The 72,089-nt window shown below is 42.2% G+C and overlaps 1 protein-coding gene and 2 non-coding genes across 3 annotated transcripts; 2 read left to right on the top strand and 1 right to left on the bottom strand.

The window, feature by feature from the left end:
* Positions 1–5,605: 5,605 nt before the first annotated feature.
* Positions 5,606–25,641, bottom strand: LOC115474717 (1-phosphatidylinositol phosphodiesterase-like). Its single transcript, XM_030210342.1, has 3 exons — positions 25,524–25,641; positions 25,345–25,398; positions 5,606–7,084 (listed from the first exon to the last, which is right to left on the bottom strand). The coding sequence occupies exon 3, from the start codon at positions 7,054–7,056 to the stop codon at positions 6,229–6,231; it is 828 nt and encodes a 275-aa protein (XP_030066202.1). The 5' UTR covers positions 7,057–7,084; positions 25,345–25,398; positions 25,524–25,641; the 3' UTR covers positions 5,606–6,228.
* Positions 25,642–52,242: 26,601 nt separating this feature from the next.
* Positions 52,243–52,315, top strand: TRNAT-CGU. The gene has a single exon. It is a non-coding gene; the product is annotated as a tRNA-Thr (tRNA).
* A 1,065-nt stretch (positions 52,316–53,380) lies between these two features.
* On the top strand, positions 53,381–53,453 carry TRNAT-CGU. Its single transcript has one exon. It is a non-coding gene; the product is annotated as a tRNA-Thr (tRNA).
* The last annotated feature ends 18,636 nt before the right edge of the window (positions 53,454–72,089 follow it).

Consider the following 72,089-nt stretch of genomic DNA (forward strand, 5'->3'; position numbering starts at 1 on the left):
ATGTAAAACACACGCCAACACCAGCGCCGGCCACCTTTTGCTGCAGCTTGGTAAAAGGGGACCTCGGTGAATACTCTTAATATTTAGGCAGTATATTGCATTGTTATTGTCTGTCATCAGAAAACAATGCAGGTCATGATCAATTGGACTTTAAACAAGTCAGTCTCTTGGTGCCTGTACTTAATTAAGACCTTATGTTTGAGAAGCAATTCAGTGAACCATCAACATCTTATGTTTGCAAAGAAATTCAGTGAACCATCAACACCCTTTGGAATTATGCATGTTTACATGTTGGGGACGAAGGATGTGTACATGTGAAGATGGTGTCTGTGAGAGGTTTTTATATTCTAGGGTGTTATGTGCATAATAGGTGGTTGTGTTTTGGAGGAATTGTGTGTGCAGATGGGGGAAATCTGTGTGGTGTAGAAATGGCATGCATGGATGAGTACTAAAGACCACATGTAGAGTGTGTGTTTCTTCCTGCTGTTAACCTGTATTTTTATTATTACTACTACTAATTTTTATAGCACCACTAGATGTACACAGCACTGTACACATTATATGCAAGTACTTTCTCTGTCCCTAGAGGGCTCACAATCTAAGTTTTTGCACATAGGGCAATGGAGGGTTAAGTGATTTGCCCAAGGTCACAAGGAGCTGCAGTGGGAACCAAACCCAGGTTGCTAGGATCAAAGCCTGCTGCACTAACCATTAGGCTACTCCTCCACTCCTTCATCTGCATTTGTGCAAACACGTGTATGCAAATTTTATGGCTGTTGAATCTTGTTACTTGTAATGTTTTAAGCAGCATGTTGGTGTTTGGATACATGAAAAATTACACAGATGAATGCCACTTCCAATTGGAATCTGGGTTCATGTTGTTCATTTCTTTCTCTCTTTCTCTGCTCTTCTACTCACACCCATCTTCATTAGTAGAATGCCTTCTTTATCTTTCTGGGCTCAATCATTTTCCTAGGAAACCTCACCAATTTTACTGCTACAGTTGGTGGGTCCTCATCACTCTTTGGCTGGGGTGGTCTGAGGATCCCCAGCACCTCGCTGCTCTGCTTGCTGGACCCTCCACTCTTTCTTCAGCTGGTGGGGTTTAGAGATCCCTCCCAGCCATACCATTCCTTCCACCAGCTCCTCCATCCTTTCTATAGCTGGTGGGGCCTAGGGATCATTACCAACCATGCTACTCTGGTCAATAGTTTCTCTACTCTTTCTTCAGTTGGTGGACCATAGTGGTCCTCACCATCCATGTTGTTCTTGATCCTGCCTCCTAATGCTGTTATCCACCTGTGTTGTAAAACTACAGACCAGCATTCCTGTTACCTGTGGAACTTTCCATTTTGGAGAAGGATACTTGTGTAAACAGCCTGTACATGCGCAGAAGAAAAAGGACACTGACAGACACATCATCAGATATATGAGGCATACTTATACTTCCTATAAAAAATAGTAAAAGGGGCTGTACCAGGAAATGAAGATCAAGGAAAAAGGGACTTGAAACAATCAGCAATGAGAGGGATCAGGAGTTATTTTTCATAAATAAGACAAATGGGGCAAAAAAGTGACCAGTGTTTATTTTATTTTTAGTGTAGTACTGGAATACAATGCAGCAGCAACATTTAAGTTCTCCCTTTTTCCACAGATCAAAAGCAACACAGAAATCCATTCAACATAGGACTTTTAAAAAAGATGATGATAAATTATGCTCTTTTATAGCACTGATTGCATAAAAAGTGGTTTATTTTGTTTTTTATTTTAAGCATTAAGTTTGCACCTTTTTCCAAGGTGAGTTACATTCAAGTATAAGAGGTACTTTCCCTGTCCCTAATGGGCTCACAATTTAAGGGGCCTTTTTACTACAGGCCGTTAAGCGGGCTACCACAAAACGCGTTAAAGAATTTTGTAGTATTTTGCTTGTTATTATGTGCTAAGCATGTTTTAAGTATTCTTAAAACATTTTTTTTAGAGGAAGCGTATCATGGCCAGAGAGTGAGAGTTCCTGTGCTATCTGGCTAGCGTGCACTAACTAGGTAATGCAGAGTTAACAGGGAGCACTTAGCCCAAACCTACAAATATTAAAAAATAAACCCTTAAAAAGTGCTGTGTTAAATCTGGCCTAGAGCGTGGGAAAATCCTGTATTAGAATGCGTTATGTCCAGATTCCAGCGCACTTTAGTAAAAGGGCCCCCAAGTTTGTACCTGATAAAATGGAGAGGTAAGGAGCCCTTTAACTAAACCTTAGCACATGCTTACAGAATTAGCACATTCTAAAGTCTAAGAAGCCCATAGATATATAATAAGCTTCTTAGCACTTCACACACACTAATGTCTGTTAGTGCATGCTAAGCTTTAGTAAAAAGGCTCCTAAGTGACTTGCCCAAGTGAGCTCAAACTCCCCGATATTCAGCTGACATCGGGTTGCGTGGTGACTGCTTGATGCCAGCGGTCAGACCGGATATTCAATGCTGTATCCAGCGACCAGCATTGAATATTCAGTTTAATTTTTGACCGTGACAACTTAACCGGTTAAGCTGATATTTAGCATTAACCAGTTAAGTGCTTAGTGGTTAAAGATAGGCCTGCTATTTATGAACTATTTTAACCGCTAAACATAGCCGGTTAGGTGCTGAATATCCGCACCTATCCAGCTATGTCATGTAATATATCCAGTTAGCGGCTAGCTGCAGATATTTAGCAGGAGATAACCGGTTATCTCCTGCTGAATATTCACAGCTAGGCGTTAAAATGCTATTTAATCATCCAGGAACTGTTCCTGGCTGGTTAAATAGTTTTGAATATTGGCCATTCAGGAAACACTCAGTTTTGCTTTCATGGCTGTCTTATACATTCTTGTCACAGATGTTTTCTTGTTAGTTTTATAGAGTTTGTGATAATCAGTGGTATGCTGGAGCCGGCTCGCAGCAGCTCGCAAGAGACGTTTGTTAGATGTTTAAGAATTTGGGGAGCCGGTTGTTAAAGTAGCTACTTTAACAACTGGCTCCCAAAATTTGGGCTCGGATTGATACCCTCCTGGCGTCAGCATCAGCGTCCTCGTCCCCTGTGTGGCTAAGGCAGGAATCTTCTGTCTCCACTGCCCTCCCCCAAGCAGCTCTGCACTCATTTTTTGTCCTCCCCCACCCCGCACCTTATTTCCTCTTGTTGTTCTGCCAGCCGCATCACGATTTGTTTTAAAGCAGTGCTGGTATACGTCGGCAGGAATAGGCTGCCTCAGCCAATCCCGGGGCCTTCCTTCACCCCTTGGTCTTGGGGACAGGCTGAAGGAAGGCCCCCGGGATTGACTGAAGCAGCCTGTTTCTGCCTAGGTATACCAGCACTGCTTAAAAAAATTGAATCGCACCGCAGGCGGCCGGCAGAACAAAAAGAGGCAAGGAGGTGCTGGTAAGTTGCTCTATTGTAGTACATAGATGTTTTCACCTAATATAGGGCCACCAATATGTTATGAGAATCAGTTTCTTAACATTCAGACCTACTTACTATTTAAAAAAAAATAATAATTAGGTTGAAACCTGACATCTTTTTTCCCTTAACATATTTTTTCCCTGTGCCTACATTGAAAGAAAAAGATGGCATGTGGGAACTTGCTCCTTTTGTTTTGTGAATGCAGTGGTATATTATAAAAATGCACTTGCCTTTTTTTATTGGTACCATTTCACAGAGCGGTATTGAATATTGAGAGAAGGGCTTCTTTCATGCAGAAGTTCTGTACAAAGTCAGTCTAAATGTGCCAACATTGTCCAGTTTAGCACATTATTAAACTGCCAAGTTCATACAAAATTAATTATTTCAATGGAAAAATCTGTTGGCTCAGGCTGCTGGCTATGTGAATATTCTATCACTGTTTCATATTAAGGGCATTTGCTTTAAACTTTTATCCAGTCGTTACATGTACATGGTTTTGCTTTTTTAAACCAAAAGTGAATCCCAAGGATGGTTGAATAATTAGGTATAAACTGTGTTTCTGACATTACTTGGTTTGGACTGCTTTGAGTCCTGCTGATCTGTACATCTGCTGTCTGGAATTTTGGAAGATGGAAATGAGAAAATAATTAAGTTTTGGATGTACTCTGTAGAAGCTGTTGTTTGCTTTTGCAATATATGTATGGATGCCCACAAGAAAAACCTCATTCATTGGCCCTCAATCTCCAGAATAGCGGTGGTAAATTTTCATCTTTGAGATGGGCCACCCTTAGTGTCTATGAACACCTTTACATTTGCTGGCAGGGATATCAAGCCTTGCCAGCCAAATAAATTGAATGCTGCTGCTCCTCACATTTGACTCTGAGCACCATGCCAGGACTTCTCAAGCAAGTATACATGGGAATTCCTGGCATGCTGCTCAGAGCCAAAAACGTGCAGTGGGGAGTGGTGGTAGTCCATTTATTTGGCTGGTGGGGCTAGGCATCCCTACCAGCAAACATATGCCTAGTGTGCCCACATGGGGGGGAGGGAGAAGAGAAAGGAATGTTTTGCCCCCCAGTGTGCCTTGGTACACCCCCAAATTGAAGGTCTGGCTATGCCCGGAGAGAGAGCCTGTTGTTAAAAGTTTTCCAGCACACCACTGGTGATAATGTATGTGTTAATGAATCCACTGCTGTTGTGTGGCAGTTACTAGTGTTCCTGAAGGCTGCTACTGAAGAACAGGTGAAAATTAAATTCAGCTTAATATTTGTTATAGTATTACCCACCTTGGCTGTAATATGTGACTGAGAAAGCCTTTAGTGGAACTGCTGAATCATACCACAATACTATAAATCAGTGTTTCCCAAATCCAGTCCTGGAGTACCCCTTGCCAGTCAGGGTTTCAGGATATCCGCAATGAATATGTATGAAAGAGATTTGCATATAATGGAGGCAGTGTATGCAAATCAAGTTCATGCATATTCACTGTGGATATCCTGAAAACCTGACTAACAAGGAGTACTCCAGGACTGGACTTGGGAAACACTGCTATAAATAGACAGAGTGCAGTACATAGTGGGGCTCATTTTTGAAACAGAAAAATGTCCAAAAAATGGCACAAAGCAGCAGATGGAATTTTTTTCACAAAAATGTCCAAATCTCTATTTTCAAAAATCATTTAAAAGACATTTTTCTATGTAGTTCGTCTAAATCTCAAGGGGGCATGTTGGAGGCCTCTTTTGGACGGGACTAGAGTGGTCTTACATTTGGACGTTTGTCTGCAATAATGGAATATTGTAAAAACATCCAGGGCAAAAACTAGAACATTTGTAGCTAGACCTGTTTTAATAATGACTAAGTGCTAAAAAAGGTGCCCAAACTGACCAGATGACCACTGGAGGGATAAAGGCATGATCCCCCCCTTAATCCCCCAGTGATCACTGGCCCCTCCCACCCCTCCTAAGAGGTAAAAGTGACTGTTATATACCAGGCTGAAACTTGGATTTGGATGTCATGTTGAAAATGCCCGCCATTATCTCAAGCATTGAAGGTGCGTATGTACTTAGATTCTTCAGTATCATTCCATATGGAAGATCAATTAATCGAACTGATGATCCAGTTCTTCCCAATCATGGCATTTGCCATTTTATCCTTTAATCTCTCTCTCTCTCTCTTTTTTTGCTGTATGTCTGCTTCAAGGATTAGGAACTATTTCTTAAGATGAGAATTCTCAAAATGATTTCCATGAGAAAATGAATGTTTACACATGGAAACCCCCTCTCCCTCTTTTAGAATTCCCCTGAGCCCTCTGAGGTCTACAGTAGGCACGTGGCTAATAGCGTGGAAGACTTTTCTCCATGGAGAAAATGGTCTGAGCTATGAGCGGGGCCAGAGTGAACCTGCAGAAGCACATAAAAGGATTTATTTTTGAGATCTGCATACACGCTTCGTCCTGCTTTTCCCTGCATACTGTGTATGTGGATATCTAAGTGTAAGTGGCTTATCTATGAGTGAAGTAGAGGGCATAATTAAACCTTCTATGCTGGCTTCTCCTTTGCCCTCTGAATATCATTATTTTGGACAAACATTTTTTTGTTTGTTTTTCTATTACAAACATCTTTTGAATATTTGCTTTTCTGGCTGTTGCATTGAGTTTAGTATCACTGATGTGCCCTACAGTAAAGGTCAAGGGGCACACAATTAATGCGTTATTTTATAATTTTATGTCTGGTTCTACACTAAAAGTTATTCTACAGCTTTTCATGAAAAGTTACTGCTTTGATTCAATTACTGAACCTAATTGTTGGATATAATTAGATGAACAAGATCAACACCTGGGAAATCCATAGTTATGATTCCAAATCTGCTTTTTTTCTCTCCTTTATTCTCCAGATAACTGAGCAGATCATAGTTCACCTTTTCTGCCACGGACCAGGGCAAGACATCTGTACTGTCACCTGAACAGTAGGTTATATACATTTTATCAGAGTTACCGGTTTCAGCCGCATTTAAACTATCTTCAACAGTGGACCATTTCCAACCTATATCATCTAGGGATGGTACATGTTGCTCATCAACTACAGACAAGCTACTATAGGGGATTCCAGTAACAGGACCATCAAAATCCTGCAGTATGACAATCTTTCCTCTGGCTTGGCCAAGGGTAGGTATAACAGAGGTTATTAAGAACCAAGACTTTTCAACTTTTTCCATATATTTGGAAACAAGGTCAGAGAATGTGCTAGTGTTATTGGAAGCTTCATATTCTTCCTTTACATGCATAAGGATGACTTCCTTTGGATGTTCACGCAAGAAGCTAATGGTGTCATTCAAAACTTGAGTGAAATGACAGTATAGGAATTTCTCCCCATGGTGGATAGCCAGTTTGTCGTAGAAATGCCTACAACGTATATCAACAAATCGTATCCCAGCTTCATATTGAGAGCTGAGGTTCCAGCTCTGGCACCGAAGTGGGTTGCCTCCAAACAAAGACATGGAGCGGTGGGTGCCAGGAATGGAGAGATCAGAGAGGAGCTTGTCATCAGGAAGTAAGGACATCCAGTCTGTGTTTTTATCTGCAGGTGTATCGGTAGAATCAAACTCTCTTCTTTGGATATTCCCCATACTGACCTGATGATATCAGTGCTACTTCCTGTAAAATACATGAAATCACAATTTAATCACAAATTCTCATTTGCTTCTTAGTTCACTGTTGCACCTGTGCTTTTTGCATCACAGTTTCCCACCTCTGGGTTTCACTCACTCTTGCAAATATAATGTAATGGGTTTTGTAATAGAACCTGTGAAGATGGGGAAAGATTGTTGCCAGCTAAATTATCCCCTGATATTGAATATTGGGCCATGTCTGGGCACCGGCACTGAATATGAGGGGATAATTTTGGGTGACCTGGCCACCCAGAGCTTATGTGGGCCCAGCTGAATATTGTTCCCGGCCAATATTGAAGCGGCCCCGCATAAGGCAGTTATGCAGGCCCTGGCTGAATATCAGACTGGGACCTGCATAATTCTTTATTAAAAATTCTCCAGAACCCCCTCCCGCTCCCATGACAATGCCTCCTCCTTCCCCACCCCCTCTCCAAGCCCATATAAGAAAGCCCCCCCCCCCCCCCAAGTTGGAAATAACTAGACATGCTTTCTTTTTTGTTGCTTCTTTTCTGTGGAATTCCTTGCCCCTGTCCATCCGAGCTAAATTACCCTAGAAAATTTTCAAATCAGCACTGAAAACTTGGCTATTCCACCACACCTTTGAATCCACCAAGACTGGTTGCAATTTTCTTATCAAGTTTCAAGTTTATTTCATACTTAATATACTGCTCAAGAGAAAACTATCAGAGTGGTTTACAATTCCATAAACACCAAAAAAGAAAAGAAAAGGAGCTACAATAAAGAAAAAGGAGTGGCCTAGTGGTTAGGGTGGTGGACTTTGGTCCTGAGGAACTGAGTTTGATTCCCACTTCAGACACAGGCAGCTCCTTGTCACTCAGGGCAAGTCACCTAACCCTCCATTGCCCCAGGTACAAATAAGTACCTGTATACAATATGTAAGCCACATTGAGCCTGCCATGAGTGGGAAAGCACAGGGTACAAATGTAACAAAAAAAAAAAAAGGAGATATGAGAGAGAGTCAGAGACCAACACAGCTGCATTGAGTTTTATATGTTTATGAGTTTACTGCTTTCCTCTCTCTTCCCCCACCCCCTTCCCTTGTTCCCTGTCTTGCCTTTGCCATTTTCTTTGTTCGTTGTCATGTTAGAGATGGTCTGTATGGAGTCTGAGTATATAAGTATTCTTTCCTGTCAATTTTTATAGTTTCCTTTCCATTTCTGTTTTTCTGTTTTATTCATTTGAGATGGTAAACTACTTTGACCTTCAAGTTAGCAAAGGTGGTAAAGCAAATGTAAATAAATAATAAAAGAAAATAAACTCCCCAACTCCCCAATGTCCAGGTAGGTCCCCCCAGGGGTACTTGTATTCCCAGTGGTCCAGTGGTGGTTGTTGAGGGCAGCAGTGCAGCCCCCTCGCTCCTGTCCCTTGTGGCAGTGTTCTAAAATGACTGCTGCAACCTCTTGCAGCCCCCTTACTCTTGCCACTAATAACCACTGCTGGACCAGTGGGGGGCCTACCTGGACATTGGGGGGGGGGGCTTTCTTGTATGGGCATGGGGAGGGAAGGAATGGGCATTGTCAGGGGTGGGAGGGAGCTTTTTTTTTTTTTTTTTTTAATAAGATATGCAGGTGCTGGCAATATTTAGTGCCAGCACCCACATAGCTAAGTAGCCTTATTTAGCTGTCCTAACTTAAGCCACTTAAGTCGCATAACCTTGGGGTGGGAAGTAGGAGGAAATGCCTGATGTGAAGGGAGGAAAAAAACAGAATAGAAAAGATGGGCATGGATGATGGAGAGAAGTCAGAGGGGAGATGTTAGATATGGATGGGAGAAGGGAGAAAATGGAGATGCTGGGCAAAGATAGGGAAAGAAGGAAAGGTAGAGATGCTGAACAGGGAGGGGATGAAGCAAAAGAGGTGTAGATTCAGATGGTAAGGAATGTAATAGGAAGAGAGAGAGAGGAGTTGCTGGACATGATGGAAGGAAAGACAGGGGAGATATTGGATATAGATAGGGGAAGGGAAGAGAAAGGGGAGATGCTGGACATGGATGAAGGAAGGGAAAGGAAAGGAAAGGAAGAAAGAGATAAGATGATGGATATGGATGGGGAAGGAAAGGGAAGAGAAGGAGGTGATTCTGGAAATGCATGGGGCAAGGGAAGAGATGAAAGAAGGGTGATGCTAGACATGGATGGGGTAATAGAAAGAAAGACAGAGGATAGATGCTTGACATGGATGGGACTTCTTGGGGTTTCCACTTCAGTTTTTCTCTGCACATTATTACTTCCAATTGTGATCACTTATTTTGTATTTTTGAGGATCTATTCATGTTCTGACTATGTGACTAGGGTGAAGTATTCTGCTGATGTGTAGTTTCTGTGTACAGAATCTTGCTTCTTCTGTTTTCTCAATAAGAGGTGGGTTGGTGTTCTAGATAGTAATGTAATATTTGCAATACTCTGGAGCTGGAGATATGGACAGTCGCCTCGCCCCCTAAAGTTGGCCTTGTATGTGAGTACTGGCATCTTTTTCCTTTTTTTTTTTTTAACTAGAAAAAGCACTATTTAAATGTTTACTATGCAGGAAATGGAGGGAAGGTGCTATTGGTTTATAATACAGAGAGAAATTGCTAACCACTGATCATATGAATGTTTTTGGACTGATCATCTGCTTTTCCCTGAAGATCTGACAGAGGGCAAATTTCCAACTTTCAGCCATTGCTAATGATTCTGCCAATTGCCACTAGGATGTAGGGTTTGGAAAAAGACACTTGCCCAAGTAACATCTATTTAAAGATTTTTGTTTTGATGATGGACTACTTTCTCTGCTATTATTTGGTTCACAAAGATTTATAATATAATGTTAAAAACCTTAAAAAACTAGCTGCTTTAATCACCACCCTCCAAAAATGACCAAATATAACAAAAGTTATCATCATGGTATAAATGCACAGGAGCTGGGCCACTTTTAACTGAAAAGAAATTCTCTGAGGGGGCATAGGATGAAGGTGAAAGGGTACATAGTTGTAATTTAAGGAAATAATGGGGACGGGGGATGGAAATGTTGATTTCTGGTGGAACAGTGTACCCACATCTGAATTGTGATCCTAGCTGACTGAGTTTGTCAGTGACATATCTATAGGTGGGCACAGGCCCACCCATTCTTGCCTCTGTCCCATCCAGTCTAGTAACCCCCAAAACACCCCATTGTGAGAGAGAAAGAGTCAGGATTAAATGAAACAGGAAAGAGTGCAAAAATTAGAGTTTTTCTTCTAAGAAATCTTTCAACAGCAACTGTATCCTTGATAACTTGTTTAATAAACCTTTTGTTTCAATGTGGTCTTTTTCAATCTATGATGGGGCCAATAGTATTGACACCAATTCCTAAATCTAGTGATTCAGATTTATCTCAACCTTCTAATTTTATGCTCAATGCAAGTATACCATTGTTTTCAAAATTAGCAGACTGTAGTAAGTATTAAACTATCTTGTTTTATTGCAGAATTTTCTTGCTTACATGTTTTACAATTTAGCTTTTGAAGTCAACACAGTACAGAAAATCTGCTGCTAATCTTGCTATGTAAAATAAGGGAAGACAAATGGTTCTTTCACAATTTGATATTTCAGGAACATTTGACACTGTTGGTCATTCCTTGTTGTTGGACTGGCTTAGTGAGCTAGGGTCACTGGTCTTGTTTTTCATTGGTTCAGACAATTTGTGACTAATCGTACTTATTGTATGCTAAAAATGGTAGTGGGTCTTCTACCTGGGTACCTCCTTGTGGGGTACCACAGGGTTTACCTCTTTCTCCTTTACTTTTTAACCTGTTTATGAGTAACTTGGGTTCTATTCACTTACCCCTAGGATCTTATTTATTTATTTAGATTTTGCTCACACCTTTTCAGTAGTAGCTCAAGGTGAGTTACATTCAAGCACACTGGGCATTTCCCTGTCCCTGTAGGGCTCATAATCTAAGTTTGTACCTGAGGCAATGGAGGGTTAAGTAACTTGCCCAAGATCACAAGGAGTAGCAGTGGGATTTGAACCAGCCACCAAGACCGGTGCTCTAACCACTAGCCACTCTTCCACTCCACATATGGTGTTGACATCTTTGTTTTGTTGCCAGCATTTAAGGATCCTTTGTTTATGATCTCTGAAATAGGTTGCTGTATCGAGAAAATACATGTCTGGGCACTTAGCCAGTGGCTAAATCTTAATGCTGACAAGACTAAGATATTGTGGTTTAGTAATTCAACATTAAATATTCCACTATCAGTACCACTGCACCATGGAGGTTCTTTATCTATTGTTCAAACCTCCAGGGTTTTAGGGATGATTCTTGATTCAAACCTTTCTTTTGAACCCCAGATTAATAGCTTGATTGAGTATTTTATAAGTTTAAACAGATAAGACTGATTCGTTCCTATTTTTATGAAAAACAATTTGCTTAACTGGTCCAAGCTTTGATCCTCTCTCAACTGGATTACTGTAACTCTGTTTGGTATTGGTATTTCATGTAGATTATAGAGGAGACTTTCCGCCTTGTTTTCGAAAGAGAAAGACGCCCATATTTCGACCCAAATCGGGAGATGGGCGTCTTTCTCATGTGGGCGCCCAAATCGGTATAATTGAAAGCTGATTTTGGGCGTCTTCAACTACAATTTGTCGCGGAAATGGACAAAGTTGATGGGGGCATGTCTGAGGCGTGGTGAAGGCGGGACTGGGGCGTGCTTATCGGCCAAGGAGAGATGGGCATCCTCGGCTGATAATTGAAAAAAGAAAGGCGTTTTTAGCGCGAATTTGGGTAACTTTTTTGGACCCTTTCACGAACAAGTCCCAAAAAAGTGCCCTAAATGACCAGATGACCACCGGAGGGAATCGGGGATGACCACCCCTGACTCCCCCAGTGGGGTCACTAACCCCCTCCCACCCAAAAAAAAAGAACTTTAAAAACTTTTTTTTCCAGCCTGTATGCCAGCCTCAAATGTCATACCCAGCTCTATCACAGCAGTATGCAGGTCCCTGGAGCAGTTGTTAGTGGGTGCAGTGGACTTCAGCCAGGTGGACCCAGGCCCATCCCCCCCTACCTAAATGGGAGCCCTCCAAACCGCCTCCAAAACCCACTGTACCCACATCTAGGTGCCCCCCTTCAGCCCCCCTTCAGCCATAAGTGCTATGGTAATGGTGTAGAGTTGTGGGGAGTGGGTTTTGGGGGGGGGGGTTGGGGGGCTCAGCACCCAAGGGAAGGGAGCTATGGACTTCAGAGGTAGTTAACTTTTTTTTTAATTGTTACAAGTGCCCTCTAGGGTGCCCGGTTGGTGTCCTGGCATGTGAGGGGGACCAGTGCACTACGAATCCTGGCCCCTCCCACGACCCAATGCCTTGGATTTGTTCATTTTTGAGCTGGGTGCCTTCGGTTTCCATTATCGATGAAAAACGATACTGCCCAGCTCAAATCCGCACAAATCCGATGCATTTGGCTGGCTCAAACCGTATTATCGGAAAAAAGATGGACGCCCATTTTTTTCGAAAATACGGTTTGTCCCGCCCCTTCACGTACCCGTTCTCAGAGATAGATGCCCATGGAGATGGGCGTTCGCATTCGATTATGCCCCTCTTTGCCTCCTACAAAATACAGCAGGTAGGATGATTTTTAAACTTGGGAGATATGATAGAGTATCGTTCTGATTAGTTGCTCTTCACCAGTGGCGTAGCTACGTGGGGCATGAGGGGGCCTGGGCCCCCGTAGATTTCCTCCTGGACCCCCCTCCCGACGACCCTCTTGACCCCTCCCGCGAACCCTCCTCCGCCGTCGCCTACCTTCGGTTTTGCTGACGGGGAACCCCAATCCCCGCTAGCCGACGTCCTCATCGTCCTGCAGTCAAAAAAGTATTTGTTCTGTTGCATGCTGACGTCCTGCACATTGTACGTGCAGGACATCAGATTCAGAGAACAGAACGAAGCGCTGGGGGGGGGGGGGGGCTAAAATGTGCCCCCTCACCTCGGGCTCTGGACCCCCCTCCCACCGAAGTCTGGCTACACCCCTGCTCTTCACTGGCTTCCAGTTGAAGCAAGAATTATGTTTAAACTGTCTTATTTTATTCACAAATTTTTATATGATTAAGCACCTGAGCATTTGTGCACCATGTTAATTCACTCGTTTACAACACATTTGATCGACCATGGTCTTTTAGGGTTTCCTATATCTTCCAGGGTAAAATATCAGAAGCAATTGCACTGCTGTTTTCAATATCAGTTTGCTAGTATTTGGAATAATCTTCCTCTTGAAATTAGGAAAGACTCTTTTTATACGGTTTTTAGGAGAAAGTTGAATACTTCCCTGTTTAATACATTTTTATTAGGTGTTTCTTACGACTTTTAATTTTTTGCTTCTTTGTACTGTTTTAATTTTTCATTTGCATTCTTTTATTTTGATAATATATGTTTGCTATGTATTTTGTATGTATACCACTCAGGACCATTTCTGGAATGGGTAGTGTACAAAAACTAGTATTAGATTAGATTATTATTTATTATTATTATTATTATTTGTTACATTTGTATCCCACATTTTCCCACATATTTGCAGGCTCAATGTGGCTTACATAATACCGTGAAGGCATTCGCCAAATCCGGTACAGGATAGGTACAAAATGTTGTATTGGGATAGGGAAGATAAGATTCAATCAAGTTGGGTTGAGGTAAAAGAGTTCATTAATGTCCAATATCATCTTTAATAGTGAGGTGTTGCAGGGTTGAGTCATTTAAGTTGGGTCATTTGGATATGGCCTTCCGAATAGGTGAGTCTTTAAATTGGATTAAATTGGATTTCCACTGCAGCCCTTTGTGACTCTGGGTTGGCATGTGGCAGGAGCTCGGTGGCAGTTCCCACCCCGAGCATGCACCATTTCCAGTGCTATAAAAATATTTCTATTTTTGCAGCACCGGTGGTAATTGGGCAGCTCCGTGCGATGCCTGGTTGCCACCAGGTTAGCACTGGAGCTCTTACTGCCAACTCAATGGGTGGCAGTAAGTGCCCCTCCCCCCGAAATGGCTACATGGCGGTTGGTTCACTTACTGCATGGTCATTTTTTTTCCACCAAAAAAGACAGCCTTTTACCCACTGCGATAAAAAGGGGCCTCAGCGCATGTCAAAACCATGCACTGATGCTAGCGCAGGCCCCCTTTTACCGCAGCTTAAAGGACCCTTAACCCTCCAAAATAAATACCAGTATATCAAATGTAAACTGCTTTGTTTGTAACCACAGAAAGTGGTATATTAAGTAACATCCTCTTTCCCTTTCCCTAGTGTAAATCTGCATTTATGTGCCTAACTTTAGCAGCAAACACCTACGCTAGCTCAGTGGCTGGTATAAATGCTTGCACCTAAATGCAAGCAGTTAGTTACATAAATGCTAGTTTTCTCTAACTTGTATGTGCAATTGCTGGACATGCCCTTCCCAGGTCCAAGTCCCCTGCACAGTTGCACACCATAGATATTACGCGCACAATTTATAGAATACTGACTAGTGGCTGTTACATGTGTAAATGCTAATTAGTGCCAATCAACACCAATTCTAGCCATTAATTGGTTAACACAAATTAACAGCTAATTATACAATTTGTGCACATAACTGATGCTATTCTATAATTTGCATGTGCAACTTTGCGCACTAAGCACAAACTTGGGTGCATAAGTCTATAGAATTAATGGGTAGGTGTCACAGTACACATTAAGCTTTCTGCAGAATCCCAATTTGCAGCACCAATCCCAGGGCAAGACTTTTCCTCCAGGAACTTGTTCAAACCTTTTATAAATCCAAATATGCTAACCGCTGTTACCGCATCCTCCGGCAACAAGTTCCAGAACTTAACTATTCTCTGAGTGAACAATTATTTCCTCCTATTTTTTAAAAGTATTTCCATGTAATTTAATTGAGTGTCCCCTGGTCTTTGTACTTTTTGAAAGAGTGAAAAATTGATTCACTTTTACCTGTTCTACTCTGCTTCGGATTTTGTAGACCTCAGTCATATCCCTCCTCAGCCGTCTCTTTTGAGCTGTCCTAAATTAGGCCACTTAGCTATGTGGATGCAGGCACTGAATATTGTCGGCACCCGCATAATCCTAGGCTCCTCCCCAGTGCCACCCCTGACCTGCCCACTTTTTAGTTGGGCAGTCTGTGTGCCACTGAATATCCCCACTTAGGCGGTGGGAAGTGATTTAAGTGGTCAGGAGAGGCTCCTGCCTGCTTAAATTGCTTTGAAAATTGGGCCCCTAATGTTTATTTTCTTTCCAACATTATATTGGATTGGAAAACATAAAAACTATGGGGGTCAATATTTAGCTGGTGGCAGTCAGCGTTTTCTTGTCTGCTGCCAGCAATATCCCTGGATATTCAATGCCTGGCTATGTCTGGCTACCATAATTGAATATCTGGTTATATATATCTAGATAACACTTATCCGGTTAAGTGCGCTAGCCAGAAAACAAGATAAGTTAATCCAGATAGAGATAGGACTGTTTTATGTGGTTCTATGTATCCAGTTAACTTATCCGGTTAAATGCTGAATATCTGCCCTTAACCAGTAAATTTGTTAGTTAGTTATTGCACTACACTACTATCATGTTTTATCATTATCATGCCAGCCAAGATCCTTATGTAATACTAAATGTATATTTTCTTATATATCTCCACCATCCATGATGTATTGTAAGCCACATTGAGCCTGCAAAGAGGTGGGAAAATGTGGGATACAAATGCAATAAATAAATAAATAAATAAATAAATAAATTCCTCTTCTTCCCAGAAAAGTTGAGCCCAAAGTGGTTTAGAAAATCAAAAACAATTAGGGAAGTAAAAATAATTTCAAGATACAGTCAAACCTTTTGAGAAGTAAAATGTCTTCAAATTTCAGTGAAATGTTTGTTTATTAAAATTTGATGAATCACTTTTTTTAACATATAAGTCAAAGTGATTTACATAAAAAAAATTCAAAAAGCAAAGTAAGATAAAGAATGCCATAAAATTATAGGACAGAGAACAAATACACCGAAGGTCAAACAAGCATCAGGTAATATCATATAAGAATGAGACTGACAAATAGGAACACGAAGAGAGGTTCAGAGCAAAATGACCTGGTAAGAAAAGGATGGCTGACTCTGTCCTCAGACCACCCACAAAATAGCTGGTTTCAGCTTAGGTGCTAACCAGGTTCATTCAGCAGCACTATCTGGTTATGCTGCGGAATATACCAGTTAGCCCTGGGCAAGTGATTTAAACAGCCAGGAGCCTCTGCTGGCTGTTTAAATTGCTTTGAATATTGACCCCTAAATTCAGTGAACTTTTCAGATTTTTGGTTTCAGAGACCTGAGTTGGGCAAAGACAAGGTGTGTCATATGAATGGGCCGCTCTTTATTACTGCAGACCAAAGGCACTATACACAATTTCTCCTGGGTGGGTGCTGGAATTTGGGTGCGGATCTGAGATCCACTTGAAACTTAATCAGGAAACGGGCACCAATTGGTGCTTGATTGACGTTGCGCATGGATCTCTTCTGCATGCTATTCTATAACTTGGTGCCAGACTTTTTCTGCGCAGAACCCAAAAGGGGATGTGGCCATGCGAGGGGCACAGATGGGTCATGGTCATTCCCAAAAGTGAGGCGCCAAGTTATAGAATAGTGTCAATCCATGTCTATCTTTGGGTACCAGACTTAACCTGTTTCTATCAGGCATATCTGGTGCCCAAAATTAGGTGCAACCTGCGTGCTGTGCCAGTTCTCTGTACAGGTTGGGTGCCCTTCGTAGAACTTGGACCAGTGCAGATCTTTTTGCCATAATATATATAATTTCCCCCCTTTGGGCTAGATTCTATATATGGCACCTAGAATCTGGGCGTGTCCGATAGAGACGCCTAGGTGTATTCTATTAGATGTGCCTAAATTCAGGCACGATATATAGAATACACCTTGGGCCAGGTGGACGCACCTAAATTAAGATGTATCCCATTGACGTCAGTGAAAAGCTGATGAAAACGCATATGCCTACATCTACGTGCAGTGGCCCAAATTTTATAATTGCGCGCATAGATGTGATTGATAGGCCCGGGATGCCCACATTTTTCGCATCACTGCATCCCCTTTTTTGGCTGCGCACACGAGAAATTACATGCATTGCTTTGTAGAATATGCCTAGCAAAGTGTGCACGTAAATTCCACCTAAATCCAATTAGTAATGATAATTGGTCGTTATTGGCCACTTATCATGACAAAGTGGCTTGTTAAACAATTGAGGCATGTGCGAAGATTAGGAGCATGCACAAATCTATGTGCATGGCTCAGCTTGTCATATATAGAATCTAGCGGTTTATGTTTATGCTTATTTGAATTTAGTATATGTCCTTTCTTGCAGTACAAAACAATTTCCAGTGACAGTACTAGAAGAACCTATGGTTTTGGAAGCAGGTAGTAACACATATGGTTGATTGACATTTGCAGTTAAAATAAATTCAAGAATGAAAGACATAGATAAATACAAATTGTACCAAAAAGAATTGATAGGTTTCAATGTCAATGATGTCATTGATTTAATATAATATAATACTGTATGTTTAAAGTATTTTTAATATAAAGATGATATTTTCTAGTTAGAATTCTTTCATTAAATAATGTTCTGTTTTCTCAGTTGGATTTGAATAACTGATATTTTTAATGTTAACTGGTGAATTATTAATAGCATACATTTGAAATGGTGATTATATCCCTCCAGGAAAAAGATCACTCTGAAATGTTAGGTGTTTATCTTGCCTGTTTACTTGAATAAATACATACTGTATATTAAGAGTTTTCTTTAAACAAGAATCATGGACTTTATTCTTTAAGCTGTTTGCATTTTTGAAGTCCAGTACCAAGATCTTGTCGTAGGTTTGAGCACAGGCAAGGGTTTTATGATCTTACTGTGTGGAATATGAACATTGGGTGCCTTGTGCCTTCAGTCACCAAAGAAGGACTGAGATCTAACTTGCAACCTACACCTTTTCAATTAAAATGTTTAATCGCGATTAATTGCGTGATTAAACATTTTAATCACACAATTAAAGGTGTGGCATAGCCAGCAGTCCATTAGGAGGGCCATGCATTTCCTCTTCCTCTCCATCCAACTTCATTAGATATCATACCTTTGCTGGTGGGGATACTGAAGCACTGTCAGTCAAAGAAATCCACTGCCAAAGCGGCCCCCTTCCTCCTTGTGCAGCCTTAGGAGCGAGGAAGTCAGAGAGGTGCCTCCAGCTGCCGATGCCACATCCTGAGCATGCTCAGTTCATGCATGAACTGAACATGCTTGGGAAGTACAAGCATTGGTGACTGGAGGCACCACACTGACTTCCTTGCTTCTGAGGCAATACAAGGAGGAAGGGAGTGATTGAGGCAGCGGATTTCTTCGACTGGTGGGACATCAGCTACCTCACCAGCCATTGAACAGGTACTGCAGCTTTGAAGGGGGGCTCAGCACATTCTCTTTCTCATATGTATACCCTGCTGTCACCCATTCTCTCTCTCGTATGTGTCCCCCATTCCTCCACCCATTCTCTCCCTCTTGCTCTCATATGTGTCCCCCATGCCTCCACCCATTCTCTCCCTCTTGCTCTCATATGTGCCCCCATGGCTTCACTCATTCTCTCCTTCTCTCTCATATGTGCCCCATGCGTACACCCATTCTCTCCCTCTCTTTCTCATATGTGCCCCCTGGGCCTTCACCCATTCTCTCCCTCTCTCATATGTACCTCCCCATGCCTTCACCCATTCTCTCCTTCTCTCATATGTATCCCCATGCCTTTACCTATTCTCTCCCTCTCTCATATGTGCCCCCTGAGCCTTTACCCATTTGTTCTGAGTTATTGAATGGAATCCACCTAGCCAGCTGATACAGGTATAGGCAAAGGGGAAGGTGCTGCTGTAGCTGGGAGAAGGAGGGTGCTGATGCAGGGGGTAGGAGGGGATGGAGCTGTTGGTAATGCAGGGGGTTAGGTGAAAGGTGACTATGGTTGATAGAGGAGGCTTGGGGTCTGTTGCTGATGCAGGGATGACTGGGAGTGGGAGGCTGTTGCTGATGGGGGCTGCTACTTATGCAGGGAGCTGGGAGGTGTCGTGATACTGTTGTAGGGGCTTGGAGAAAGGGAGAATGATGCTGTTTCTGGGATTTTGAGAGGGGGAAGCTGAAGCTGTTGGTGGGCTTGGAGAAGGGGGCTGGCACTGGAAAACTGTGCTTTGGGTCATTAAATGTAATCCACCTAAAACCATAAGAACATAAGAGTAGACATTCTGGGTTAGACCAATGGTCCATCTGACCCAGTATCCTGTTTTCCAAACAGTGGCCAAGGCAGGTCACAAGTACCTGGCAGAAACCCAATTAGCAGAAACATTCCATACTACCAATCCCAGGGCAAGCAGTTGCTTCCCCATGTCTGTCTCAATAGCAGACTATGGACTTTTCTTCCAGGAATTTGTCCAAACCTTTTTAAAACCCAGATATGCTAACTGCTGTTACTACAACATCTGGCTAATAGTTCCAGAGCTTGACTATTTGTTGAGTGAAAAAAATATTTTCTCCTATTTGTTTTAAAAGAATTTCCATGTAACTTCCTCAAGTGTCCCCTAAAAAATCGATTTACTTCTACTCATTCTACACCGCTCAGGATTTTGTAGACCTCAATCATATCTCCCCTCATCCATCTCTTTTCCAAGCTGAAGAGCCCTATCCTCTTTAGCTTTTCCTCATACGAGAGGAGTTCCATCCCTTTATAATTTTGGTTACTCTTCTTTGAACCTTTTCTAATTTCGCTATATCTTTTTTAGATATGGCAACCAGAACTGAATACTCAAGGTGCGGTCACACCATGGAGCGATACAAAGGCATTATAGTATTTTCGGTCTTATTCACGATCCCTTTCCTAATAATTCCTAGCATCCTGTTTGCTTTTTTGGCTGCCACCGCACATTGAGCAGAAAATTTCAGTGTATTATCTACAACAAAACCTAGATCTTTTTCTTGAGAGCTGACCCCAAGGTGCACCCTAGCATCAGGTAACTATGATTCAGATTATTCTTTCCAATGTGCATCACCTTGCATTTGTCCACGTTAAATTTCATCTGCCATTTGGATGCCCAATCTTCCAATTTCCTAAGGTCTTCCATGTTTGTCTATGTGTTCTGTAATTTTATTCTTTATAATAGTTTCCACTATTTTGCCCGGCACTTGACATCAGGCTTACTGGTCTGTAATTTCCCGGATCACCCCTGGAACCCTTTTAAAAATCAGTGTCACATTGGCCATCCTCCAATCTTCAGGTACTACGGATGATTTTAATGACATGTTATATATCACTAACAGCAGATCAGCAATTTCATGCTTGAGTTCTTTGAGTACCCTTGGATGTATGCCATCTGGTCCAGGTGATTTACTACTCTTTAATTTGTCAATTTGGCTCAATACATCTTCCAGGTTCATGGATATTTCTTTCAGTTCCTCCCCATCATCACACGCGAAAACCATTTCCGGTACAGGCAGATCTCTTACATCTTCTTCCGTAAAGACAGAAGCAAAGAATTAATTCAGTTTCTCCACTATGACCTTATCCTCCCTGAGTGCCCCTTTTGCTTCTTCATGATCTAATGGTCCCAAGGATTCCTTCGCAGGCTTTCTGCTTCTGATATACCTGAAAAAGTTGTTATTGTGAGTTTTAGCCTCTGCGGCAAGCTTCTCTTCATATTTTTGTTTAGACTTATTTATTAATACTTTGCATCTGACTTGCCAGTGCTTATGTTACTTCTTATTTTCTTAATTTGTATCCTTTTTCTAATCTTTGAAGGACAATCTTTTGGCTGTAATAGCCTCTTTTACTTCACCTTTTAACCATGCTGGCTGTCGTTTTCTCTTCTTTCCACATTTGCAAATACGTGGAATGCATCTGGACTGGGCTTCCAAAATGGTATTTTTGAATAATGTCCATGCCCGATTTAGTGTCCTAACCTTAGCAGCCGATCTTTTTAGTTTCTTTTTAACCATTTTCCTCATTTTATTATAGTCACCCTTTTGAAAATTAAATGCAGCTGCAGTAGATTTCCTTTGCGGGTTCATCCAGGATAGTAGCTAAAAACTTGATCATGTTATGATCACTGTTTCCCAGGGGACCCAACACCTCCACCTCTTGCACTATGCCCTGCACGCCACCAAGGACCAGATCCAAAATGGCTCCCTTTCTTGCCAGTTCCTGGACCAGTTGCTCCAAGAAGCAGTCATTTATTACATATAGAAATTTTATCTCCCTGTCACTGCCTGATGTAACATTTCTCCAGTCAATACTGGGGTAATTAAATTACCCATTATTATAACATTGCCCAATTTCCAGCTTTCCTAATCTCTGTAAACATTTCTTCATCTATCTGTTTGTGCTGTCCCGACGGACGGTGTACAGCCCTACAAGAATACTCTTTCTCTTCACAAATGGAATTTCTATCCATAATGATTCCATGCTGCTGTTTCATGCGGAATGTTTTTTTATTTGACTCAATTCCCTCTTTAACATATAGTGCAACCCCCTCCAATTTGATCCTCTCTATCATTGCGATACAATTTGTACTCTGTTAACACAGTGTCCCATTGATTGTCCTCTTTCCACCAAGTCTCTGAGATGCCTATTATATCTACCTCATCATTTAGTGCTATAACTCTCCCATCTTCTTTTATAGGCATTTAGCGTTTGTATACATGCACTTCAAATTGTGATTTTTCCTTTGATCTACAAGCTGCTTAGAAGTTGAAGGGGATAATGTGTATCCTTTACCCTGCTCTCTCAATAAGCACACCTGGATTAATTTCAGCATTGTTGAAACCTCTCTACTGGGATTCCCTAAATGTCCTGTTTCAATAGTATTCCTCAAGGATACTCCACACCGAACCATGCATTCCTGGGCAACTGTCGGCTTTTCCCCCCATTCTAGTTTAAAAGCTACTCTATCACCTTTTTAAAAGTTAGCACCAGCAGCTTGGTTCCATCCCAGTTAAGGTGGAGCCCATCCTTCCAGAACAGTTTCCCTCTTCCCCAGAATGTAGCCCAATTCCTAACAAATCTAAATCTCTCATCCCTGCACCATCGTCTCAACCACGCATTGAGACTTCGGAGCTCTGCCTGCCTTTTGGGTCCTGCATGTGGAATGGGGAGTATCTCTGAAAATGCTACCCTGGAGGATCTAGACCAGCTTTCTACCCAAAAGCCTCAATTTGGCTTCCAGAACCTCCCTCCCACATTTTCCTGTGTCATTGGTACCCACATGTACCAAGACAGCTGGCTCCTCCCCAGCACTATCTAAGATCCTGTCTAGGTGACACGTGAGGTCAGCCACCTTAGCACCAGGCATGCAAGTGACCAGGCGGTCCTTATGTCCAACAGCCACCCATCTACATGTCTAATGGTCGAATTACCAACTACATCAACTGTCCTAACCCTTCTCGCCTGGGCAGAAGTTCTCAGAGACATATCCTCAGTGTGAGAGGATATTGCATCCCCTGGTGGGCAGGTCCTGGCTACAGGAGTACTTCCTACTTCACCAGGGTGATGCTCTTCTTCTAGGAGACCTCCATCGTCCAAGGAAGCGCAGGGGCTGCCAGGCTGGAGGTGAGACCTCTCTACAACATCCCTGTAGGTCTCATCTATGTACCTCTCTGTCTCCCTCATCTCCTCCAAATCTGCTACTCTAACCTCAAGAGAATGGACCCGTTCTTTGAGAGCTAGGAGCTTTTGCATCGGGCACACGCATATAACCACTCACTAACTGGGAGATAATTATAAATGTGACATTCAATGCAAAAGACTGGATAGCACCCCTCTTACTGCTGGACTGCTGTCTCCATCTTAGTATTTTTGAGTTTTTCAATAATTTAAAACTTGCTAAGGTATTAAGGATATTAGTCTAATATAAAAAAGTATTTTGTTTATATGGTATAATGTGTGATTTATTTAGCGCCTAACCACCTTCCCCATTCATGATACCTACATTGACTACATAGTTTGTAACCTTTAGATTGTAAGCTCTCTTGAGCAGGGACTGTCCTTCCCCATGTTTAAACTTGTACAGCGCTGCGTAACCCTGGCAGCGCTATAGAAATGCTAAGTAGTAGTAGTAGTAGTAGTGTTTCCTTCTTAGAAAGTAATGAAATATAATTAAAACTCTGCAAGAGCACTCTTCCCTTTTTATCCTTATTAGAATAACTGACTACAAATGAAGACTAAACTAGGTCCTGCTGTTCCTGCTAGAGGCTATCAATGCTGTAGTACAAGTTTTAAAACTCGGGGTGAAAAATATGGAGACTGGTTGCTTTTTTATATTTTTATTCTGCCTATCAATAACCTACAAATCCTCCTTTAAACCCCAATCTTTAAGTTCCCAAAGAACAGAGCAAAATAATGTTCACTTACCAAAGAAATGTCCTCTTCTTTCAGAACTTCTCAGAAAGAAAGTTAAGTGGGACCTTTCCTCTTTATATAGTTTTAAATCTAAAGGGACTGCTTCAAACAGACCCTTTCAAGCTAACTCGGTAATCAGATTGCCCTTAATAACCTTTGCTACTTCCTCAAACCTTAATTAACACCTAATTCAGGTTAGTAGCAGTGCTACCTCTCCAGAAGCCAAAAAGAAAAAGAAAATAACTGTCTTTTAGAACAAAATATGAGCCTTGCTACAATCCTTTTTAATGTTTTTTGGCTGTTAATTTCTACCTCTAGAAAAAGTTTCAGTTTAAAACTATGGGAAAAGTGTGTACCTCTAGTGCAAATTTCAGTTTAAAACTATGGGAAAAGGGTTATACACCATGGAAACTAGTTAATAATGCTTGCTTTTTTATCTCTCTCTCTCTTTTTTTCCCTAAGACTAAACTAGGTTCTGCTGTACCTTCTAGAGGCTATCTTTTAATCTTGTTGTACAAACTTCAAGTTTCAAAACTAGTGGGGAGGTGTGGTAGCCGTGTTAGTCCACTTTTAAAGGTAACCAATAGAAATAAAATAAAACATGGAAAAGAAAATAAGATGATACCTTTTTTATTGGACATAACTTAATACATTTCTTGATTCACAAAGGAAAAATATTCAACATTAAGGAATCTTTCACGTGTTCATCTTCCAATGTGGTATATATCATTCAGTGTAAAAAATGCAATGAAGGCTGCTACATTGGTGAAACAAGTCAGATGCTAAAGAAGAGATTTAATTTATATAGACACCATATGAAAAATGCTAGTACCAATAAAGATGTCACACCTCTGGGGCAGCACTTACAAAACCAGAACACTGTACCAGTGATTTCATGGTAAGAATCCTGAAAGGGAACTTTAAAACAATACAGAAACATAAGACCTTTGAAGTCAGAATGATTAAATATTTTGACACCCACCAGACAGGACTTAACAAAGATCTGGGTTTTCTAGCCCATTATAAACCATAAAATGGTACTGCTTTGTCACGCTCCTGTCTCCATGCATATCTCCCTGTCCCTCATCCACCCGACTCTTCCTGTCTCTCACCTATCCACCCCCATCCTGTTAGACTGTCACTGAAATGCTTTGATGTTTCACTTATATATACTGACATCTATCAACATTTGCTTATTTCTGATGAAGAAGGGCAACCTTCGAAAGCTAATCAAGAAATGTATTAATTTATGTCCAGTAAAAAAGGTATCATCTTATTTTCTTTTCCATGTTTTATTTTGTTTTATATCTATTGAAAACTAGTGTGGAAAGAGTATGAAGACTAATTGATAAAGTTTGTTTTTTAAATATTTTATTCTGCCTATCAATAACCTACAATTCCTCCTTTAAACCCCAATCTGTAAGTTCCCAAAGCACAGTGCAAAATAATGTTCACTTACCAGAGAAATGTCCTCTTCCCTCAGAAGTTCTCAGAAAAAGCTACTAAATATTTTTTGTGACATAAATACAATGCTGAATCCCTATTTTTTGACCCTGGAAAAGCACCCAGTTGCCTCAAAAATAAACACTTAAAATCCAAACTATAAACACCTAGAACAGAAGCCCTACTTATAGGTAAAGGTTCTGCCAATTTATCACCCAGTAACTTATGTACTACTGCTGTTTTCTGTTTAATTCCATGGTCTTGCTCTGCAACTTCTTATTTTTTGGGTATATGCACTTTCTGCTTGCAAGACTTTATAAAATTATATATGGCAACAAAGTCATACAAATAGGTAAATACATCTCATATGGTTCTCTTACTGTAACAGCTGTCTTCTCTCCTAGGAACTTTGATTCTCCGATCAGCTCAAATACCTGAGTGTATAAGAAGAAACAAAAGAAAAATTATAGATCATGCCACTCCTGTGATGAGAAAACACAGTGGATGCTGATTCACTATTGTAAACATGTGCTATTTTGTATTTATTTAAGTTCCATACTTGTATCTGAAGAAAGCTGGCAGATATTCCACAGTTACTTTGCTCAAGGGGAAGCAGTAATAAGAATCAGTGCTAAAGAGCCAAGGAAACAAACAGCAACCTGGAGTGGCTGTCCGGAGCCTGTGTGAGTTGTTTTATTTACCAGGAGGGAATCCTGCCTTCTTGATCTAGCTCTCTGATTGGCTTATATTAGAAAAAGGAGGTCTTAAGAGATGAGCTAATTGTACCACTATTTTATTGGTTGGTGAAATCAAGGACTGGCCAAACAGAAATTAATATAAATATTTTAGGGAATAATCAGAAATGTCTTACAGATTTTCTCCTCCTGCTGGACAGAAGTAGGACCAGCAGTTATATTTCTGCAAAATAACCTCTTTTTATTGTACAACTTAAGCATTTTAAACAACTTTAGGCCCAACATTGGTGGGAGGAGTAGCCTAATGGTTAGTGCAGCAGACTGAGATCCTGGGGAACTGGGTTTAATTTCCACTGCAGCTTCTTGTGGCCCTGGGCAAGTCACTTAACCCTCCATTGCCCCAGGATAAAAACTTAGAATGTAAGCCCACTAGGGAAAGAGAAAGTACCTGCATATAGTTTGAGCTGTTGTCAGGAAATACTATTTTGCTTTGCCTGCAGTTGCTGTTTGGTACCCCCTTGAAGATGCTGCCCTACGTTACTGCCCAGTCATGCCTATTGGTTGGACAGTCCTGCCTATATGCCTTTATAAAATAGTCTACCTGAAGGCTTGCACCAAGTTGCACCTGCTCTGAGCAAGTGTGAGCTTGTGCATTCAGGGTATGCATAAATTAACGAGCTCTCCTTGGATAATGTATTATTTTTATTATACTCTATGTATTGCTTTTCAATTCAACACCAAAGATTTTCCAGTGTATTTAATGTTTTATAGAAATAAAGGTCTACAAAGAGGCTACAAATGACACCATTTCCAAACATGCCAAGTCACACGCATTTAGTGTGTGACACATCCATTCAGGCCCCTTCTCCAGCTTATCTGTCCTGATCTCACACATTGGCTCCCTGCTCCCACCGGGGATTTGGTATTTGTCTCTTCAAGTTCCTTTCCCTTAATCCTTGGCCCTGCATATCTCACTTTCTTCTCCTCCTGTCCCCATGGTCCTCTAAATTTGCTTCTGGCTGGTACCACTGTAGAGATGCAGCTTCCAGTCAGTGTGGAGCCTTTTTTCTGCCACATCCCTCCTCTTCTGATGCTACATCTGGTTTCTCATGGAGGGCAAAGCAGAGGAAAGATGCTGAGTCAGCCAGCTACTATACTAAGGAGGGCTTTAAACTAAATTTGCTGGGGATGGGTTAGAAAAGCCCCAAAGTCATTAATAACCCTCAGGAAGGTAAGACACCACATACCCTTATAGAAATGGGGAAAAAAAGGGAGAGCCTTATATACCAATGCCCGTAGTATGGGAAACAAATGTCTAGATCTAGAGGCTGCAATGATAGAAGCCAACATGGATTTAGTGGTGGTTACGAAGACATGGTTCATGGAGAGCCATGACTGGGATATAGTTATATCTGGCTATAATCTACTCAGGAAGGACAGGATAGGAAAAAAGGGTGGAGGAGTGGCATGATATGTTAAGAATAATATTAATGTGACAGAACTGCAGGACATATGGGGTAAGGAAGAAGCGCTGTGGGTTAAACTGGAAAGAGGAAAAGAAAAATATATTTACGCTGGTGTAATATACAGGTCACCTTCACAGTCAGAAGAATTGGATAGAGACTTAATTGAAGACATCCACAAGATAGCTAGGAAAGGGGAAGTACTACTGATAGGTAATTTTAATATGCCGGTCATCGATTGAAATGTCTCTGCTGCGGCATCGTCTAGAAGCAAAGGGATCTTGGATTCTCTACAGGAAGAATTGTTTCAGCAGTGAGTGATGGAACTGATGCAGGATGGAGCTATTCTAGACCTGGTGCTTACAAATGGAGGCAATGTTTCTGATGTTGTGGTGGGAGATCATTTGGCATCTAGTGATCACCGAATGGTGTGGTTCAATATTAAGACAAAGGAGGAGAGGGCTTATTCTAGATTGAAGGTCCTAGATTTCAAAAGAACTAACTTTGCTGAGATGGGGACATTTCTCAAGGAAGAGTTAGTTGGATGGGAACAGCTGAAGGAAGCAGAATAGCAGTGGGTGAAACTGAAAGGAGCCATCTTAAAGGTGACAGACCTTTATGTTAATAAACTACAAAAAACTAAGAGGAAAAGAAGACCGCTCTGGTTCTTCAACATAGCTGAAAAGGTAACGGAAAGACGATTAGCCTTCATACATTAGAAGAGGACTCAGAAAGAGGAAGACAGGCCGAGATACCTGCAAAAGCTAAGAGAAGAAAAGCTGTCAAGAAAGCAAAGAAGCAAATGGAAGAAAAGATAGCTGACATGGTAAAATTGGGGGACAAAACATTTTTCAGATATATAAGTGACAGGAGGAAGTGCCAAAATAACATTGTGAGACTCAAAGCTGGGGGGGGGGGGGGGGGGGGGATATGTAGAAGCTGATAAGGAGAAAGCTGAACTGCTTAACAATTACTTCTGTTCTATGTTCATGGATGAAAGGCCTGAAATGGATCGCAGAAAACAAATGCTAATGTGGATGGATGTATGGTAGACCAGGACCGATTCTCAGAAGACTGTGTTCTTGAGGAGCTAGCTAAACTAAAAGTAGACAAAGCGATGGGGCCTGATGGGATACATCCAAGGGTGTTGAAGGAACTCAGAGATGTTCTGGTGGATCAGCTGTCAGACCTTTTCAATGCTTCCTTTGAATCTGGAGTGATCCCGGATGACTGGAGGGAGAGCATTTGTTGTCCCTCTGCACAAGAGAAGAAGTAAGGAGAATGTTGGGAATTACAGACCTGTCAGTCTGACCTTGGTGATGAGTAAACTAAAGGAAACGCTTCTAAAGTGGAGGATCATGAGGTTTCTCAAATCGAATGGCCTGCAGGACCTGAGGCAGCATGGCTTCACTAGAGGGAGGTTGTGTCAGATGAATCCGATTGGCTTCTTTGACTGGGTGACAAATAATTGGATGTGGGAGGGGCGCTAGATGTGGCATACTTGGATTTTAGCAGAGCCTCTGACATGGTTCCAAACAAGAGACTGATTAATAAACTGCATGACCTCGGTATGGAACCTAAAGTGACTGACTGGGTTAAAAACTGGTTAAATGGGAGGAGACAGAGGGTAGTGGTAAATGGAGCTTGCTCTGTGGAAAGAGATGTTATCAGTGGTGTACCGCAGGGATTGGTCCTAGGGCTGGCTCTTTTTAACATCTTTGTGAGTGATAATGCAGAAGAGCTATCTGGTAAGGTTTGTCTCTTTACGGATGGTACCAAACTCTGTAATAGGGTGAACACCCCAAGGGAGTGGATGGCATGAAGAAGGTTCTAGTGAAGCTTGGCCTGAAAATTGGCAACTAAGATTTAATGCTAAGAAATGCAGGGTCATGCACTTGGGTTACAAGAATCCAAGGGCACAATACAATGTAGGGGATGAAGTGCTCCTGTGTACAAAAGAAGAGCGGAATGAGAGGGCATAGGATGAAGTTAAGAGGAAATAGACTTAGGAAGAATCTAAGAAAATACTCTTTCACGGAAAGGGTGGTGGATGCGTGGAATGGCCTCCCGGTGGAGGTCGTGAAGACAAAGACTGTGTCAGAATTTAAGGAAGTATGGAACAGGCAAGTGGGATCCCTTAGGAAAAGTTAGTGGTTACTATGGAAGGGTAGACTGGATGGGTCCTTATCTGCTATCATGTTTCAGTGTTTCTAAGTGAGAGATCCTGGACCATAGGAGTAGAGAGAGAGAGAGAGAGAGAGTCAAGGGAGGAGAGAGGAAAAATGCTGGGATGGGGGGTGGGAGGAGAGACGGAGATGACGGATGGTGGCAGGGAGGGGGAGAATAAATGCTGAAATGGTGGGGGAGGGGGAGGATAGAGGAGATGTCAGGAATTGCAGGAAAGAAGGAAGAGGGAGAGGTGCTGTATCTGCAAGGTGGAGACAGGAGAAGAACACTTGCTGGACCCCTGGGGAAGAGGGAGGGAAGAAGGGAGAGTTGTTGGCCTGCGGAAGGGGACAGAGGGAGTGATAGGGACATAGAAGAGTTATGTTGGACAGGATAAGAATAAGGTCAGAGAGAGAGAGAGGAGATGCTCAGCATGGTGGGAGGATAGGGGCATTTTCAATATGATGTCTAAGTCCGATTTAGGACATTTTATTGAAAACATCCAACAATCAAGTGGTGAATACAGCAATTTTTGAATTTTTGTTCTTAGTACATTTGGTACCATTAAAAAAAATCCTAGGGAAAAACATACAAAAATAAGCCATTGGAATGTCTGGGGCCAGGATTCTTAGTAGATTGGCCACACAGACATTTTAGCAGAGCAGTTGGGCAGCCTAGTTGGCACTGCAGTGGACTTCACATACAAGAACTGTTGAATATAATGAGGGAAAAAAGAAAGTTCCTATGGTCAGTCAGTGGAATGCAAGTATTAAGGCAAAAGAGATATGAGTCATAAACCTGTGAAAATAATAAGGGAGTCATAGAATCAGCCTTGAGCTGGGTAACCTTGTGTGAAGCAGAGAAAGTCTGTGCAAGGATGCAGAAGGAATGCTGCAGACATTTTTAGATAAGAAAGAACAGGCTTCAAAGAAAAGGGTTGCTGATGTGCAGGAATTGGGTGTAGTACGAAAGTAAGTGTATATAAACTGAGGAGAGTATATGTATCTTAAGCAAAGCAAAGCAAACATATATCTCTGTATTACTGCTGAGCAAACATATATCTCTGTATTACTGCTAAATATATTTTGTGAGTATACTTTGCTTCCAGTGTGATGTTCTCATGCTGCCTCTGTCCAAGGGAGGACAGTTGAAAAAATAAAAATTTTTGATTATTCTTCTTTATAATAGGTGTCAGTTTCTTTGTTTACACATATATAAGGTGTAAATAAACAAATTGGCGACCGCGGCAGGATGTGGCTGCCGTCGCTCTGATTAAGTTTTTGGATTGGTAATCATGTGACTTTCTTTCCTATGATCTCCAGAAATGGCCAGCCTGGATTGAGTAGGTTATAGACTGTCAATCAGCTGAACCGTGAGTATATCTTGAAGCAAAGTCTTTTGAAAAATTGCTTTTTTATTTTTATTCTTGTACCTTTCATTATTTATATTATTGTTTGCTGTGTATTTTGCTAGCTTAGGCATTGTTTGTTATTACATCATGAGACCTTTTCAGTCTAAGCAGGAACCATCCCCTCAACCCGCTGCAGAGGGTCAGGGAGAAACATCTATCACTCCTTATGTTTTGTATGTAGATAGCAGAAAGAATTGCTCACCCCTTGTGCATGTTAAGGATACTTTTCCCTTTGAGGCACCCGTTATTCAAAAGGTCTGTGATAAATGGGCTGGATATGCCTCACAGGATTCATTTTTATCATGGCCAGGTGGTGGTTCACTTGTAAGAACTCAGCTGTTGTCTGTTTTAAAATACATACAACAAAACAGAAAGGGAAAATCCTTGCAGAAACACTTACATGTTTTAAATCTGTTCATGGTTGCAGCAGACTTATACCATGCTGATAAAATGAAAATTGAGACACAGACGCGTGAAACAGCATGCATGAAGGCAGACGAGGAATTTCAAAAACAGCTTCCTTCATACCAGAGCTCTGAAACTGCCGTAGCAACACTACAACATCTTGGATACCTTTTACAGAACCAGCTGCCACTGCTGAATTAGGAATGTCAATTAGACAATTACAATCATTATTACATGTTGTTACCCATGAATTGGACATTGCTTTAACCGCCCTACAAAGGCAGATTGATGATGATGTTTGTGAACTTATTAATGATACCTCATGTTGTACTGTTATCAGAAATCAATAATTGTGAAAAATGCAATGCAGCGCATTCTTTCTCTAGCAAGAATTCAAGTAAGTGATTATGAAGGAATATTAGACATGTCATGGTGGGATACCATAAAAAATTGGTTTGGAGGATTAGGTCCATGGTTAAGAGGGATTGTGACTGGATGTATTGTTTTCATATGTGTTGCAGGACTCTTATTATGTTGTTTGCCTTGTTTGCTTGGCTGCTGCAGACGAGCATGTCAAGATTCATTGAAGATGACCATGGTAACTCAGATACAAAATGTAATGTCTGTTGAAACCAGTGACTATGAACCAAACTGTCCTGGGTTACTGATGACTCCCGAAAGTTCTATGGTTTGATAGAAAATGTTTGTCATTGCCATGACGGCCTGAGGTGTTACCTATTTATAGGATGATGCCCAGTCTAACAGTGATGAAAACTATAACCATGAAATTTTGGTGAACCTTGCTTTACAAGGTTCAAGGGAGGATTTGTTGAATATAATGAGGGAAAAAAGAAAGTTCCTATGGTCAGTCAGTGGAATGCAAGCATTAAGGCAAAAGAGATATGAGTCATTAACCTGTGAAAATAATAAGGGAGTCATAGAATCAGCCTTGAGCTGGGTAACCTTGTGTGAAGCAGAGAAAGTCTGTGCAAGGAGGCAGAAGGAATGCTGCAGACATTTTTAGATAAGAAAGAACAGGCTTCAAAGAAAAGGGTTGCTGACGTGCAGGAATTGGGTGTAGTACGAAAGTAAGTGTATATAAACTGAGGAGAGTATATGTATCTTAAGCAAAGCAAACATATATCTCTGTATTACTGCTGAGCAAACATATATCTCTGTATTACTGCTAAATATATTTTGTGAGTATACTTTGCTTCCAGTGTGATGTTCTCATGCTGCCTCTGTCCAAGGGAGGACAGTTGAAAAAATAAAAATTTTTGATTATTCTTCTTTATAATAGGTGTCAGTTTCTTTGTTTACACATATAAAAGGTGTAAATAAACAGATCCTAGGTACACATTTCACCATAACCCCCAGGAATAATTAAAAAAATGTTTTGTACTCAACTGTACATCACCACAAAGCCCTTAAGACTGTAGTTGTCACCTATATGTAGGTACAGTAGGTATTGTGTTTTTTTTAGAGGGCTCATTCTTACCACTACAATTGTAACAATTAGAGTGGAATATAGACTTCGCTTGCCTTGTCTACAGTTTACTGCACCAACCACTAGGCTACTCCACTGCTCTAAGAGGTTTTAGGTGGGTTTTATGTCTCAGGAGCATGGCTTTTTTTATCCTATAGCTATGCAGATGACATCACCATTCTGATTCCTTTTATGCATTCTATTCAGTAAGAGACTTTAAATATCAAAAAGGCCATCATTTTGCTGGAATATTAGATGCCTGTACATAAATTGAAATTGAATAGCGAGACAACCAAATCCTTATATCTTAACTATCATCCCAATCCAGCTGGGACCGCTGCTTTTTAACATATTTATAAATGATCTAGAGATGAGAGTAACTAGTGAGGTAATTCAATTTGCTGACAATACAAAGTTATTCAAAGTTGTTAAATCGCAAGAGGATTGTGAAAAATTACAAGAGGACCGTACGAGACTGGGAGACTAGGCTTCTAAATGGCAGATGATGCTTAATGTGAGCAAGTGCGAAGTGATGCATGTGGGAAAGAGGGAAACAAATTATAGCTACACAATGCAAGGTTCCACATTAGGAGTCACCGACCAGGAAAGGGATCTAGGCGTTGCCATTGATGATACGTTGAAACCCTCTGCTCAGTGTATGGTGGTGGCTAAGAAAGCAATTAGAATGTTAGGTATTATTAAAAAAGGAATGGAAAACAAAAATGATGACGATATTGCGTTTGTATTGTTCCATGGTGCGACTGCACCTCAAATATTGTGTTCAATTCTGGTCACTGCATCTTAAAAAAGATATAGTGGAATTAGAAAAGGTACAGAGAAGGGTGACAAAAATTATAAAGGGGATGGGACGATTTCCCTATGAGGAAAGACTAAAGTGGCTAGGGCTCTTCAGCTTGGATAAAAGACGGCTGAGGGGAGATATGATAGAGGTCTATAAAATAATGAGTGGAGTGGAACAGGTAGACATGAATTGCTTGTTTTCTCTTTCCAAAAATACTAGGACTAGGGGGCACAAAATGAAGCCACAAAGTAGTAAATTTAAAACAAATTGAAGAAATGTTTTCTTCACTCAACGTGTAATTAAACTCTGCAATTCGTTGCCAAAGAATGTAGTAAAAGCAGTTAGCTTAAGGGGGGTTTAAAAAAGGTTTGGATGGTTTCCTAAAGGAAAATCCACTGCTTATTGCTGGGATAAGCAGCATAAAATGTATTGCACTTTTTTGGGATGTTGCCATGTACTTGTGACCTGGATTGGCCACTATTTGAAACAGGATGCTGGGCTTGATCTGTCCCAGTATGGTGATACTTATGTACATACGCACTTTTACAAAGCCGCGGTAGTAATTCCCGGTGCGGCAAATGTGAATAGACCCATTCAATTCCTATGGGCTTTGTCACATTTACCATACAGGAATCACTACTGAGGCTTTGTAAAAGGAGCCCGTAAGCTTGAATCAGTTATTAGACTACAGGGAATCTATTGAAACAGTACTTTATCATTAGAACATCAGGTTGATCTTTTAATTAAATAATCTTTCATACTATTGATAAAATGATGTAATTTGTAAATTTTTTGAGGAAAATTAGTTTTAATTATTAGTATAAGCTCTTTTATTATGTCAATTAGATTATTGTAATATTTGGGCTGCCCTACATTGGTACTGTCTGGAGTTCACTCCCCTGAAAGGCTGCACTTAACACAAGACTATCTCTATTTCAGGAAGCAGGTGAAAGCTTGGCTCTTCAACCAGGACTTTTATGGAAGAACTAACTAACTTCTTTCTCTCTCTCTCTCACACACACTTTACTTATATCCTACGCAGTCTATTAAAATTTTCTATTATGTATTGTGTTGACACCGTATGTAGTATACTATGAGGGACATTTTTGATTGAATGTCTAAATCAGAATTTGGATGTTAATTCTGAACAGGAAAGAAGGGCATTTTTGAAAAAGATAGATGTCTATCTTTTGTGTTCAAAAATGCTATAGATGTCTTGTGATTTGGAAGGTTTGTGACTTGGACGTCCTTTTTTGTCCATTTTCAAATGCAACACATCCAAAACAGAGGAGGAGTGGCTTAATGATTAGTGCAATGGGCTTTGATCCTGGCAACATGGGTTCAATTCTCACTGCTGCTCTTTCTGACTTTGGGCAAGTCAAATGCACAAGGGGCATTTTTGGATAAGACATCTAAGTCTGACTGGACATTTTTTGTAAAACGTCCAAAATCAGAACAGGAAAGGTCATTTTCTACAAAAAAAAGTCTATCTTTTCCTTTTGAAGATGCTGTTTGGAAATATGTTTGTGATTAGGGGGAGGAAGGGGAGGTGATCCCCAATTCTCTCCAGTGATCATCTGGTCATTTGGGGCCCCTCTTGTGTGCAGTAGGGGAGTAGCCTAGTGGTTAGTGCAGCAGACTTTGATCCTGGGGACGGTGGGTTTAATTTCCACTGCGGCTATTTTTTATAAAAACAGGTTTAGCTCAAAATGTCTAAGTTTTAGTCTTGGATATTTTTGTTTTGTTCCATTATGGCTGAAAGACATCTAAGTCATAGGAACGCCTTGAACACACCCCTGGAACGCCCCCTTGAGATTTAGATGTCCTTCTGACGGACTTCAGAGAAAGACGTCTAAAAATAGGTTTTGAAAATACTGATTTGGACGTCTTTGTGAGATAAATGTCCAAATGCAGACTTATGTCATTTTTTTGGACGTTTTTCTCTTTTGAAAATGAGCCTGTTAGTAAAAGAGGACCCAGTGGCGTAGCGAGTGTGGCTGCCACCCGGGGTGGTTCACCGCTGCGCACCCCCCCGGGTGCAGCATGACACCCCCCTCAACGCATCAACCCACCCCCTTGGTGCATCACCCAAGCCCCCCCCCCCCCCCCCCCCCAATGCAGACATGTCATTTTTTTGGACGTTTTTCTCTTTTGAAAATGAGCCTGTTAGTAAAAGAGGACCCAGTTGCGTAGCAAGTGTGGCTGCCACCCGGGGTGGTTCGCCGCTGCGCACCCCCCTCGGCGCATCAACCCCCCCCTTGACGCATCACCCAAGCCCCCCCCAAATGCAGACTTATGTCATTTTTTTGGACGTTTTTCTCTTTTGAAAATGAGCCTGTTAGTAAAAGAGGACCCAGTGGCATAGCGAGTGTGGCTGCCACCCAGGGCGCTTCATTGCTGCACACCCCCCCTGGGTGCAGCATGACACCCCCCTCGGTGCATCAACCCCCCCCCTTGACGCATCACCCAAGCCCTCCCCTAAGTGCATTCTTGCCTGCCGTGTGCACGCCGCTGTGCACCTGTTCTGGGGCAGAGGGAGCAGGGAACAAGCGGAGCTGACACCCCCCAGCGGCATGCACCCAGGGCGGACCGCCCCCACCACCCCACCCTTGCTACGCCACTGAGAGGACCTAAGTTTAGTTAATCTTATTACTCCTGTTGTAGGACACATTTTTGAATGCTGTTATTGCTTCTAATGCAGGTGGGATTTCAGCATGAAAAACTATGTAATAAAGGGCACTAAAATTTAAACATCTTTTTTGTTTGTTTTTACTTCAGTTTTAGTGCTGTAACTACAGCCCTGGAAGTGAAGTACAAGATTTTAACTTCCACTGACTTGAATCCCCAAGTTGGGGACTTCTAGACATGGGATCCCTTACTCAAGGGATCGTAGTCCAGGACACTCAATACAGAGATTGTTTGCCTTAGGCACCCTGAGACAAAAAGATTCTGCCTTGGTTTCCCAGAACTGGAGAGACTCTTCTCTAATGCTTCCAAGGCAGAGAGACCTTTTGCTCTGTGTACAATGAGCCATACCTTTTGTTCTGGGTTCAAGCTAGATCTTCTGTTTTGGTTACCCTGATCCTAAGACTACTGTCTACTGTAGCCTTCCTTACTCCTTAATGCACACTGCTCAACTCAGCTAATCTACAAACGAAGCTGCTCATTATTTCGTAAAATGCTTTTTCTAGTTGTTCATGCTAGCTAATATACACACGTTCCTGCACATTTTTATATGACATTTTCAAGGGTCCTCACCTTCAGCAAGCCAATAGTCGTCCCTTTTCTGACCTAGATGCCCTGTACAGAAGCGTAGCAAGGTTTTATTTACTTATTTATAACATTTATAACCTGCACCATCTACTATTCTGAGTGGTTTAGAAAATTATATCCATAATAATTTTCACATAAAAACATATAAAATTCAAGATAAAACTGGCACATTAACTGAATATACATACTAATTAGGGGGAGCAGACATTTTGTAAAATATGCATCAGTGTGAGGCTGAAGGGCCAATCCATATAGGCGCCATTTCATTCAAAATCCATTTGGGGGAGCAGCTGCTCCCCTTGCATCCCCATAACTACTCCTCTGGTCCAGTGCAAAATGGGACTTTGCACCTTGGGCTTGTCCATTATGGCATCCATTGAACCATAAATAACCAAGAACCCAGTAAACAGAGTAAAAATCTGAACTTTTCCACTAAGTACCAATTACACTGCATTTTATTCTGTTCCTTGTTGTTGCCTAAAGCTATTGGTCTACTGCTGTATCTTTACTCTGTAGCTCAAGGAGGAATACACTGATTTAATTAGGTCATATGTTCTCTCCCCTGTTCTGTTTGTAGTAGTTTGCAGTTTTAGATGCCAGGCTGAGTCAGATGTTTTTCTAAAGTTCATAAATTATAGAAATATGAAAATAACTGGTAGGGTAGAGTTATTATTGTTCATTCTTGTCTGGATAAAGGTGTAATCAGAGAGCCAAGGAGAAATCTGATTTGTTTTTTTTGTAAGCTATCATATGTCTTTGTTGATGATACTGCAGAACCCGTGATTGACCTTGGACATGAGGAGCCAATTTGCTCCAATTCTCTTGAACCCCTTTTTTAAGATAACTAGTAGTTAAAGATAACTGAATGTTAACATTTTTGAATTCCAAAAGCAATTTAGCCCCGCGTAACAGGACTTGACTCACATCTCATCTGCCTCAAGGTGCAGAATCTTCTATACCTTTATCAATGCTGGTAGGATGGAGGGTGAAGATGATTGTGCCTGGTGGCAGTGACAGGGTGATGAAAATTGCACTGGCATGATTTTGAAACATGGGGTCCTTCAAAGTTTGCCAGCAATTTCCCTGTAATATTTAAGATTTGTTTATATTTTGTGTAGAGAGGTGTGGTAGCCATGTTAGTCCACTTTTAAAGGTAATCAATAGAAATAAAACAAAATAAAACATGAAAAAGAAAATAAGATGATACCTTTTTTATTGGACATGATTTCATAGCAAGAATCCTGAAAGGTAACTTTAAAACAATACAGAAACTAAGACCTTTGAAGTCAGAATGATTAAACATTTTGACACCCACCAGACAGGACTTAACAAAGATCTGGGTTTTCTAGCCCATTATAAGCCATAAAATTGTAAATTGTACTGCTTTGTTTGTCACTCTCCTGTCTCCATGCATATCCCCCTGTCTTACCTAGCCACCTCCACCCCTATCCCATTAGATTGACACTGAAATGCTTTGATGTCTCACTTGTAAGCTTTGATGTTTCACTTATATATACTGTCATCTACCAAGATTTGCTTATTTCCGATCTGACGAAGAAGGGCAACCTTCGAAAGCTAATCAAGAAATGTATTAAGTTATGTCCAATAAAAAAGGTATCATCTTATTTTCTTTTTCATGTTTTATTTTGTTTTATTTCTATTTATTACCTTTATATTTTGTTAAATATATTTTCCTAACCATTTGTAACCAATAACAGATACCCCAAGGCATCTGTATGGGTGCACACACTGGAGCAGCTTGAGTTATCAAAATTAGAAAAGGGAATCAGGAAGCTTCAGAGAAGCTGCAGCCACATGCCCGTTTCCTAGAGAGAAGGCAATCTGAAGACTTTAGAGTTATGTCCACTTTCACGGCCCACATCAGAGAGGAAGAGAAGGCCTCAGAGCTATCTCGGTTGAGAGTTACCTATTCAAGCAGAAGAGGTCTCAGACTCGGACTTAGGCAACGCTACTTGTGTGAGTGGGTTCCAGTACAGCATTGGAGCCGACTCTGTGGGTGCTGTGGGTGCTTGAGCACCCCCAATATTGAGAAAATTCCTTGTATGTGTCCAGGGGAGGGTTATTTCCATTGGGCTTAGCACCCCAATCATTTTGAAAAGTTGGCTCCTATGCAGTACAGCATCTTGCTGTATTATGAATGAGTTCCAGTATAAACACCCAGCTGCTTGTGTGAGTAGGTTCCAGTAGCCACTTCCACTTCAGTGTGTGTCTGGGCTCTGGTAACCAGTTTTCTTTTGCGTGTGTGGGTTCCAGTACTCTTGTGCTTTACTGTATGGGTTTTTACATGATTTGGCCTATTCCGGCCTTGCCCTGTTCCGGTAGGATCCAGTCTATCGTAGACCTTCACTACGTACCAAGGGCTCACTACCCTGGAACATAACAGCTGTGTACTATTATTAAAATATTATTTACTATTATTGAGAGGTATTACTGCAAGCTGCTGTAAAAACTAGATGATCCCTGTTTTCAAAATGATGTCATACAGCAAAGAAGATAAAGTTGCGATTATATTTTTGCTACAAAATAAGGCATACAAAGCGAAGCATTTGTAAAGGGGGTTTCTTAATAAATGTTGGCCTAATGTATTTTCAAAAGTCAGACTAAATGTTTAAGCAATTGTAAAGTATTTTGAAACTGGGTAAGGGGTCCTGTTTTTTTCCAGACAGCATTGGGAACAGTCCAGAGATTGGTTTGTTTGACCTCTCCCAACAAAAATGTGTTCCACTGTACCTGGATCACCGAAAAAGCTCCAAGAGTACACAAATACTGTAAATTTGTGCTTATTCTCTACACATGTATCCACGTATTTTATACAACAGGCCCAAACATCAGAGCTCTGCCTCTGTTCTACCCAAACTATGGGGGTCTTTTACTAAAGATTAGCTTGAGTTATCTGCAGCAGGGTACATTTTATTCCTATGGGCCCTGCTGCAAATAACTCGAGCTAACTTTTAGTAAAATACCTCCTATGCCCTAGGAACACCTAAATACAGATGACATAAAAGAAGGCATGTGCTTTCCATGTGCGTAATTTGCATACATGTATGCAGTCAGGCAAATTTTCCACATGTAAGATAGTCTTTACATGTGGAAACAGCTTTATAAAATTACTCCCTATATGGAGTATATAGCTAAGATGCAGTGCTCTCCAAAATGTTTATGTCATTAACTTTGATGCAAAGAAATGCAGAATGATGTATTTGGGGTGCAGAAATCCAAGTGCAGTACATCTTTACAATAGGTTTCTTTGACCTCTCCAATGTCCATCTCTGCTTCTGAGCTCTATAGTTGCTGATGAGGTGTTAGGCAAAATATGGGGCCCTTTGACTAAAGCTTAGTGTGCGCTAATGGAATCTGTGCATGTTAAATGCTAAGAAGCCCGTAGGTATAAAATGTAATAGGGCCCCTATATGTCTTATTTCACATTTATTTGATTTACCACAAAATATCTAAGCAGTTTGCAAAGATACTAATGAGGGCATAAAACAAAACATTTAACAGCATACAAAGGGAGGCCTAGGTTAGAGAACTGGCTGGCGAATAGAAAAAAATGGGGCAAGGCTGGCAGATCGCAGATGTTGTTAGGTGGACCAAGGCCACAATAGCAGAAGGGCTAGAAGCTAAGGGGCCCTTTTACTATGGCAGGTAGGCACAGGAGCCAACTTTTTAAAATTATTGGGGGTGCTAAGCCCAGTGGAAATAACCCCTCCCTGGACACATACAAGGAACTTTTTAAATATTGGGGGTGCTCAAGCACCCACAGACTTGGATCCTAGGCCTAATGCGGGCCTACTATGTGTTGAAAGAGCACTACCGTAGGAGACGCTGAGGCATCCCATGGTAGTCTTCCGCTAGTGCGCACTAATCCCATACTGTGAAATAACATTTATTTTCCAGTGCAGGAGTCATGCCCATGGGCAGAGAGTAGATGTGCCTGTGCTAATCTGGTAGTACAGGCACATTACCATGAGTTACCTGATTAGTGTGGGAATAGCACAGGAACCTGTTGAGAATATGGTCTAGTAAATATGAAGGCCCAGTTCAGATCTACAGGCAGTGAGATAATAAATACACTTCTTTTACTGTGGATCAAAAACATTCATTTCCCTACACAGCTCAGATCAGAGCAATTAAACAATTACCTCAGAACCCTCCCCTCCCCCACACACATACTTTTCCCTGAGGAGAGGAACTCTGCTATTGTATAATTATATCCATGACTATGTGTGCACCAAAGAGGGAGCCAGCTAGAGATAAGGGCCAGTGTTGCATAAGCACTATATATTTATGGCTGGAAGGGTGTGGGAAGAAGGAATATAGGGACAGGTGAAGAGACCTTGGCCCTAAGGTGAGGGAGAAAATATGGATCAGGAAAACAAACTGGTTCCTGAGAATGTGACCTTTTCCTCAGGACTATGACCCTAGCTTTGTATAACTGTAATAAGAAGGTTCTAACAAAGAATGTGCCCAGTGAGGACTCAGGAAATGCATCTTTTATGTGCCTTCTCAATCATGTAATAAAAAGACAAAGACATATTACAGAACCAACTTATTTGTACTCTGATCTAAGAGAATTGTATATAAGTCTCCTGTCAGGAAAAAGAACTTGGTCACTAAAAGCATCTCTCAGTCAGTCTGCACTGACTGTGAGATAGGTGTGCATTCCGCTGGCCCCCTTTTGTATATATCTCCAGATTACCCTGCTTTTATTCTGCTGCTAAGAATTTCTTATGGTTCATAATCTTGGTAAGAATAAACATTACTAATGTGATAAGATTCCTTTGCTTGTAGTTTTTCTTTTTTTGTGATTGGCCAGGCTGGTGTCCTGGGTTCTGGTTCTGAGACCTAGTCCTCCCCTGACAGTCCCGAAAAAGCCTTTACCACCTCCTAAATAGGTGGGGGTAAGGGCCCCCACAGTAATGACCACGCATTAATGTAAAAGTAAGCACATGGCCATTATAAGAAAAATGGCAAGGCAGCTATTTTACTGATATGCTAAAAGTGGCTGCAGCGCATAGGAAATACGTGCACTGGCAACAGTATTGGCCACCTTTTAGCTTGGCTTGCTAAAAGGACCCCTTAATCTGTAGGAAAAGCCTGGTCAAAATAATAAGTTTTAATGGCTGTCATAAATGCAGTATGTTTAAATGGTTGGTTTTAGTGTTTAAGGCAGTACATTTAAGAAAATTATTTATCTAACAGAGAACGTAAAATTGTATTTTCTAGGTAGGCTGTTGAGATTGTCATATATGCACTTTGTGGAGGTTTCCACCACTATAATTCTTAGGAAAGAACAGTGGAACAGGAGAGCATTCCGGAAATGTGGAGTGAATTCCTGAAGCCCTTAGGCTCCCCTAAACTTTGCTATCTATTAGGAAAGGTCAGAACATCTTTTTATTTTTGAATATTGGATAATTATATTGTTTTGGTCTGTTTATAATCTAGATATTTCTCTCTGTTATCTTATAAATGACTATTACTGTGTTTTTAAAAAATTGCACGCCATTTTGAATGGAATTGTTCCACAAAGATGGTATAAATTGCATAAATAAATACATTAATACATCTTAGACTGTATGTGCAGTGGGAGGTTGTTCCAGAGAGAAGGGACACGCCCACTAAAACATGATCATCAGGTGCAGTCCAAATTAATATGTAGGTGAAAAGGTATTACAAGAAGGTTATGATATGTGGGAAAAAAGTGTTCATGAAGGCAAAGAAGGTAGCAGAATATTCAAGAGAAAAGGAGGCAGGCCAGAAAAAAACAAAACAAAACCTGATGAGGAATAATAAATATGGCCCTGGTGGTCTATCCCATTCCACTATCTACGAAAAGAGCTGCATGCAACAGGGGGTGAGAGGCTACTATGCATGGACCAGTAGAAAGATCTCAGGATGATAGTGTCTGGTGAACTCAAAGTAGTACAACTGTATGGTAAAAGTAATGTCCAAAGTCAGATGGATGCTACACTGCATAACCAGTGGAAAGGGAACTTGATATACCACCTTTCTGAGGTTTTTGCAACTACATTCAAAGCAATTTACATATAGTCAGGTACTTATTTTGTACTAGGGGCAATGGAGAATTAAGTGACTTGCCCAGAGTCACTGCAGTAGGAATTGAACTCAGTTCCCTAGGAACAAAGTCCACTGCACTAACCACTAGGCTACTCCTCCACTAGTAATGCTCTATGTAGAAGCCTGCCCTTGTAGATCAGCAATGCGGCCGCACAGGCTTCTGTTTCTGTGAGTCTGACGTCCTGCACAGAAACAGAAGCCTGCGCAGCCGCATTGCTGATCTGCAAGGGCAGGCTTCTACATGGAATGTTGCTAGTGGAATAGCAACATTCCATGTAGAATCTCAAATAAGGAAAGGTAAATGGGACTTGATATACTGCCTTTCTGAGGTTTTTGCAACTACATTCAAAGCAGTTTACATATATTCAGGTACTTATTTTATAGTAGGGGCATTGGAGGGTTAAGTGACTTGCCCAGAGTCACAAGGAGCTGCAGTGGGAATCAAACTCAGTTCCCCAGGAGCAAAGTCCACTGTACTAACCACTAAGGTACTCCTCCAAGAAAATAATAATGCCTCTATCCAGGTCATTGGTAAGTCCTTGTTTGGAATACTGCATTCAGGTGCCCTTTTACTACAGGGTTGGGGCGTGGTAACAGGCTTGCCATGCGCCAATCCAGAACTACCGCCGGGCTACCGCAGGAGTCCAGCGCTAGTTCTCACCCCAGCGCTCACCATTTCTAGAGCTACAAAAATATTTTCTACTTTTGTAGCGCCGGTGCTTACCTGGTGGTAATCGGGCAGTGTTGCATGCTGCCCGGTTACCAATGGATTAGCGCGGGAGCCCCTGCTGCCTCCTCAATGTGTGGTGGGAAGTGCTCCCCCTGAAATAGCCGCATGGCAAGTGGTTTACTTACCACACGGACATTTCTTTTCCAGAAAAAAGACAGCCTTTTACCAACTGCGGTAAAAGGGGGTCTCAGCACGCATCAAAAACACATGCTGACGCTAGCACAGGCCCTCTTATCCCACAGCTTAGTAAAAGGACCCCTCAGTTTTAGAGGCTATGTCTGAGTAAGGATATATAACGATGCCACAGGTGGACTAGAAAAAAAAGCAAACAAAGTATTTATTTATTTAGATTTTGCTCACACCTTTTTCAGTAGTATCTCAAGGTGAGTTAAATTCAGGTACACTGGATATTTCTCTGATCCCAGGAGGGCTCACAATCTAAGTTTGTACCTGAACAATGGAGGGTTAAATGACTTGCCCAAGATCACAAGGAACAGCAGCAGGACTTAAACTGGCCACCTCTAGATTACAAGACCAGTGCTCTAACCACCAGGCCACTCCTCCATTCCACAGTAGTGTGGCGTACGCATTAGAAGACATAAATGTGTATCCTCTAGAGGAGAAGAAAAATAGAGGAATAGAGGATATATGATGCAGATATTTAAATACTTGAAAGGTATTAAAACACAAGAAGTAAATATTTTCCAAAAGAGAGGAAGCTGTAGAATGAGGGCATATGATATGAAGTTGCAAGGAGGCAGACTTAGGAGCAACATTAGGAAATACTTATTCATAGAAAGGGTGGCACATGCCTGCAATGCTCTCCAGGAAAAGATGGTGGAGACAAAAATGATGATGGAATCCAGTGAGGCTGGATATGCACATAGGATCTCTTAATGGAGGGAGGATGCAATGCAAACCAAGCATAGGGCACCTTAAATCAAAAGCTGTGAAATGACTCTTATGTGTATCAGAGAAGACACGAAGGTAACTGTCTTGCTCCGCCAAAGGATGAGCAGCTTCGCTGGTGTGAGCCCTTGGATCCGGCCGGAGATGGCGGAGTGAACCCCTCCTTCTCCAGAGGACAGCCGACCCACCCCCACTCTTCGCATGGGAAGGCCGCCGTTCCCTGGAAGTTGAGCCTCCAGGTGCGGGCAGCCTACAGGGCTTTTGGAACAAGGGGCGGACAGGCCCAGCGGACAGTGCAGGCTCTGGATCCCCGGGAGTCAACTAGTCCGAGGTCCCAGGGGAACTGGCACGCCAGCGTGGTGGACAGTGGCAGCAGAGGTAGAGGCAGGCAGCGGTCAAGACGAGTCAGTAGCAGGCAATGGTCAAGGCAGGCAGCGGTCAAGAAGAGTCAGTAGCAGGCAATGGTCAAGGCAGGCAATAGCAGATAGCAAGGTACAGAGTTCCATCCAATGATGCGGAGCTCTCAGGAACGAGAAGCCGAAGCACTGGCTAGGAGGAGTGGTGCTCCTTAAGTAGGCCTTCTCATTAGCACGGAACCCCAGCTGGTGCTTCCTGCGGTTGAGCCTTCACGTAACCAATCCGAGCAGATGCTAGTCACCGCTTCCCCTGCTTGATCCCGCAACCGGAAGAGACGCCGGCTATCCTCCGCCGGCGCCATGTTGCAGGGGTTCCATCCCGGAAGTGGAAAGCCGGCCATCGGTGGGAACAAGGCGAGAACAACCGGCGATCCTCTGTGGCCGGACTGAAGGCAATAGCCGTCCCCCCCCCCACTGGCCGGCGATAGCCGGCCACCGGAGGACCTGTGGCGAAGGCCGGCCATCCGTGGCGGTCCCGGGCCCTATGGCCCACTGGTACCGGCGGCGAGCAGGTGAGTGTTGGTCCCGACGGAAGACGGGACAGTAACCTGCACCAAGTAGCAATTATGAGCTAACCACCTTACTGGGCAACAGGATGGGTCATTTTTGTCTTCATCTGCTGTCCTTTACTATGTTACTGTGTTACTACCTCTACAGCAGGGGTGTCCAACCTCGGCCCTCGCCGCCAGGTCAGGTTTTCAGGATTTCCCCAATGAATGTGCATGAGATCTATTTGCATACAATGAAGGCAGAGCATGCAAATAGATCTCATGCATATTCATAGGGAAAATCCTGAAAACCCTACTGGATTGTGGGCCCTCGTGAACTGAGGTTGGACAACCTTGCTCTACAGGAATGAAACGAAGATCAGAATGGGGAATCTCGATGATTTGATTTGTTTTAGCTACAAATTGATTTACCTGAGCAAACAAATAAAAAATAACTTCCCAAACAAAACAAACAAACAAACAAACAAACAGAATAAAACAAACTTGGAATCAGTGCTCAGTTGAAAATGCCCCCCCCCCCCAATCATAGACAGAAGAATATAAATATAAGAATCCTAATTCAGTTTTTCTTACGGACATCTATTAGCAAGCATGGGAAGCCACTAACTCGAGGAAGACATTTTATTTATTTGGATTTAGCTCACAGCTTTTCATTGGTAATACAGGATGAGCTACCTTCAGGTACAGTAAGGGGGCAATATACAGCTGGCAGTAGTCAGTGCTATTTTAAATGCTGGCTGTTGGCAGCTGAATTAGACTGGATGTTCAGTAATGGCCCTTGAGCAGCGTACCTGGATAGCTATTTGGTAAACTTAGGATAGCCTTTTTGCCGTCCTAAGTTAACCAGGTAGCTATCTAGGTTCTGCTGCTGAATATCAGCAATGCCTGGATAACATCTGGTTCTGTCTTGATTTAGCCCCCTCCCCACCTCAGCACTATTTGGATAGTGGCATGGTAGTGAGAGCTCGACCCCTAAGTATTTCGATGACTCCAAAAGGCTTACAGTCTAAGGGACCCTTTTACTCAACTGTGTTAGGTGCTAATGTGCTTAGCACAGTTGAGTAAAAGGCGCTAATGTGCAAAAAATGGAGTACAGCGGAATGCACTTGGGCATCCTGTGGTAAACTTGCAATCTGCATGCACTATGTACTAAAAAATGTGCTCTTTTTTTTTTGAGGAGGTGTGTCAGGGCAGAGAGTGAACATTCCTGTGCTCTACATTACCTTGGATTCTTGCAACCCAAGTGCATGCAGGGTCATGCACTTGGGTTGCAAGAATCCAAGGGAATGGTACAATATAGGGGGTGAAGTGCTTCTGTGTACGGAAGAAGAACGATACTTGGAAGTGATTGTGTCTGATGACTTTAAAGTAGCCAAAGAGGTAGAAACGGCAACGGTCAAAGCCAGAAGGATGCTTGGGTGCATATGGAGAGGGATGACCAGCAGGAAAAAAAGAGGCGATAGTGTCTGGTGAGGCCCCATTTAGAGTACTGCATGCAATTCCGGTGACCGCGCCTACAGAAAGATATAAACAGGATGGAGTTGGTCCAGTGGACGGTTACAAAATTGGTAAGCGGTCTCCATCATAAAACATATAAGGGCAGGCTTATGAACCTCAACATGTATACGCTGGAAGAGAAGAGGAAGAGAGGGGATATGATAGAGATGTTTAAATACGTCAGTGGAATTCATGTACAGGGGAAGAGCCTTTTTCAAATGAAGGAAAAAACAGGAATGAGAAGGCATAGGCTTAGGAGGAATGTAAGAAAATAGTCTTTCAAGGAAAGGGTGGGGGGACGTGTGGAATGGCTTCCTGGTGGAGGTCATGGAGACAAAGGACAAAGACTGTGTCAGAATTTTAAAAAATGTGGGACAGGCATGTGGGATCCCTTAGCAAAAAGGAGGAGTTAGTGGTTACTGAGGATGGGCAGATTGGATGGGCCATTTGACCCTTACCTGCTGTAATGTTTCTATGTTCTTATGTGCTGATATGAAAACTGATAACACAGGAACCCTTACGGCCTATAAAATAGGTGGTGGTAAGTACTTATTTGGCAAGTTTAAAAAACGGGCATGTGCTAATGACAACATTAGCACATGGCCATTAAAGCAAAAATGAGAAAATATCCCCCTCATATTCAGCTGGTGGTGGTAAGCGGTTTTTTTTTAATGCTTACCGTCACCATCTAGATTAGCCCCTTCTATTCAGTGCCGGGCCATGTGCAGGCAATGGTACTGAATATACGGTGCTAATTTTATGTGGCCTGGCCACTGGAGCTTATGTAGGTCTCGACTGATATTTAGCTGGAGCCTGCATAAGACAGTTATGTGGGCCCCATTTGATTATCGGCCAAGACCTGCATAACTATTTTGTATCTAACCCCTCAATTTTCCTCCTGGCTTCCAAAACTACCCCCTCCTATCCCCTCCCCCAGCTCTCGGGAAGCAAAGCTCCTCCCCTCCCCCTAGAATGAGCCCCTCCACCTCCAATCTTCCAAGGTCTAGGTGGGCCAACCTGGGCCTACCTCTATCCCTGGTGGTTCTGGGGGTGGGGTGGGGGTGTGGTTTGTTGAGGGCAGAAGCAAACGCCCATCATTCCTGCCCCTTGCAGATGCCTGCTTAAAATGGCTGCTGTAAACACGAAGAACCGGGAGCTGCCACAAAACCTGGGCAAGGGAGTGCTAAGAACTATTTTTATCATAGCTTAATAAGGACCTTTTAGTTACTACTGAGGCAATGGATGGAGAAGTGACTCACTCAAAGTCACAAGGAGCACTGTCAGGATCTGAAGTGTGATTCTCAATCTATTGCTCTAACCACTAAGCTAATCTTTTGCATATTTTAATCAGTTCAGAAAATATTTTTCTCATTTTAGTATCTTGTTATGAGTCTATAACTGGACTCAGAGAGAACATAATATTATTAGATCCATATATTCATCCTTCAGTTTTTGATATCTATAAAGGTAGAAATACCAGTAATGCAAATAACTACTATAACTACTAAGGATCAATATCAGAAGTTAGTCAGCTTTTTTGCTCTGTTGTCAATAAAAGAACAGCACAACTTCTCACCAAGAAGTATAATCTATACAATGGTAAATCAGATTCTTTCTCAGCCATTACATTTCTGATCATATTTTTACTTTATAGTCACTACTAGTCATGCAGAAAATTTTAATCCAGGAGCCATATTTGCACACTTTCTTGACTTTAAAAAGCATTTGACTCTTTTAAGCATGTGAACCACAAACTACTGAAAAATAGAACTGAGAACATATGACCTTATTAAATATGAGTACACCTCAATCTGCTGCAGGATAAAGATAAACAGCTTACTGAATTCATAAGGAATAGGTAAGACTTCTGGGAAAAAAAACTGTGTAAGATAGTTATCTCTTTTTAACATCTGCATCACTGATCTCCCTTCAGTCCCAGAACTGAAGCTGAAATACCCAGTGTCTGCTCCTTTTATTTCCTCTCCCTGCAGGCCTACAAAAAAAAAATTCTAAAACTGTTAGAGTCCTACTGGAAATTATAGGCCTTTTGGGCCAGTCTGTCAATCTATCTATCTATCTATCTATCTATCTATCTATCATGGAAAAGAAAATCATAAGCAAAAGAAACTCAGATTTTACCTTATCCAACAATTAGAGGACAGACTAGTATAACTACCTCACAATTTATCTCACACTCCCAGAGCCAATTATTTATCAGTCTTTAAATTACCTTTATTAGTTCAAAGCAGATCTGCTTGAGAGATTTCATAAAGTTCTGAGACAGTTTTCTGCCCCAACCTAGGGGTCAAATCCTAACTAGCTTAGTTTATGCATAACATATACTCCTCCTTTTTTACGAGATTCTATATATGGTGCCAAAAAAATTCACAAGGTAAAATACACGTCTACAATGAGATCTATATGCTGCGCACCTATATGCCTAAAATTCTATGCCTGTCCTGCTCTACACACTAGAAAACACCTGGAATTTTGTATGCACTATATAGAATATGCCTAGAATTCCATGTACTGTGTAGAAATGGATCAGCGCTGATTTGACATCATGATGTCACATCTGCAGAGACATTTTACAGTCATTCCTCCATGCAGGAGAATGCCCAATTTTTCCCCTGCTGACAACAAACTCATGGTCCGGCTCTTTCTTAGAAAAGAGTGAAGATACTTTATCCTCCAAGGCCACCAAAGGGCATATCTGCATTATAGGAGGGCCTAGAAGAGACTCACTGCATCTTTCAACTCCAAAGCTGAAGTCATCAGGGATGTAAGTATACTAAGTACTGTACACAAGTTATGTATATGATTGCAATGGTTTAGTTCTTCCCCAGCCAGGACCAGTGCTAGGGTTTCTGGCGCCTTGCTGCAGCCTATTAGTCGGCGCCCCCTACTCATCCAGGGGCGGGGTCACTATGGCTCCACCCCTACAGTAGTCACACCTACAGTAGTCACACCTACAGTAGTCACCTCTTTTACCAGCCATGGCACAGACACAAATCAAATTAGCATACAGACCAGGAATTAGGAGAACAGTCATGCCAAATCTGAAACAATATGTTACCAACATCTCAGAACCCAACAAACAGATCCCTATTCAGACACTTGGTCTGGCTTGCAGTCACACATTCAAAACAGATATAGCCCCTCTTCAAATTCTTCAAATGTAACCTGAAATCCTAAGAAGCTAGAATCTGCATGCAGCACAATACCAGAAAAACAGAAAGAAAGACATTGCTATACATTGCAAAATAAGACAGCAGATGTAAATTTTCAAACTGGACATATTCTAAACAATAAAATAAACATAAAATGATTTTTTCTACCTTTGTTGTCTGGTGACTTTGTTTTTCTGATCATGCTGGTCCCAGTATCTTATTCTGCTGTTCTCTATCTGTTCTCTTAACTCTGTTTCCAGGGTTTCCTTTCCATTTATTTCTTTACTTTCCTCCTTTCTTTTTCATTTCTTGCCCTACATCCATAGATAAAAGCTGGATCCTCCACAGACTTGACTGGAGAAGGTATAGAGTGGCAGGGCAGCTGAGAGACTGGGCCGGGCCCGGGGCAAGGCTGCCCTTGGGGCCCCCCCACTGCCCCCCCGAGGTCGTCGTTGCCACCCCCCTCCACCCTCCCCCTCCATCCACCACTGGGCCGGGCCCCCCTGAATTCAAATGCTTTCCATTAGTTTGACTTCCATAGGGATGGATGCTACCGGGCGGTAGTTGGTTATGTCATTTGCTTTTTTTTTTTTTTATAGTCTTAGGGTATAGGAGTGAGTAGTATGTTTCTTTTGTCCTTAGGGAAGAGTCCATGTTGTAACATGTAGTTGAGGTGTGACGTGAGGTCTGCTATGAAGCATTGAGGGGAGGATTTTATTAGGACAGGTGTCCAGTTTGCAATGGGATTTGGCGAATCTGTTGATTGCTTGAGTGACATTTTCATCGGTAAGTAAGGCGAAATTTGTCCAGGTTCAGTCTGCCGGATATTCACCGGGTATTGGGTCCAGGCAGTCGATGAATTTTTCGTGGTCTGTGGTGTTAAGTAGTAACGTGTTTCGTAGCTTTATCATTTTTTCGTTGAAGTATTTGGCAAGGTTGTCTGCTGATGGGGCGTCTATGTTGGTTGTGGTAGCCAGTGTGGTATCTAGTAGTTTGTTCACTAGTTGGAAATGTTTGTGTGTATCTCTTTGTAGTCTGGCCCTATTTTGGTTTTGTAGTATGTAGTTTGTAGTTGGTTTGTCTTATTGTATATTTGTATTTTCTTTGCATTTGTTTCCATGGGTTAAGTGTGTGTTCACTTTTTATTTTATTCCATGCTCGTTTGAGCCTCCTAACTTGTGTTTTTAGTTTTTTCAGTTCTTCATTAAACCATGGTATCGAGTTGTGTCTTCGTGAGGTTCTTGTATGTAGTGGTGTTATTTTGTCTAGTATGCTTTTACACCTGTTGTCCCAGTTTAGGAGATAGTGTTTCGAGTCTGTTTGTGCTATCCATTCATTCATGTAAATCTGTTGCCAGAATGTTACGGGGTCAATTTGGCCTCTGTCAGTAACAGAGCAGGAACCAACCAGTGCTCTATAAACATAGCTGGAGAAATGTCATTGTTTTCATTGTGTGCTTTGCTGGACCTAGATATATGCACATTCTTGAAGAAAGACTTTTCTGCACATGGTTTACTGTTTCCTTTTAGCAGGAGGAAGGTCTCTGCAAGAGCAAAGTGAGACAAATAAGAACCAAAGCACTGAAGAAAGAGCCAAAACACACCATATGCTTCCTAAGGGTAGTCATCTGTCAGCAACATTTCTTTATTTGTTTCAAAGTGATTTTGTCCCAAAATAACAGGAAATCAAAACTTGAAGTTTACTTTTGCCCCTGCCCTGTCACTAATAGTGTGCACTTCTGTTCAGTAGGCATCTATTGAGTTCCAAGTAGGTGTTTAATAAACACAAGGCTTGTACGGAGTGCAGGGTAGGTGCCTATTCTTTCAATAGGCACCTATCGATTTACTAAGGAGGCACCTACTAAAGTGGTCTAAAGGAGCCTATTGAAGCATAGTGGGACTATAAACACCCACTTGGAACTCAGTAGATGCCTACTGAGCAGAAGTGCACCTTATTAGCGACAGGGGCAAAATTTAATTTCAAGTTTTTCTTTCCTATTGTTTCAGGACAAAAGCACTGTGAAACAAATAGGAAAATGTTGCTGACAGATGCCCACCCATAGGAAGCATATGGTGTGTTTTGGTTCTTTCTTCTGTGCTTTAGTCCTTATTTTTGGCTTGCTGAGCTGCTCTAGCAAATCTCCTAGACCATCTGCTTCTGTTTTGTGAGAACAAGATGGTAAACTGCCCCAATTCTGGTGGATCACATATGGAGGAGTGAAATGAGAGCAGAAGTCTTATTACAGTTGGCTCTGTAGCTCAGTGGTAAGAGCACTGGTTTCGTAAACCAGGGGTCGTGAGTTCAACCCTCATCAGAGCCTGGTTGTGCTGTTTTGCAAGTGAGGGATGAGTCTTGTGACTTCTATCATCAAAGTCTCATCTAGACTGACCCATGAGATAGAGAGCTTCCACTATGGAAAGCACATCCAAGAGGCATCAGGTAGTTGCATTTCCATAAAGGCTTTTTCTTTCAAGTGTAATTATGGGGTCACTCCCTTCTTATGGAGGAATTTAAGAGTTATCTGTCAGTAACAGAGCAGGAATCAACCAGTGCTCTATAAACATATCTGGAGAAATGTATTTGTTTTCATTGTGTGCTTTGCTGGACCTAGATATATGTACACTTTTGAACGAAGTCTTTTCTGCACATGGTTTTCTGTTTCCTTTTAGCAGGAGGACGGTCTCTGCAAGATCAAAGTGAGACAAATAAGAACCAAAGCACTGAAGAGAGAGCCAAAACACACCATATGCTTCCTAAGGGTGGCCATCTCTCAGCAACATTTGCTTATTTGTTTCACAGTGATTTTGTCCCAAAACAACAGGAAAGAAAAACTTGAAGTTTACTTTTGCCCCTGCCCTGTCACTAATAGTGTGCACTTCTGTTCAGTAGGCATCTATTGAGTTCCAAGTTGGTGTTTAATAAACACAAGGCTTCTACTGAGTGCAGGATAGGTGCCTACTCTTTCAATAGGCACCTATTGATTTACTAAGGAGGCACCTACTAAAGTGGTCTAAAGGAGCCTATTGAAGCATAGTGGGACTATAAACACCCACTTGGAACTCAGTAGATGCCTACTGAGCAGAAGTGCACCTTATTAGCGACAGGGGCAAAATTAAATTTCAAGTTTTTCTTTCCTATTGTTTCAGGACAAAAGCACTGTGAAACATAGGGAAATGTTACTGACAGATGCCCACCCAGAGGAAGCATATGGTGTGTTTTGGTTCTTTCTTCTGTGCTTTAGTCTTTATTTTTGGCTTGCTGAGCTGCTCTAGCAAATCTTCTAGACCATCTGCTTCTGTTTTGTGAGAACAAGATGGTAAACTGCCCCAATTCTGGTGGATCACATATGGAGGAGTGAAATGAAAGCAAAAGTCTTATTACAGTTGGCTCTGTAGCTCAGTGGTAAGAGCACTGGTTTCGTAAACCAGGGGTCATGAGTTCAACCCTCATCAGAACCTGGTTGTGCTTTTTCGCAAGTGAGGGATGAGTCTTGTGACTTCTATCATCAAAGCCTCATCTAGACTGACCCATGAGATAGAGAGCTTCCACTATGGAAAGCACATCCAAGAGGCATCAGGTAGTTGCATTTCCATAAAGGCGTTTTCTTTCAAGTGTAATTACGGGTTCATTCCCTTCTTATGGAGGAATTTAAGTGTTATCTGTCAGTAACAGAGCAGGAACCAACCAGTGCTCTATAAACATAGCTGGAGAAATGTCATTGTTTTAATTGTGTGCTTTGCTGGACCTCGATATATGTACACTTTTCAACGAAGACTTTTCTGCACATGGTTTTCAGTTTCCTTTTAGCAGGAGGAAGGTCTCAGCAAGAGCAAAGTGAGACAACAACAGCGAAGAACATCAAACAAACAAACAAACAGATAAAATAGGACAAAGAGCTCCATTGGAAGCTCCAATTTACTCAAAATGGCTGTGCTAATTTCAATCTTTGTTCAAAATATGTAATATTTTTATGCATCTAGAAGCTATTGCAAAACTGGGATATTTAATGTATTGTATAATATAGCATTTTTATGCTATTGTATGTAAATTATATAATGTTTTATATGGTTTTTACATTAGTATACACTTGTTTAAAGTTGGTCAATTATAACATTCTTATATTGTGTCTGATATGTCTATGTATAATTGTAATCTTTTTATATTTAGCTTTTTGCAGTATCAGTGTAGCACTGCATGTTGTATTCTGGCATGTTCAATATCTCTAATGAATATTACAGGTTGTATGAGTTATCTGTATATTTATTTGAATGAAATTTTTATATATTTTATATTTTAATTTGATTTTTTATATACACGTGAGCAAATGTATGAGTTGCTATATTGATATGTGCTTACTCACTCCTGATGCAGGTGACATAAACTGAAAGACATCATGTCAGGTCTTCAATTTACAATATTTTGACTAAATTAGAGCTAGTTGTGTTGTCTCATCTCTTCGCGTGATGGTCATCGCTGTTACTGTTTCCTTTTGCCTGACTTGGCACTTTCATTTTTCCTTGTAGATATTCATCTCACAGTAGGAAAGTATTTTTTGGTTAATTTTTGCTGGAGTTAAAATTAATTTTTGTGGAAGGGCTAAGAAGAAATCTCTACATTTACATTGAAATATGGATCCTTCTTAAGAATTTGTGTACCTACATGTTGAATATGGGAACAGAAGGAATGGAAAGATAAACACCATCTGAAGCCTTTCACAGAGTTTAAACATGCTGCCGAATTTCTTTAAAAATGAGCTATGGGATAGAAATTTCCTTCTCTGATTGGCTTGTATGCCTTTTTAAAATAAATACATTCCCTATAAAAAAAAATGGAGAAGGGAGTCCATTCTAGCTGTAAAGACTTACAAATGCTCTAAGTTTCTCAAGTTGTTTTGAAGCTCTGTAATCAAGAAAGGATAGTGAAACTATGGAAAGGACACCTGCTACCTTTGCAAAGAAAGCCCACATGTGGTTTAAAGTGGGAAAAAACCTGGATATCTAATATGGGGACTAGCTAAACCAAAAAGATATTATAAACTAGAAAGGTGAAACAATGTTCTTTGATTTTTGACTCTGGGAGGGTAAAAAATTTACATCAGGCTTGGATGCTGTTCAACAACACCATCCTGGAAGCCTAGGCCAAATATATTCCTCGTATTAAAAAAGGAGGACGGAAGACCAAACGACAGCTGGCGTGGTTAAAAAGTGAGGTGAAGGAAGCTATTAGAGCTAAAAGAAAATCCTTCAGAAAATGGAAGAAAGAACCGACTGAAAGTAATAAGAAATGGGATAAGGAATGTCAAGTCAAATGCAAAGTGCTGATAAGGAAGGCAAAGAGGGACTTCAAAAAAAAAAAATTGCGTTGGAGGCAAAAACACATATAGGTATATTAAAAGCAGGAAGCCGGCAAAAGAATCGGTTGGACCGCTAGATGACCGAGGAGTAAAAGGGGCGATCAGGGAAGACAAAGCCGTAGTGGAGAGATTAAATTAATTCTTTGCTTCGGTCTTCACCGAGAAAGATTTGGGAGTGATACCAGTGCCGGAAATGGTATTTGAAGCTGACGAGTCAGAGAAACTTAATGAATTCTCTGTAAACCTGGAGGATGTAATGGGGCAGTTCTACAAACTGAAGAGTAGCAAATCTCCTGGACTGGATGGTATTCATCCCAGCATACTGATAGAACTGAAAAATGAGCTTGTGGAGCTATTGTTAGAAATATGTAATTTATCCTTAAAATCGAGTGTGGTACCGGAAGACTGGAGGGTGGACAATGTAATGCCGATTTTTTTAAATGGTTCTAGAGGAGATCTGGGAAATTATAGACCGGTGAGTCTGATGTTGGTGCCGGGCAAAATGGTAGAGACTATTATTAAGAACAAAATTACAGAGCATATTCAAAAGCATGGATTAATGAGACAAAGTCAACATGGATTTAGTGAAGGGAAATCTTGCCTCACCAATCTACTACATTTCTTTGAAGGGGTGAACAAACATGTGGATAAAGGTGAGCCGGTTGATATTGTGTATCTGGATTTTCAGAAGGTGTTTGACAAAGTACCTCATGAAAGACTCCAGAGGAAATTGGAAAGTCTTGGGATAGGAGGTAGGGTTCTATTGTGGATTAAAAACTGGTTAAAAGATAGAAAACAGAGAGTAGGGTTAAATGGTCAGTATTCTCAATGGAGAAGGGTAGTTAGTGGGGTTCCCCAGGGCTCTGTGCTGGGACCGCTGCTTTTTAACATATTTATAAATAACCTAGAGATGGGAGTAACTAGTGAGGTAATTAAATTTGCTGATGACACAAAGTTATTCAAAGTTGTTAAATCGCGGGAGGATTGTGAAAAATTACAAGAGAACCTTACCAGACTGGGAAACTGGGCGTCTAAATGGCAGATGACGTTTAATGTGAGCAAGTGCAAAGTGATGCATGTGGGAAAGAGGAACCCGAATTATAGCTATGTCATGCAAGGTTCCACGTTAGGAGTCACGGACCAAGAAAGGGATCTAGGTGTCGTCGTTGATGATACGTTGAAACCTGCGGCTAAGAAAGCAAATAGAATGTTAGGTATTATTAGGAAAGGAATGGAAAACAAAAAGGAGGATGTTATAATGCCTTTGTATCGCTCCATGGTGCGACCGTACCTCGAATATTGTGTTCAGTTCTGGTTGCCGTATCTGAAAAAAGATATAGTGGAATTAGAAAAGGTGCAGAGAAGGGCAATGAAAATGATAAAGGGGATGGGACGACTTCCCTATGAGGAAAGGCTAAAGTGGCTAGGGCTCTTCAGCTTGGAGAAAAGGCGGCTGAGGGGAGATATGATAGAGGTCTGTAAAATAATGAGTGGAGTTGAACTGGTAGATGTGAAGCGTCTGTTCACGCTTTCCAAAAATACTAGGACTAGGGGGCATGTGATGAAGCTACAATGTAGTAAATTTAAAACGAATCGGAGAAAAATTTTCTTCACTCAACGTGTAATTAAACTCTGGAATTCGTTGCCAGAGAATGTGGTAAAGGCGATTAGCTTAGCGGAGTTTAAAACAGGTTTGGACGGCTTCCTAAAGGAAAAGTCCATAGACCGTTATTAAATGGACTTGGGGAAAATCCACTATTTCTGGGATAAGCAGTGTAAAATGTTTTGTACTTTTTTGGGCTCTTGCCAGGTATTTGTGATCTGGATTGGCCACTGTTGGAAACAGGATGCTGGGCTTGATGGACCTTTGGTCTTTCCCAGTATGGCAATACTTACGTACTTATGTGTTTAGGGAAGTGAGTTTATGTACAGCTCTAATGTAATATGTCAGTGTTATGAGAACCCAGGGGAACTGAATTCATTTTTTTTAGCAGCTCCCTGTGACTCTGTACAAGTAATTTTACCCTCCATTGTTCTGGTTACTGAATAAGCACATGTAAATAATATGTAATCTGCTTTGATTGTAACCACAGAGTGGCAGAATGAGACATCCTATACCTCTTCTTTTCTAACCCAGGTTCTGCAGTCCAGTAGCGTAGCCAAGGGTGGGCCCGGGTGGGCCAAAACCCATCCACTTTGGGCTCAGGCCCACCCAGTAGCTGGCAGGGATTCCAAAGCCCCACCAGCTGAAAACTCCCAACAACTGTCCCTCCTGCATACCTTGTAAATAGCAGATCTTCACCTACAGCAAGCAGCGACTGATACGTACTGCTTGCACCAGCCCCACAGCCTTCCCTCTGACGTATTCCAGCCTACACTGAAACAGGAAGTTACATCAGTGGGAGGGCTGTGGGGCCAACATGAGCAGTGTGTATTAGCTGCTGCTCGCTGCCAGTGAAAATCTGCTGTTTAAAAGGTGTGCGGGAGAAGGGAGTTGTTTGAGAGACCATATGGCATGCAGGTGAGAGAAGGAGAGACCAAATCACCTATGGGATGGGCGAGGTTCTTCTGCCCACACATCTTGGGCCCAGGCCCACCTAAAATTGGGTGTCTGGCTACGCCCCTGCTGCAGTCTCCTTTCCCCTTGAATGTGCTATCACTGTTAGAACAACAGCTGTTGTCATTTGGTATTATCTGCACATATCTGTAATAATGAAGCCACAGAGCTGTGTATGAGAACTGTGTACAATTTTGTAGTTTTTATTATATATTCATTTTATGGGTGCCTCTACATCACCTTTTTTTTTCTACCGCTATTTGCGAACACAAATTGCATCATCTGGCCCTATGGAACTCCTGGGTCAGGGTGTGGTTGATTTGGGTAATCTGTGCTCTTTGGAGGTTCACTGTGTCCTCCAAGATTGTTCCCCTTTGGCTTGGGGGACCAATGCCACCTCAGTTTTGGAGAGTTCCTGATGCATGTCTTTGTGCATTTTGTTGACATGCCTTAGGACCTCTGGAAGGGCGACTTCCATGGATGGCTCCAAGACTGGCTGCTCAATGGCTGCACCTTCCAACTGAGGTGTGTCCCTGCTGTGGCCCTTCAGAAATAGAACCTGTGGTGGCTCTATTGTTGCTGTCTCTGTTTCTTGGTGGGGTACATGGAGTTTTTTGTCCTAGTCCACATTGCTCATGTCCTCCAGAGGAGGCATGTCCTCATGTATCTCCTCCTCCGTTTGTTCTTTCACCTGATGCTGTAATGGCTCCTCCTACAGTCTGGGCTCCAGGCTTGGAGCCCCTGAAACCTCTCATAGCAATGACTTCTCAATCACTTCTTTTTCAGTGGGGTTCTCCGCCTTTCTCAATCACTCCTTTTTCAGTGGGGTTCTCCGCCTTCTTAGGTGGCCCCACATCCTCCACAAGTATAGGCTCATCTCCTGCCTACTTTCAGTGTTGGAGCACATTCTGCTGTGCCTGTGCTGCCTCTCCCCTTCTCTCTCCCCTTCTGGACTTTCTGACTCCTTGCCCTCCCCCCGTGTCCAGGGCCGTGCCTAGGGTCTCTGGCGCCCCCTGCAGACTATCAGTTGGTGCCCCCCCCCCTGGTGAAAATGATCGCTCGCCACACTGACAGGAATTGTCAGCAATATTCTTAGAAACAAATTGCTATACATTGCAAAATAAGATAGCAGATGTAAATTCTCAAAGTGGACATATTCCAAACACTAAAATGAAAATAAAATGATTTTTTTCTACCTTTGTAGTCTGGTGACTTTCTTTTTCTGATCATGCTGGCCCAGTATCTGATTCTGCGGCTATCTGTCCTCTTAACTCCGTTTCCAGGGCTTCCTTTCCATTTATTTCTTTCCTTTCCTCCTTTCTACTTCATTTCTGGTCCTCAGCTTCTGCCTATTTTCTTCATCCATGTGCAGTTTTTCTCCTCTCTTCCTTTTCCCTCATTTCATCTCCTTCATCTCTCTTCCCTCCCCTTTATGTCCAGCAATTTCTCCTCTCTCCCTGAGCCCTGTCCTGCAATCCATATCCATCCATGCCCATCTGTCCCCTGCCCCCTCCATTCATCCCTATCCAGCAATTCCCCTCTCTCCCTGAGGCCTACCCTCCCAATCCATGCCCATCCATGCTCCTCTGTCCGCTGCCCCCTCCATTCATCCCTATCCAGCAATTCCCCTCTCTCCCTGAGCCCTGCCCTGCAATCCATATCCATCCATGCCCATCTGTCCCCTGCCCCCTTCATTCATCCCTATCCAGCAATTCCCCTCTCTCCTTGAGCCCTGCTCTGCAATCCATATCCATCCATGCCCATCTGTACCCTGCCCCCTCCATTCATCCCTATCCAGCAATTCCCCTCTCTCACTGAGCCCTACCCTCCCATCAATCCATGCCCATCTGTCCCTTGCCCCCTCCATTCATCCCTGACCCTATCCAGCAATTCCCCTCTCTCCCTGAGGCCTACCCTCCCAATCCATGCCCATCCATGCTCCTCTGTCCGCTGCCCCCTCCATTCATCCCTATCCAGCAATTCCCCTCTCTCCCTGAGCCCTGCCCTGCAATCCATATCCACCCATGTCCATCTGTCTCCTGCCCCCTCCATTCATCCCTATCCAGCAATTCCCCTCTCTCCCTGAGCCCTGCCCTGCAATCCATATCCATCCATGCCCATCTGTCCCCTGCCCCCCTCCATTCATCCCTATCCAGTAATTCCCCTCTTTCCCTGAGCCCTGCCCTCCCAATCCATGCCCATCCATGCTTCTCTGGCCCCTGCCCCCCCATTCATCCCTATCCAGCAATTCCCCTCTCTCCCTGAGCCCTGTCCTCCCATCCATGCTCCTCTCTGTCCCCTGCCCCCTCCATTCATCTCTGACCCTATCCAGCAATTCCCCTCTCTCCTTTCCATGAACTCTGCCCTCGCATGCTCCTCTCTCCCCTGCCCTCCCGCTGCCATGTCCCAACTGCCCGCCCTCTTCTCCCCCCCTTTCCAACATCCCTTTTCTTTTTTCTTCTTTTAAATTTACTTCAATCTGGCAGTGCAGGCGCAGCATCAGTGAAGGAGGCGGTGCTCCCGATGTGTCTAGCCTTCCCTTCGCTCATGTTCCGCCTTCTTCTGACGTCAAGGAAATGACATCAGAAGAAGGCGGAACATGAGCGAAGGGGAAGGCTAGACAGTAGACACGTCGGGAGCGCTGCCTCCTTCACTGATGCTGCGCTGCCGGATGGAGGTAAAATTAAAAGAAAAAAAAAAGGAAAGGGATCTTCTTGCTGTGGGAGCAGGAGGGCGAGGTAAGCATAGTGCGGCGGCGCCCCTCAAAGGACGGCGCCCCCCTGCCATGCTTACCCCGCTTACCATATTGGCACGGCCCTGATCCCTATCCAGCAATTCCCCTCTCTCCCTGAGCCCTGCCCTGCAATCCATATCCATCCATGCCCATCTGTCCCCTGCCCCCTCCATTCATCCCTATCCAGCAATTCCCCTCTCTCCCTGAGCCCTGCCCTCACAATCCATGCCCATCCATGCTTCTCTGGCCCCTGCCCCCCCCCCATTCATCCCTATCCAGCAATTCCCCTCTCTCCCTGAGCCCTGCCCTCCCATCCATGCTCCTCTCTGTCCCCTGCCCCCTCCATTCATCTCTGACCCTATCCAGCAATTCCCCTCTCTCCTTTCCATGAACCCTGCCCTCGCATGCTCCTCTCTCCCCTGCCCTCCCGCTGCCATGTCCCAACTGCCCACCCTCTTCCCCCCTTCCAACATCCCTTTCCTTTTTTTTCTTTTAAATTTACCTCAATCCGGCAGCGCAGGCGCAGCATCAGTGAAGGAGGCGGTGCTCCCGACGTGTCTAGCCTTCCTTTCGCTCATGTTCCGCCTTCTTCTGACGTCAAGGAAATGACATCAGAAGAAGGCGGAACATGAGCGAAGGGGAAGGCTAGACAGTAGAAACGTCGGGAGCGCCGCCTCCTTCACTGACGCTGCGCTGCCGGATAGAGGTAAAATTAAAAGAAAAAAAAAAGGAAAGGGATCTTCTTGCTGCAGGAGCGGGAGGGTGAAGTAAGCATGGTGCGGCAGCGCCCCCCAAAGGACGGCGCCCCCCTGCCATGCTTACCCCGCTTACCGTATTGGCACGGCCCTTCCTGTGTCCTCCTCCTCCCCCCCTTCAGGGCTTCCTGACTCATCACCCTCCTCATCCTTGTCCTCCTCTTGTTAGTTTTGTACCTTTCGCCTGGCTCTATCATGTACTGGAGGGATACCTGTATGTGAGCAAGGAGCGCATGTCAGTCACATACATTATTTATAGATATTTTTAGGTTACATTTTCCTAGTAGGCACATGCCATGTGTGTCATGATTCAACATGCCCAACTGTCTCACCATCTGCCACAACTAATATCTGATGGTTTGGGGTCTTGTTAATATATGATTTGTATCTCTCAGACTGTGCCTAAGATATAGGGGGGAGGTATAGTTCACACTGACATATGTTATATTCTTTCAAAATGTGCGTTGATGCATAACATAATATGTAATGATTTCAGGTTCCTTATATACTTGTTTCTATGTGTGAAAGGGTGGGAGGGGGGATTGGAGAACTAATATGATTTTGATATTAATAAGCTGGGGCGCTGGCATTTTCTACCTCACAGGTTATCAATAGAAATCAAACAAAATAAAACATGGAAAAGAAAATAAGATGATACCTTTTTTATTGGACATAACTTAATACATTTCTTGATTAGCTTTCGAAGGTTGCCCTTCTTCGTCAGATCGGAAATAAGCAAATGTGCTAGCTGACAGTGTATGTAAGTGAAAACATTCAAGCATTACTATGACAGTCTGACAGGGTGGGAGGATAGGGGTGGGTAGGAGGTATGCATGGGGACATCACGGCTACCACACTCCTCTACCTCACAGGGAAATTATTCACATGGGGAGGTGGGTACGGGGTTTCTAGGATTAGGATTGGGAGGATAGGGAGATGATGGGGGGAAGGGAAGATTATAGTGATAAGGCTTTTGTGGAGAGTGGGAAACTAGACCAATGGGTAATACCATTGTTAGAACTGGGACCCTGAATGTTCAGGGCCTTAATTCACAAAGAAAGAGGAGCTTACTTTATAAAGAGCAGAACAGATTGAAATTAAATGTTACATTAATACAGGAGACCCATTTAATTTTTTACAACATACAAAGTTTGCACAGGTTTATTGCAGTTCCAATTAGGATGTCTCAACGCCACCTGAAATTAAACATGACCAAAACCGAGCTTCTCATTTTTCCCCCCAAACCCACATCCCCGCTCCCCCCATTTTCTATTTCTGTTGATGGCTCTCTCATTCTCCCTGTCTCCTCAGCTTGAAACCTTGGGGTCATCTTTGACTCTTCTCTCTCCTTCTCTGCTCATATCCAGCAGATCGCCAAGACCTATCGTTTCTTTCTTTACAACATCCGTAAAATCTGCCCCTTTCTTTCCGAGCACTCTACCAAAACCCTCATCCACACCCTTGTCACCTCTCGTTTAGACTACTGCAATCTGCTTCTTGCTGGCCTCCCACTTAGTCACCTCTCCCCTCTCCAATCGGTTCAAAACTCTGCTGCCCATCTTGTCTTCTGCCAGGGTCGCTTTACTCATACTACCCCTCTCCTCAAGTCGCTTCACTGGCTCCCTATCCGTTTTCGCATCCTGTTCAAACTTCTTCTACTAACCTATAAATGTACTCACTCTGCTGCTCCCCAGTATCTCCCCACACTCGTCCTTCCCTACACCCCTTCCCGTGCACTCCGCGCCATGGATAAATCCTTCTTATCTGTTCCCTTCTCCACTACTGCCAACTCCAGACTTTGCGCCTTCTGTCTCGCTGCACCCTACGCCTGGAATAAACTTCCTGAGCCCCTATGTCTTGCCCCATCCTTGGCCACCTTTAAATCTAGACTGAAAGCCCACCTCTTTAACATTGCTTTTGACTCGTAACCACTTGTAACCACTCGCCTCCACCTACCCTCCTCTCCTCCTTCCTGTACACATTAATTGATTTGATTTGCTTACTTTATTTTTTGTCTATTAGATTGTAAGCTCTTTGAGCAGGGACTGTCTTTCTTCTATGTTTGTGCAGTGCTGCATACACCTTGTAGCGCTATAGAAATGCTAAATAGTAGTAGTAGTAGTAGTAGGAAGGTAAGAATCCCAGAAGGGTAGCAATTATGATTCACTGCAATTTGGCTTTCACCCTGCAGGAGGTAATGAGGATGAGGAGGGCAGACTTTTCCCTTTGGTGGGTGATTTGCATGGTAAAAGGGTCTCCTTGGTGAATATTTATTCACCCAGTGATCTTCAAGGTACTTTTAGAATAGTTTATTAGATTTGTTGGATGGGAAAATCCAGGGCCATGTTCTAATGGGTGGAGACTTCAACTTCACCATTAACCTCATGTTAGACAGATTTCCCTGTAGATCAGAATTGAAACAAGGTCTAAAAAGGGATTTTACAAGATTGTTACATGAATATAAAGTTACTGACTTATGGTGTACCAAATATCCCAAGGAGAAAAAATATTCAGTCTATGTAGCAGTACCAGATATTTCTATAATCATCATATGGTCTTATAGTACAATACTCGCTCCCTTGTCTGTATTCATTAAGTCTCCCAAAAAATGAAAAAATAGGAGGAAAAGACTTCATTTAGACCTTGACTACAAATTTGGAAACAAATATTTATTCTACGTGTAGTTGGTCAAAAAGTCATCACTGATCTAAAAACCTCCTTTCACCATTGTTGAACAAGACTAAAAAATTGAACATTTTATTTAACGATAACTCTATCATTCAACAACTGAAAATGATGACATATGACTTAGCTTGTAGCATATTACTTAGCTTTTTCCTCTCTGAGCACACCACCCGAACTCTCGTCCACTCTCTCATTACATCTCGCCTTGACTACTGCAACCTACTCCTCACTGGCCTCCCACAACCATCTATCCCCCCTTCAATCCGTTCAGAACTCTGCAGCACGTCTTATATTCCGCCTGGACCGATATGCTCATATCACCCCTCTCCTCAAGACACTTCACTTGCTTCCGATCAGGTACCACATACAGTTCAAGCTTCTCCTTCTAACCTACAAATGCATTCAGTCTGCAGCCCCTCATTACCTCTCTACCCTCATCTCCCCTTATGTTCCCACCCATAACCTCCGCTCACAGGACAAATCCCTCCTCTCAGTACACTTCTCCACCACCGCCAACTCCAGGCTCCGCCCTTTCTGCCTCGCCTCACCCTATGCTTGGAATAAACTTCCTGAGCCCTTACGCCAAGCCCCCTCCCTGCCCATCTTCAAATCCTTGCTCAAAGCCCACCTCTTCAATGTCACCTTTGGCACCTAACCTATTCAGGAAATCTAAACTGCCCCAATTTAATTGCCCCTATTTGACTGACTGTACATTTGTCCTTTAGATTGTAAGCTCCTTGAGCAGGGATTGTCCTTCTATGTTAAACTGTACAGCGCTGCGTAACCCTAGTAGCGCTTTAGAAATGTCAAGTAGTAGTAGTACTTTTTAACATGGCTCTATTTATGTCTGCGCACTATAAACGCTGCAACGCCCAGGTAGAGGTCCTTACGGGGACCCGTTTCACCGTATCTTTGTCCGGAGACCTCCCCTCTTGAAATGACAATCTGGAATTCAAAAAAATATAGGACAACACTTCAATGTGAAATAGCAATTGAAAAACGGAGAGAAAAGAAAAGAACTCCTTCTGAAAAGACAAACACCCGCCTCTTATATTTTCTACAGTGTTTGATTCAGCAGCATGTGTTCTCAAAATGGTGCCCGGTATTTAAAGAATGCTGTCACTCAGGAACCAATCACTGGGCATATTGTCTAAATGTATGTGAGCTGTGAGTCACTCCCAAAGTGACCCAGGAACAAATGCATGTTGACATCATCCTGAGTCATTTAAAGACAACTTCCATTGAAAAATCTCCAAAAAGTATCTATAAAAATTTTGTCCACTGAATCGTAGTGTTCATTCCTAGTGGTTCTATCGTGTTTAATCGATGGATCCATCATTGTTCTTTCTGTATTGCCTCTGCGTACATTTCAGCTTATGTTCATGATTATCCAGTAACAGAACATTTCAAAAGAGTGTTTATACTATGTACAATGCATTATTCATGATGAACCAGTAACGGAACATTTCAAAAGAGTGTTTATACTGTGTACAATGCATGACTTAAGGTGCTCCAGGTTTCCTGTTCCTGATGCACGATTTATGCTCAAGAATATTATGGAGGAACTGGGACATTTTAAAAACCCACACTGTGTTCAAAGACAAATCTCTAAGAATAGCATTTTCTAGGGATCCAAACTTGAAAGAAATTTTAAGTCCAGCAGCTTTCGAGGAAGGATATCAGTTCCACTGAAGACACACCAGGGCACAAAAAAATGCATGCAGTGCTCCTTTTGTGATATGACATTGGAATGCATCCAATTTGTGAATCCAAACAATGGTAAAATGTACCAACTATAGAGTGCTACATCTTGCACAACAACCTATGTGATTTATGCGCTACAATGTCCATGCAACAAGCTATACATCGGTAAAACTATAAGAAGTTTAAAAACCCGATTAAGTGAGCATAAATTTTGTATAAAGAGGATCAGATTCAGCATAGATTTTTTGAATTTTACAAGAAATTTTAGACCACGGATGATGGTGGTGGGCAGCGGGACTGGTGGTTGGGAGGCGGGGATAGTGCTGGACAGACTTGTACGGTCTGTGCCAGAGCCGGTGGTTGGGAGGCAGGGCTGGTGGTTGGGAGGTGAGGATAGTGCTGGGCAGACTTATACGGTCTGTGCCAGAGCGGTGGTTGGGAGGAGGGGCTGGTGGTTGGGAGGCGGGGATAGTGCTGGGCAGACTTATACGGTCTGTGCCCTGAAGAGCACAGGCACAAATCAAAGTAGGGTATACACAAAAAGCAGCAAATATGAGTTATCTTGTTGGGCAGACTGGATGGACCTTGCAGGTCTTTTTCTGCCGTCATCTACTATGTTACTACGTTACTATAACATTAGGGAGGAAGATATCCGGCAATATTTGGAAAACATACCCCTACCATGATTGGGGCATGAGATCAAGTACTGTTGTTGCTAGATGTGTATAGAATGATTAGTGAAGTGGAAGGAGTGATGGGGCCACTTGATAACAGTGATCATAATATGATCAAATTTGATATTAGCTTTGGAGTAAGTATACACAGAATATCCAATACATTAGCGTTTAACTTTCAAAAAGGAGACTATGTTAAATGAGAAGAATGTTGAAAAAAAAACTTAGAGGAGCGGCTGCGAGGGTGAAAAATTTACATCAGGCGTGGATGCGGTTCAAAAATACCATCCTGGAAGCCCAGGCCAAATATATTCTATGTATTAAAAAAGGAGGGAGGAAGACCAAATGACAGCCGGCAAGGTTAAAAAGTGAGGTGAAGGAAGCTATTATAGGTAAAAGAAAATCCTTCAGAAAATAGAAGAAGGAACTGACTGAAAATAACAAGAAACAGTGCAAGGAATGTCAAGTAAAACGCAAAGCGCTGGTAAGGAAGGCAAAAAGGGATGGCAAAAACACATAGTAAGAATTTTTTTAGGTATATTAAAAGCAAGAAGCCGCTAAAAGAATTGGTTGGACCGCTAGATGATCGAGGGGTAAAAGGGGTGATCAGGGAAGACAAAGCCATAGCGGAGAGATTAAATGAATTCTTTGCTTTGGTCTTCACCAAGGAAGATTTGGGAGTGATACAGGTGCCAGAAATGGTATTCGAAGCTGACAAGTCGGAAAAACTGAATGAAATCTCTATAAACCTAGAGAATGTAATGGGGCAATTTGACAAATTGAAGAGTAGCAAATCTCCTGGACTGGATGGTATTCATCCCAGAGTTCTGACAGAATTGAAAAATGAACATGGAACTATTGTTAGTAATATGTAAATTATCTTTAAAATTGAGCATGGTACAGGAAGATAGGGTAGCCCATGTAACGCTGATATTTTAAAAAGGTTCCAGAGGGGATCCGGGAAATTATAGACCGGTGAGCCTGATGTCGGTGCCAGGCAAAATGGTAGAGACTATTATAAAGAAGAAAATTACAGAGTATATTCAAAAGCATGGATTAATGAGACAAAGCCAGCATGGATTTAGTGAAGGGAAGTCTTGCCTCATCAATCTATTACATTTATTTGAAGGGGTGAACAAACATGTGGATAAAGGCGAGCCAGTTGATATTGTGTATCTGGATTTTCAAAAGACGTTTGACAAAGTACCTCATGAAAGACTCCAGAGGAAATTGGAGAGTCATGGGATAGGAGGTAGTGTCCTGTTGTGGATTAAAAACTGGTTAAAGGATAGAAAACAGAGAGTAGGGTTAAATGGTCAGTATTCTCAATGGAGAAGGGTAGATAGTGGGGTTCCTCAGGGGTCTGTGCTGGGACCGCTGCTTTTTAACAAATTTATAAATGATTTAGAGATAGGAGTAACTAGTGAGGTAATTAAATTTTCTGGTGACACAAAGTTATTCAAAGTTGTTAAATTGTGAGAGGATTGTGAAAAATTACAAGAGGACCTAACGAGACTGGAAGACTGGGTGTCTAAATGGCAGATGACATTTAATGTGAGCAAGTGCAAAGTGATACATATGGGAAAGAGGAACCCGAACTATAGCTATGTAATGGAAGGTTCCATGTTAGGCGTCACCAACCAAGAAAGGGATCTTGGTGTCGTTATTGATGATACGTTGAAATGCTCTGCTCAGTGTGCTGCAGTGGCTAAGAAAGCAAATAGAATGTTAGGTATTATTAGGAAAAGAATGGAAAACAAAAATGAGGATGTTATAATGCCTTTGTATCAGTCCATGGTGCGACCGCACCTCGAATAGTGTGTTCAATTCTGGTCGCAGCATCTCAAAAAGATATAGTGGAAATAGAAACAGTACAGAGAAGGGTGACGAAAATGATAAAGGGGATGGGACGACTTCCCTATGAGGAAAGGCTGAAGCATCTAGAGCTCTTCAGCTTGGAGAAGAGATGGCTGAGGGGTGGTATGATAGAGGTCTATAAAATAATGAGTGGAGTGGAACGGGTTCCCACATCAACATATAGACATGAATCGTTTGTTTACTCTTTCCAAAAATACTAGGACTAGGGGGGCATGCGATGAAGCTACAAAGTAGTACATTTAATACTAAGCAGAGAAAATGTTTCTTCACTCACCGTGTAATTAAACTCTGGAATTCGTTGCCAGAGAATGTGGTAAAGGCGGTTAGCTTAGCAGGGTATAAAAAGGGTATGGATGACTCCCTAAAGGAAAAGTCCATAGACCATTATTAAACTGACTTGGGAAAATCCACTGCTTATTTCTGGGATAAGCATCATAAAATGTATTGAGCTTTTCTGGGATCTTGCCAGGTATTTGTGACCTGGATTGGCCACTATTGGAAACAGGATACTGGTCTCGATGGACCTTTGGTCTGTCCCAGTATGGCAATACTTATGTACTTATGATTAAACACCTCCCAGCAGAAAGTCCCCTGAATTGAATGTCTTCTTTAAGGATTTTTATAAATCATACATAAATAGGTTGTCTCCAGTATTAGCTCGATTTTTTACTCACTTAAATCAGATGCTCAAATGCACTAGCATAACAATACAGCTGGTATTACAATTCTGTGTAAACCAGAGTTGGACAACACTTTATGTGGCACCTATCAGCCAGTTCTCTAAATTTTGGGATTTAAAAATTTTACTCAATTTTTTAGCCAACAGATTAGACCTCTGGTTTTCCCCAGTGATAGGCCCAGACCAAGCCAGGTTTGTCCTGGGGAGACAAACCATGGATAACATTAAACACATCCTGCACATAAATTAGGCGGTGAAATCTGAGCAAATCCTGGTGGTGTTGATAGTGGTCTATACCAAAAAGGCATTTGATCGGGTTCACTGTTACTTTATGTTTGCTGTTTTGAATAAGTTAAATGTGGGAGTGGGGTTTTGTGAATTATCATCTGTTCTATACCAGAATCTCATGGCATGAAACAAAATAAATAGGGCTTATGCTTCTAACTTTCCATTGTGTAGAGGTACCAGGCAGGAGTGCCTGCTTTTGCCATTTCTATTTGTTTTAGTGATGGAGATCTTTTGCTCAAAAAATTAGGTCCAATGCAGACATCAGGGGTGTTCAAAAGGTTGTACTTACAACATATCCCTTTTTGCAAATGATGTCATCTTATCAACTGAAACTTTTTGCACTGATTGAGCAGCATATTTTTAAACAAATCCCATTATATGGGGTTTATAGGGATCCTGGGCCTCTCAATGGATTTTTAAGATATCAAATCCCTTTAGTGTTGATGTGGAAGCAAGTATTAGATGTGTCTTTAGGCAAAGAGTGGCAATCTTGTTTTACTCTACTAGCTTGGAATCTCAGAGTGGCCCACTGGACCTCTCAAGGGTTAAGAGTGTTAAGTCAATTATTCTTAGAAGGGCAGCAGGTTAAATCATTTGCTATGCTGCAAACTGAATTTCAACTTAAACACTATGGCCCCTTGTTATCGAGCCACTCTAGCGGCTACTGGTGAGGTAATGCCGACAAAGCCCATTCATTTTGAATGGGATCTGTCAGCACCTAAATCTTAAAGCTAGTTTATAGAATTACAACCTTAGTCCACAAATAGGTGTCCACAAGGCATACCAGGACATCGGGGCTATCATTTAATGCCCCTTTGGGCAGCTCAAGGCCAGATTCATATGTCTGGATAGATCTGAGGGGAGCTGTTATAAAACCAGTAAAGGTCTGCTTGATCTTCCTGGCCTGTTGCATCCTGCATAACCTGCCAACGAAGCATGGAATATCACTTCCTAAGGGACTGGAACCACATGACAGGAAACAGAGGGACACCAAAGCACACTCAACCTCACCAGCATGCATACACCAAGGTTTTCTTTGAAGGCATTTATCTACTTCCACTGACAGTATGCCATATAACCCTAGGCTTTCCCACATCCAATTGTCCCTTCTTTATGCCCTTCCCCACTATGCCAGATCCAGCACCACCTCTGTGTGCCCACATCGTCCCTGCACCATCACTGGAACCATCAAGTCAAGCATGTGTTCCTGTAGTACCAGCTTGTGCTCCCTCTGCTGTATGATGTCATGGCTTTGTGCCATGAGCTGATGGGCACACATCAACAGTTCCTGATGGCATCTTACAGGGCATTATTGGGCCCCATCAGTTGCAGATTCTGCATCAGGTTCAGGATCCTTCAATGAGGATGACACCAGCATTTCATGTAGTTCCTTGTGTCCAAGTTCTCCACTGTGTCCACCTGGGTGCTGTTATCTATGGTAAAGCATGCTGTGTCTTCACAGCTGCCTGTGAGTTCGTCCCAGCCTCTGCACCCATGTCCTGCCATTCAGCTGTAGGTAAGAACATAATGACCTAGAGATGGGAGTTACTATCGAGGCAATTAAATTTGCTGATGACACAAAGTTATTCAAAGTCATTAAATCGCAGGAGGATTGTGAGAAATTACAAGAGGACCTTATGAGACTGGAAGTCTAAATGGCAGATGACGTTTAATGTGAGCAAGTACAAAGTTATGCATGTGGGAAAGAGGAACCCGAATTATAGCTATGTCATGCAAGGTTTCACGTTAGGAGTCACAGACCAAGAAAGGGATCTAGGTGTCATCGTTGATGATACGTTGAAACCTTCTGCTCAGTGTGCTGCTGCGGCTAAGAAAGCAAATAAAATGTTAGGTATTATTAGGAAAGGAATGGAAAACAAAAATGAGAATGTTATGTCTTTGTATCGCTCCATGGTGCGACCACATCTAATATTGTGTTCAATTCTGGTCACCGCATCTCAAAAAAGATATAGTGGAATTAGAAAAGGTGCAGAGAAGAGCAACAAAAATGATAAAGGGGATGGGACGACTTCCCTATGAGGAAAGGCTAAAGCAGCTAGGGCTCTTCAGCTTGGAGAAAAGGCGGCTGAGGGGAGATATGATAGAGGTCTATAAAATAATGAGTGGAGTTGAACGGGCAGATGTGAAGCGTCTGTTTATGCTTTCCAAAAATACTAGGACTAGGGGGCATGCAATGAAGCTACAATGTAATAAATTTAAAACAAATTAAAGAAACTTTTTCTTCACTCAACATGTAATTAAACTCTGGAATTTGTTGCCAGAGAATGTGGTAAAGGCAGTTAGCTTAGCGGATTTTTGAAAAGGTTTGGACGGCTTCCTAAAAGAAAAGTCCATAGACCATTATTAAATAGGCTTGGGGAAAATCCACTACTTCTGGGATAAGCAGTATAAAATGTTTTGTACTTTTTTGGGATCTTGCCAGCTATTTGTGACCTGGATTGGCCACTGTTGGTAACAGGATGCTGGGCTCGATGGACCTGTCGTCTTTCCCAGTATGGCAAAACTTATGTATTTATGTACTTAGCTATCTTTTCCAAGCTGAAGAGCCCTAATTTCTTTAAACATACAGATAGCAAGTGGAGTAGAATGGAGTGGAGTGGGAGAGTAGCTTAGTGGTTAGTACAGCAAACTTTGATCCTGGGGAACTGGGTTCAATTTTCACTGTAACTCCTTGTGACTCTGGGCAAGTCACTTAACCCTCCATTGCTTAACCCTGTAAGCTCTAGTGGTAATCTCAAGGCAGGTCTAATTCCATTATATCTCTAA

The sequence above is a fragment of the Microcaecilia unicolor genome, chromosome 7, assembly GCF_901765095.1.
Source record: "Microcaecilia unicolor chromosome 7, aMicUni1.1, whole genome shotgun sequence".
Lineage (NCBI taxonomy): Eukaryota > Metazoa > Chordata > Amphibia > Gymnophiona > Siphonopidae > Microcaecilia > Microcaecilia unicolor.

Excerpts from the sequence above, each read along its gene's own strand:
- LOC115474717 (XM_030210342.1), bottom strand. The coding sequence starts at position 7,056 with ATGGGGAATATCCAAAGAAGAGAGTTTGATTCTACCGATACACCTGCA.